At 49.9% G+C, this 69,582-nt stretch overlaps 2 protein-coding genes across 7 annotated transcripts; one reads left to right on the plus strand and one right to left on the minus strand.

Moving 5' to 3' along the window:
* Window positions 1-4,538: 4,538 nt before the first annotated feature.
* On the plus strand, window positions 4,539-47,699 carry ARHGEF6 (Rac/Cdc42 guanine nucleotide exchange factor 6). 6 transcript variants are annotated; one of them, XM_026110982.2, is made up of 22 exons: window positions 4,539-4,718; window positions 5,752-5,835; window positions 14,188-14,272; window positions 19,470-19,597; window positions 20,020-20,221; window positions 23,192-23,262; window positions 24,703-24,797; window positions 26,416-26,511; window positions 26,919-27,041; window positions 28,438-28,576; window positions 30,985-31,044; window positions 33,475-33,621; window positions 34,572-34,658; window positions 35,677-35,755; window positions 36,323-36,456; window positions 36,771-36,896; window positions 40,076-40,096; window positions 40,934-41,027; window positions 42,075-42,164; window positions 43,345-43,444; window positions 44,365-44,419; window positions 45,347-47,699. In XM_026110982.2, exons 1-22 carry the CDS (start codon window positions 4,554-4,556, stop codon window positions 45,485-45,487), a joined length of 2,322 nt encoding a protein of 773 aa, XP_025966767.2. In that variant the 5' UTR covers window positions 4,539-4,553; the 3' UTR covers window positions 45,488-47,699. The 6 variants fall into 6 exon arrangements, with proteins under 6 accessions (XP_025966767.2, XP_025966769.2, XP_025966768.2 ...); XM_026110984.2 differs by having other exon boundaries at window positions 19,470-19,570; XM_026110983.2 differs by lacking the exon at window positions 40,076-40,096.
* Window positions 47,700-51,147: 3,448 nt separating this feature from the next.
* On the minus strand, window positions 51,148-56,393 carry CD40LG (CD40 ligand). Its single transcript, XM_026111033.2, has 6 exons — window positions 56,189-56,393; window positions 54,458-54,595; window positions 54,037-54,082; window positions 53,831-53,878; window positions 53,519-53,581; window positions 51,148-51,963 (listed from the first exon to the last, which is right to left on the minus strand). Exons 1-6 carry the CDS (start codon window positions 56,342-56,344, stop codon window positions 51,596-51,598), a joined length of 819 nt encoding a protein of 272 aa, XP_025966818.1. The 5' UTR covers window positions 56,345-56,393; the 3' UTR covers window positions 51,148-51,595.
* Window positions 56,394-69,582: the final 13,189 nt, after the last annotated feature.

The raw sequence follows: 69,582 nt of genomic DNA on the forward strand, positions 1-69,582 counted from the left end.
AAGCAGAAGATAAAATCAATTACCCTTGGCAAGTGAAAAAGCTTCTGTCTTTTGGAAAATTAGATTTGTTTTACTATAGATTAGTACTTAGTAGACTGTGTTGTAATTAATAAATATATTCAAGGTAAAAATACACTTCCTTAGCCTACTTTGCAGTTTACAAACATTTCTGAATTTTCTAACAGGAAAGGTGACAATGTTAGTTTAGGGAGTAGTAGATAGGACTTAAACTGACTACATGGCAGGAAAGCTAATGCTGTCTTACTGGAAATAAGAATGTAATTGTACTAATTCAGCAAGCTGCTTACCTTTTCTTAATCATAAGTTGATATCAATAATAATTGCATTTGTAATTCAATTCACAACACATCATTATTTACAGATGTGTATGTGTGCATACAAGTTTATTATGGGATTCCTGAATATCATCCTGAAATGGTTGGGTGCTGGTGGGATTTTGTGATGAACAGTTTTGAGGGAATGTACACTGGAATTTCAGAACCTTTACTTGGTGCTCACCATGGAGACACTGTTGTACAGTAGTAATACAAGTAGACCTCAGACCGTTTTGATTATTGTAGTTAAGTATTGATGTATTTTCATACCCTTGGCACAAATTGAATAGAACCCAAATATATGCATTGTGTTTGTATAAACATACTGATCAACCCAAAGATGATTTAGCCTTTTTGACTGCTGGTTTCTGAGAGTGTACTAACTTGACTTCCCTTTTTTCAGTTACGGTGACTGGAAGAAGGCAGTGGAGCAGTGGATATGTGTTGGAAAATCGAAGGATAACAAAACACAACTGATAAAACTTGGGCTTTGAATATGGTGTTGACCAGTATTTGTTTTAGAGGGGTGTATTTCATTAAGGAATTGCATTTGAAAGCAGTGCTACTAATCTCTTGAATGCAAGAAGCTTTTAGATAAGTGGAAACCAGCTGCTGTTTCTGTAGCTAACTTCTTCCAAGAGTCAAGAGTAAGCCCTTTTTTTTAGTCAGTGTACATGCTTTAGTGGATTGTGCAGCAGAAGAACATTCCAGTGCTGGCCCTCACATAGAGTGCTTTCCCTGTACGCTGAAAAAGGAGCAAGTTACATAAAAGTGAGTTTGAGCCCTCCAAAATACAGAGGAAAAGGGTATCCTTTACAAAGAAAGAGACCATTAAAAGTTGTATGACATTCTTACATTAACAGTGGTATGATTGTCCAAGCCTTTTTGATGAAGTGTTGACGAGACCACATTTGTGATAAATCCCCAGAATGGTGTTCTCACAAAACTCCAGCCAGCAGTGCCTCCTCTTACACATGTACAATTCCATAGGAACAAGGTGTTTTCTTAATTGGCCTAGGTTTTGGTGCACTCATACCCTCATGTGTTGATGTGCCAATATATGTGAGAGTAATCCTCAGACATCATTTTTTCATACAGAAAACTAACTTCAGATTGATGGAAGTCCTTACACAGTCATAGTTAATAAAGTTTATATTGACTTCTTGTGCAGTAGACATAAACTGATTTCATTTAAACAACACTTAGTCTACAAGGATTAGCTTAAGAAGAAAACATGCATTTCTTAACTGAAAGGATTTAAAACTGCCTTTAGGTTTGGGATAAGAATGTCACTTTGAGCTTCAGATACAGACTGCAGACTCTAGGAGTGAGTCTACCTGTATGTAGCAAGCAGATGGGCAGAATTGCATTATTTTTCAGAGCTAATAAACTTACTGTCAAACAAAAGTGTTACCAGCTTGTTTAAAGCAATCTCTGCTTCTTAGCTACACTTACATGGTGGGAAAAATTACCATTATTATACAGTAATGGAAGTGTATTGTTATGAAGTGGTCTTAGTGTACCTGATTTCTTCAAGAATGTGTAATATGCTCTACTATTAAAAGACACCTTTTCAGCAGTAGTTTATGGTCTTGTTGCTGTTTAGGCTGCGACAGATCATCCTGTCTAAGATGTAATCCCAGCACATGAGCTACTATATGAAAAAAAATTACGTCTGCCAAGATGGTGAATATGTTATATTAGTGCCGCATTCACATTAGCTTATGTACTGACTCAGATTACGTTCTTGTAAATCTCTAGTTTAGAAACAGATTTGGCTTTGGGAAGAGTAGAATGTTTTCAAACAGTATTCTAGTTCTCTCCTGTTACAGCCTATATACCATCAGCATCCTTTGCTGATTGGATGTAAACCAATGCCATTTTTTAAGCTAATACTATAATATAGTCATTATCAGTCATTATCTAAAGCTGCAAATAAAAGTTTGTTGGTAACTTGGTTGTGAAGGTTGATTCTGCAAAAGATGATTGACAGTTCGCTTGATTTGTCCCTGTCAGCAGATAGCTAATGTTGAAATAAGAGAGAGTAACTTTTCCAAAGAAAGACCAAGCAAGAAACTGTTCCTCGCTTTGTGGACCTACCTTGATACCCATGGTTCTGCTGCATAATTATTCACCGGTGAGAACGGGTGAAAAAATTGGTACATATTCAGTTGGGTCCTTACCTTCTTCTGAAAGATGTAAAAGTTGGCCTTCAAGTGGTTAATCAGAGCATCTTACAGTTTGGGGGCTTTCTGAATGTGTGGGAGAGCAAATGGCTCTGGGTCAGTCTTCCCAGCTGTTGGTAAGTGTCCAGGATGTGGGAGGTATTTTCATTTAATCATAGTTGCAACTGATGCATGCAGAATAGGCATGGAACTCTTAAGACTGTATCAAAAAACAAAAGGTTAGATAATTGTTTTGGAAGAGGGAACAGGTGAAGTATTCTTTTGCGTTCAGGTTTGTAATACTGAATTTAATGAAGCAGATGTGGATTTTTCCCTGTCTTGAAGTATTTCTCCTGCTCTACATCAGAACCTGGTGGATTCTAATCAAGATTACTGGAGTGGGTATTTTCCATTTGTGAATGGTGGTCCCCAGTATATGAATGAGCATTACCAGTTATCTTGTCTACTACAGATTTGAGAAATGGCAAGCTACAAAAGTGGAGACTACAAGTGCACGCTTCCACAAAGTAGTACTGCTCATGAGAACTAAAAAAGCAACCCCCCCCCCCGCCTATTTTGAGGGTCTTGTAATTAATTATAAGTTTGAAGGAATTGTTTTGTGCGCATATGGATAGCTATAGATGAACTTTACCAGATGGCAATAAGCTTTGCTCAGCGTTACCATTCACTCTGGCAGCCTCTAGTGTTACTAGTATTTTCATATGAAACATAATCCATCCCCACATCCTGTGTCCAAAAGTCTAAACCTAAAAGGACAGTTATGAATTCTTACTGGTAGCTATTAAAAATGATCCTTAGGTATGTCCCAATCATAAGACCTGGAAAGTGGGGACACAAAAAAAACATGCTATTTATTGCATGTAACTTCTTTTGCTCTTCTTTTTCTCCCTATACCTCAAAATGTAAAGCTGATGTCTTGAAACCAGCTATTTCAAGGAACAGGCCCAGGAATTGATTTATAATTCAGAACATATTCAGAGAATTTTTGGCCTCTAGGATAATTACTTGTTCCTATTTCATTTCTTCTATCCCTGATGCTCTCATAAACTTCTTAGGAATCATGAGCTGGTTAGAAAATGGTATACTTTTCTCTGTGTGTTGGTGGAAGGACAGTTAAAATTTGAGAGATGACTGAACTCTCCTAAATTAACATCAGCGATAGTGCTGGCTAATACTACCATAGAGCAGGGTGAAAAACTACTCTGTCTTCATGCAGTGGATACTCTAGAGAGCCGGTAGAAAGGGATACTTTGATGGACAAGTAAAATAGTTGGAAATTTTCATTCTCTGCTTTATATTAAAAAGACTTAAATTTGGTTTATGAAGTTTTCACAGTTATCCAAGATGTTTGCTTTGACAGATGGTAATCTTGCAAAAGAACATTTTGGATTATATGTATATTTCTTGTATAAAATAATTGAGGAAAAAATAAGATTTTGACATGCATGATCAGAATCACGATCAGATCTTGCAAATGGAAAGCCATTGTAAAACGACAGGGATTTTAAGACTTTTACCGCAGAAAGTTAAAAATTACATTTTATTAAAAGGTTGCATGGCATGTTTCCCCCCAAATCATCTTTAGTGTGAAATGCAATTTTATTACTGTAAATACTGCAGTGTACTAGGAAGTAGTGACATTTACTTCATTGGACAATAGCCACAAGACCAAGTTTACTAGGTTGTAGGATGGCATCTGTCAAAAGGAGAAAATAACTGGAAGACCTTGGTACAATGTAAGTATCCACATAGAATATTTGTTTTCAGAAATGCTGAAAATGTGTAGTAGATCTGCTTTCATTATATCCCTTTAAAGTAACAGAGTACTAGAAACCATTATACAAGGATGCCTCCTACATTATAGTGACTATAGTTCTGGTTCTTAAAATTTGGTGCGTTTCAGTTCCAAGTGAAAAAAGGTTGTTTCACTCTTAAGCTCTGCAAACGCCAGAAGAGGCAGGAAGATGTAATCACGGATGTGGGTTACAGCGAGTGGCTGCACAGAAGTACGCTGAAGGCAGAACTCTCAGCGATGAATCCAGAAGAGCAAATTGTAACGTGGCTTATTTCATTAGGAGTTTTGAATTCTCCCAAGAAAATAGTAGAGGATCCAGAGGAGTTCCTGAAAACTTCTCTGAAAGATGGAATAGTGCTTTGTAAACTCATTAATCGACTTCTTCCGGGATCTGCAGAAAAGGTAACTTTTTAGATATATTTTGCCAGCCTGAAGCTAGAGCACTGTTTGGTAAGATACTGCACTGGTCATTTTAGGATGTGCTTTCCTTTGGTAGGCAGTGTGAGCAAGGAGTGTTAACGAGATCAGCATGTTTAAGTTACTAGTTAATTCTAACTGAGGGTAAAGTAGGATCCTAGCTTTCGTTTTTTGATTTTCTCTCTTTAACGTTCGCAAAAAAACAGAAGGTTGTAGTTCAGTGAGTTGTGCGTGTCCTTTAAGTGGCAGAGGAAATACTGGGCCTACCAGAAGTCAAAAAAACCCTTTTTTTTTTAATAGGTGGACTTGTGGTTTGTCTGTATTTAAGTGAATACAGTAAATTACAACAGTGTAAATATATTCACTCCTTTGGAACTCTCACTGTAAAATACCTTGCTATTTGGGAAATACATCGGAGAACATGCCATTTTCCGCTATTGAACTATTTAAACTAAGTCCAGCAAATACATTTATATTGAAGCCATTTAAGCCATCTGAGTACCTCGTATTACAGTTTTACTGGGCATATATGCAGACAGTTGAAAATAGTGATAAGTAACTGGGGGAAAAGGGGAAGGAGTATGATGAGAGATAGGAAATGGCAACAGAGAAGAGAAGCTGTTTTAATTAAAGAAAGGAACAGGTTCCTCCCTACCCTGTAAAATAGGAGCCTTTATTTAAAAAGCAAAATTTTTCACTTCTGCTAGCTTATTATCTCTTGTTTATATATGACGGTTTGGGGCAGTATGTTCTTAAAGGTCATCAGTTTCCCACTGTCACTTAGGGCATTGTCATATGTTGACATTCAAAACAAGATGCCGACCATTTCGATTTATGCATCACTTCCTCCAGTGGCTCTTTCTTCCTGGTTCGACAGCTTGCCTGCCACCCCCATCCGCCCCCTTAAGAAGCTTCCCTAATTCAGTATAAAACGCACATGTCAATATTCATGCAGGCCTTCTGAATAGAGGCTATATAGAAGGTAACGTAGTGATCTTGGTGGATTTTGTTTCTTTAGTATTGTCCGGAGCCTAAAAATGAAGCCGATTGCATCAGTAATATCCAAGAGTTCTTAAAAGGCTGTGCACTTCTTAAAGTGGAGGTAAGTCAACTTGCATCTTTCACGTTATTTTGTTCTCATTTTGTTATTTTGTGCTTGTTTAATACATATTCTAAAAGGAAGCCAAATACCAGAGAGACAGGTGGTTGTTCCTAATCATTTGAATTGGTAACATGAATAAGAACATGGGTAATTTAATATTCCGGCTGGAGAATTTGGAAATGGACTATTTTGACTGTGAGCTTAACAGATTCCTTCAAGACTTTGAGAGGAATCTAAACAGTCAAATAGAAATATACACAGCAATAACAGAAATTCTGTCTAAACCCAGTTGAGCCGTGTGGACTGATTTGCATTTTTTTTTCATTATCAGAGACTAGGGCTTGCCATTACTAGTGTTGCTTTAGTATAAAGGTGAAATACTCTTAATACTGCAGTATTTTTATGCCTTTACAAGCATTGAGTGAGATTCTGCCAAATATATAAATTGGTCCTTATACATACAAATAATCCTAATGTAGACAAAAATTAACTTTTCAGTGTCTATTCCTGGTCCTATATAATTATTATCCCTAAGCACAGTTCATATTTACAAGATCAGAGTCTAAATGCATCACTTAAGAGTTCAGGTAATTCTGACTTACATTTCTACAGTAAAAAGAACCATGTATCTAAGAGCTGTCACTAACTTGCTTGAAGTTTTATCCACATTGCAAAAAATATATATTCTGAAGATATATTCTGCTAGAAGCAGGGAACAGCATCCTTGGGCTTTACACAAAATTATTTATGCATTACAGTGAGAAGGAATTGAACCCATGGCAGTTCTGTTGCTGTGCTTTTCATTTGGAGGTCTAAACAAGCAGAGAGCCTTTCTTCTCTTCAGAGCTTTTTAGCTAGCCAGCATGAAAATTTGTTCATTCCAGAACTGTTTAGCTTGTTGTTTCCCAGTAATCCATTTCTAAAAGCCTACTGCAGCAGCCTAGTTTTAAGAGCATACATATATATATACATATAGAATCACTGAAGGGCTATCAGATCAGAAATCAGTGTTGCTAGTCTTCTGGTACTTAGCCATGTGGGTTTTTTCAGTTTTTCTCATAACTTATTTTTCTATTTAAAAAATAGAACTAGTCATAATTGTTGTGGTGGAAAATACTAAAAATCAGAATCAAACTGCAAAAAGAGAAGACAAGGAAACAGTCCTGAACTCTGTCATGCTTTAAAATCTCATGATTTTTAAGCTAGTTCTGAAATACTGCAGCACCACTTCACAATTTTCATATACTAGGGACAAGCAATATTTTGCATCCAGCCCTGGATGTTGCTCTGATTGTACTTGTTCCTTTTCTTTCTTGGTTTTATTTTAAGAAAAGAGTTCCAAACTTTTTATTTTTCTGATTTATAAGCCCTGTAGTCTTTGAAATACTCCGAGCCTTCAGTTACTTTCATAGTGCACATGTGATTGCTCTGTTTCAGTTCCTGTGAAAGTAGACCTCTAAAGCTATATAAAAGCTCAAATCTCTCAAGCTTGCATTTAAATTTTGCAGCCAAATGAAAATAATTTCTTACTGTTTTTTCACAGTACCAGAAATATTAGTAACAGTCATATTAGAACACCAAGCAAAGATGGGAATCTTGCTTCTTCCCGGTTCCCCTCTGTAGTCCCCGCACAGAGGAATGCTCTGGATGGTACAGCTCAGATGGTGGACAAGACGTGGTACATATCAGAGTGGTCGTGGACCTCTAGGTCCTCCCATATTGCCACCTGTTCTGAGTGCTGTGAAGGCAAGGCCACAGGGGACATAGTATCCTTCTGCCATCTCTGTTGCTCCTAAATTTTGCCCTGTCTGGACCTTCTTGTCAAAGAGACTAAGCAGCATACCTTTTGCTGGCCCTCCCTCATGTCCGATGCTTAGTTCACCTTGGGAAGGACCACTGCGCTTCAGAGAGGGCTTGTCTGCATTTACTCTGAAATCATGTTAGGAGCATCAGAACAGACAAGGAACCTTCTTGTTCCAAAATCCTTCAGCAATGAAACTGCAGTGACAGCATTTGTTATGTCTAAGGAAGATGAGGATAGCATAGAAAATAGTCTGCTCTAGTAATCTAGCTTGAGGAAAGAGTAACACAAGGAAAGCTTTAATCTTAATAACAGGGTTGAGTCCCCTGAATGCCATGCTGCTGGTTACTCAGACTTTGGATTTGACAATAAAAACCTGATGGTTCCATCAAATTCTGCCCTTCTCCAAGTGCCACAAAGGACTCCCATTCTTTGGGACAAAGAAATAGCCTGCCATTGCATTTGAGGTATTTCTGCTGTCTTCAGATTGTAAGTCTGTGTTAAGGTCAGAGATTTTCTTCCTGTTGCAGGACTTCTACTCTGGGTATCCTGGCTTCTACAAAAGGCCTCACCCCAGGGAATCTCAAGCATGAGAAACTTCATGCATGATATTAGCACCCCGTCCTAGCACCCCATGGCCTCACCACACTTTGCTACGGCAATGGCTACTTTTCATACTATGCCTTAAATTTGCTTTTGTTTCTGTCGCAGATGTTTGTACAGCTGCCATTTGGAGCCAAATACATACTTTTACCAAGCACTGCTAGCATGCAGGGAAGGTGATCAGTTGGAAAGGGTAGTGTTTTCAACACCTTTTGGTTGAAACCCATGTCTGACCTTCCACTGAATTGCTACTGCTTTCCAGTCTGTTCCCGTGGGAGGGCATTCAAGAGGTTACCCCTGTAGAGCTACATCTACGCACTTCCCTCCTACCCTTCTTCTTTGTCGTCCTGGTAACTCTCAATCTTAGGAAGTGGAAGAAAGACATAGCAAGGCAAACAGCACTTTCTCCCTTTCTACAGGAACAGTGAAACATTTGGGCATAGTGAAAGAGATGGAAAAGGACTCTGTGACCTTCGTGCTATGAGGTGGCTCCATTTAAGCTGCAGCAGGTCTACAGGCCAGTGGTGTGAGCTGAGAGTCCATCTCATTCCAGGGTATAAATAACTAAACTTCACTTTTCCTTAGCTTCAGCCTGGGGCTAAACCCTGCAAAGATTTGCTGCTGCAAATGTGTCAGTCCAAAAAAAGAAGGCAAGCAGGGCAATCAGCTCCTTCTAACTAGACAAGTGCTGTAATTAGATGAAACAATGAGACTGCATCTAAAATTTTCCCACTGCTTTTCAGTGCCAAAATTTTCATGTCTATCAGTCTCTGCTGAGACAGAGGACTAGACAGAGGACATGGGCACTCACTTGGAACTAACCATTAGATGAAGTCTTTGGTAGTTTGGACTGAGGAACAGCACAGATGACCTGGTTGTACTTTATTTAGACTGTGGCTTCAGCCTTTGAGCTGTGTACATGACCCAAGATCTGATCCATTAAGTGAGTACTGCTAAAGTAGTAACAGTTGGATGCAAATTGGATGAGGTGGGAATAGGAAGGCAAGATGTTCTGTCCTGAGGGCCAGATGGAGTCTAGTGTAGAAAATATGGAAAGACTGCGATGAAAAGAAAAATAATGAAGCAGGTGGAAAGGAAGGGATTCTAAACCAGCAGACTGAAAGCTAAGTCACTTGAGAGGTAAAGCGAGAGTAGTATGTCACATGGTACCGCACAACACCCAAGAAACTCCAGGCCTAGCCTGTTCTTGAGAGCACAGATAGGAACTGTTACAGTATTTGCTTTTGCTGTTGAAACTACTACGCAAATAGTAACAGCAGTTCAACAGCATCATTTACTGCTGAAGAAGCACAAGATCATAACCTTCATTCAGCAGTAGCATTTTATTGCTAAGATAACCACAAAGCCTCTGGCAAGGGCCTGGATTTTGTGAACTAGGACAGATATCTCCAAGATAAATCAATGGCTGGATTAAACCATACTGTCAAGAATGAGTTGTGGAGTATGCAGTCCGCTTGTTGCCATTGTGGGCAGAATTGCAACCATTTCTGCTGTTGCACTTGGAGGTGTTTCCAGCCTTCACCAAACTGTTTGTGCTAGGACTGATGTCTTGGGAGGAGATGAAAAAATTGTCATCCTTTTAGCTCCCCATCAGTGTGCTCCCAGGGCCTGCTCTGCTTTGGCTTCACTCCTTTTTCCCTAGCTGGATAATGTCAGGAGGGAGAGCCGGTGCCCCGCACCCACCAGTATCTCTGGCATCACCTGCCGAAATTCAGAGGGACCCACTGTCCCGGAGACCTCCTGCTCGCAGATGTACGGGGTGTCTCTGAAATCCCTTAAAACCTGGCTTCACATTGGATCTCCGTCCAGTGCCTCATTTCCTTCCCATATTGCAGCCTGCTGTTGTGCTGAAATGTCCGGGGAATTTCACACTCCCTGCAGGAGCTTTCAGAGAACAGATGGAGGCAGGCAGCAGAGAGGCGCCGTGTTCGCCGTGCGGCGAGGACGCGTTGTTTCCGAGAATGTCACTGCCTCGACTGAATCGTGGCTCATCCACAGGAGCCCTTTCATAGCATTTCTAAGCGTTGCAAAAGTGCTGTAATTAGCAAGTTAATAGCCTGGATTTTCCTTTCTTTTCCTGTCCTTTCACCCACTTTTTTCCCCCTTTTTTCCTCTTTTTTTCCTTCTTCCCTTCATTTCTCCTGTCTTCTCTCTTTCATTTCCTGTCCTTTCCCCATCCTTTTTCCTTTTTTTCTCTCCTCTCCTCAATTTCTCCTCTCCTCTCCCCCTTTCTCCTTCTCTTTCTCCCTTTCTCCTTTCTCCCTTCCTTTCTCTTTCTTCCTTTGCCTTCTCCTTTCTTTTGCTTTCCTTTGCTGTCCCCTTTTCCTTTCCTTTATTTTCCTGTCCTCTCCCCCTTTTCCTCTCCTTCCTCTTTTCTTCCTTTCCCTTCCCCTTCTCCTTTGCTCTCCCCTTCGCCTTCCTCTTTCCCCTCCCCTCGGACTCCCGCTCGCCTCCCGGCCGCGGCGGCCGGCGGAGGGTGCTGCGGCGGCCGCCCGGCCCGCGGCGGGGCGGAGCGGGGCGCCGGCGCCGCCTGTCACTTCCCCTTCCCCTTCCCCGCGCCGCGATCCGGCTCCGGGTCAGAGCCGCAGCGGCCGCCCCGCGGCCCGCAGCACCGCCCGCCGCCGCCGCCATGCCCCGGGGCTGCGCGCCCGCCCGCCCGCCGCCGTGAGTACCGCCCGCCCCGCCGCCCCCCGCCCCGGCCCCGGCCCCGGCCCCGGGCGGCCGCCGCTGTCACCCGGGCGCCCCGCGGGGGCTGCCGCCACCCGGCGCTCCCTGCAGGGGGCACCCGCCCCCCGGGTGCTCCCCCCCCGTGCCCCGGGGGTCCAGCCGCGCCGCGCGGGGGGGGGGGGGGGCTGCCCGCCCCACGCGTGTCCCCGCCGCGCTCACCGGGGGCGGCGTGCGGCGGGGCTCGGGAGGGCGGCCCGGCTCCGGCGTCGGTCGCGGGGCTGTGAGAGCCGGCGCGGCTCCGGCCGTTTTGTCTGCCGAGACCCCCTTCCCCGCCGTGCCGGCTTTCGCGGAGCCGGCAGCGTTTGGCTGCGTCGCTGCTCCCGCTGGAACGGGACCAAACCCCTCACCGAGCAGCCGCGGCTGTTAAGCGCCCGAAACGCCGCCGTCCCTGGAGCCGGAGCAGCCGGGCGCTGCCCGCCGTGGGGCCCCTCCGGCTCCAGCCCTCGCTCCTGGTGCGGCCGATGGTCGCTGTCCTCGTCGTCGCGCTCGCGCCCAGCTTTGGGCCGTGCACGCAGCTTGCGGTTTGGCCAGGGTTTTGTCTGATGGTGGAAATAGTTTGGGCAGATAAAATGCAGCTCGTCTCAGGCTTAGCACCCAGCTTCCCCGAACTTTCCCGCACCTGGTGTCCGAGTGCTGGGATTCTGGCTGCCGGTGCCCTGCTAAACGCACCTCGGTTTGGTTTTTCGGAGGTGCCGGTCCCCTGACCGTGGGAAAAGCTGGCTGCTCTCCGGGCCCCTGCGCTGCGGGCGCTCACCCTTCCTCATCTCGCTGTCTCTCCAGCGAGGACGGGGAGTGCAGCCCGGTGCAGGTTTTACCTATTCTGTGATGCCCGACCAAGCAGCCAGAATATCTCACTAGAGGAAGCTGCAATCTGTGATTCTGAATGAAGGCAAAAAAGCGTTTTAACTGAGATCCTCAAATGACAACCATAGATTTAAGAAGAGTTTTGCTTATGTACACTGGTTCTTCCATGAGCTGGTAGTGAAATCCTCTTCCCCTTCTATTTTCCTTCCAGCTTTGCCGCTTGTCTTTTAATTAAGAATGGAATTATTGGATGCGTTTCACTGGAAAAGTGTTTTTTAGCTCATAAATGAAGACTCTTCTCTATGATGAGCTTATTCTGGAGTGAGGTGCGGAGTATTTTTAAAGTACAGTAGCTGATTCGGAGTAGTTTTCCGTACAGACACATTGTTCTGCAGTAGCTATTCCAGAGAATTTCTCTATGAAGAAAGTGCTGAAAGCCGTTTGCTTTGTGCTAGGTTTTCCTTTGCACCCCTCCTGCCACCATTTCCCCCGGACTTTGTCAGTCTGATGAATCCAAGCTTAGGTTATTTTGTGCATTAAAAGACCAGGGATGTATTTTTCCCCTTCAGAAAAAAATTGATGCCACGCATTCCAGGCAGGACGTGTTTTTCTTGACTAGTGAAGTGGAAGAAAAAGGACATGACTGAGAAAATGACACACCAGAGAGATATTAGCAAACACTGCAACCTCAGTGTTTGCTTTCCCCTTCTGCGTGGCAGGAGGGTGAAGACGTGCTCCAGCAACGTCGCATCTGCGAGCCGCTGCCGGCAGGGTCAGCGCGCTCCCAGGCTCTCTGCTACTGTCTGCCTTTCCGCGGGGACTCTGAGGTTGCTATTTAGAGCCGGAGGCGACGCTGGGAGAGCACCCATTGCAGCTGCAAGGGAGGCTAGCTCAGGCGCCAGGGAGCAGCGAGCGCAGGGGAGGGGGTCCGCGTGGGCCGCCGGGGCGAGACCAGGTGAGCGCAGGCAGCAGCGGCTCAGCTCCAAACAGCCCAGGGCAGGTGGGGGCATCCCTGAAACGGGCACAACCGTAGGCGCGAGCGGAGCGGTGGCTCTGGAGTGCTGTAGTTTGATGCAGAAGCTGCCGATTTTAATATATGTAGTATTCGAGCGTGAGCCACGGCAGTCTGTTTCCCCACCGACGGCGGATTAAATCGGGCAAAGTCTTCTTGCTCCCAGTGCTGAGTGGCTGAGTTGAGTTTTAAAAATACTCTCACCAAAGAGCGGCCTTTGTGCTACTCACGTTGAACTTCATCGCTGCGCTGACACGTCGCTCGTCTGCAGAGAGAAAGAGACCGCAGGCATCCAGGGTCGCAGGAAAGGCCGGTCCCCTCCCTAAGTGATACCTGCCAAGCATACTGAAGGAGCTAGACATGGAAACCGAGAAAGGGCCATTTTAAAGGGCAGAACTGTCTTTAAGATAATTAATGCTCTTGTACTTATTTAGGAGGATGTATTCTTCAGTGCATTGGAAGAATTTTTAAGTAGGTAGTGGCTGACAGGAGAGCTTTAAAGTCACCTTCCCCGTTCCCTGGATTTTCAGGTCTCTGTTCTCCATCTGCAAGACTGTGTATTTGTGGATTAGCAGGTGGTGCCTTGTGTTAAAGCAAGTTTTTGCTGGTCGTACCAATACCGCAAGCTTTTTTGTATTACTTATCTCTGCTTCATTAAGGAAAGGATTTGCAGAGGCTGTCTGAACTCGAGGGCATTTCTCACATGTTAGAGAGGATTGCAGTGCTTTGGAAACTCAATTGCCCCTCATCTACGCTACTCAGTCGAGGTGTAAAAGAAAGAATAATTTATGATGCAGAAGTTATTTCTTATTTCCCACTTAGCAGCTCAAAATTATTTAGAATGGATTTTTTGCACATAAAATAGCCTTTTCTGGCTTCCTGTAAAAATTCATAAATGCATTACGTATGCCACATTGCAATAGCAGAAAATTCTGTGCGTTCGTTTCTTCTGCTTTAGAATACATACATATACATACATACGTGTATATATATGCACACACACGCACGCACACAGCCTTAATCTCTATAGCTTTAGATAACAAAAATAGCTTTCCTTCCCTTAAGGCAAGGAATAACCTTCTCAGTGATTTTCAAAGGACCGGGATCTGACCCTTCTCTGCAGACAGCACTGATTTTGTGTCCCCAGTGTTACACTCCCCAGCTGCAAGGGGTGCTGCTGCCCTTCCTGCACCGTGTGTCACCTGTACCCCAGGAATTCACTAGCGCAAAAGGAAATTGGACTTGTCAGCTCTGACTGAACGCCCTATCCCTGCAGAGACATACGGGCTATTTAATCATCGCCGTCGCTGTGTACCACCGTGGGCTGGTCAGATGATGATAGTAAGATGTTTCATGCTAAACTGACAAAGTTCCTCTTTCACAGCTGTTTGATCCACATGATTTGTACACAGGAGAACAGTTCTCCAAGGTCCTGAGTACGTTAACAGCTGTAAATAAAGCTACTGAAGGTAAGAAAAAGTTCTTTTCTATCTTCATTTCAAATGCTGTCTCTTATGTAAGCTGTTTTTTTTTTTTTTTTTTTTGGTAATTCGTAGTTTATAATGATTTCTGGAGGCTTGGCTAATCGTGCTGCCAACACTGTGTACCGGACAGAAAAACATTTCATGTTTTTACCGACTTCAGGTTTAAATGTAATATGTCAAAGCTGCTGTGTGCACTTTACAAAGCTAAATTATCACTTTGCGCTAAGGAACCTCTGGACGGTTTTGACAGTATTAAGGGACCTCAAAGTAGGTCATCGTAAAGGAACCTGCATATAAATGAGCACGCACCTCCCAAAACACAAATGTCAGATTTTAAATAGTATGTTTTAAAGCTGAACAGAAAAATAGGTCTATCTGCGTAGTATCTCTACCGAATGTCAAAACATACATAGCTGCCAGATGCTCAGTCGATTGTACTGGTATTTCTTTGTCTCCTCTCCCTCGGTCTGTGAAGCAGACTCCCGTAATTGGAAATCAAACGCTGACAATTGCCACTGATGACTTGTCCTGCTCCACCAAGTGCGGGAGCAGGCTGCCAAAGCAAAGCGCATCAGCTCCTCTTTTTTTTCCTGCCTAAACATTTAGCTGTTCTCTACATGCTGCTTTGTACTGAGACTCAGTCAAACAGGCTTTGAAAGGAGAAGGTTGATAGGGAACGCAAACAGGTTTTCTGTATTTTTATAGACGGTTCCCTGCTTCTGTACTGGCCAGAGGAAATCATTACAACAAAATGTTCTGGGAAGGCTTGAGAGGACCGGGGTGTCTTTAATGAGGGGCTGAGGAACAGGTCCACGTTAATCTGAAAAGAGTGTAGAGGGGGGAAAGCATTTATGGGCCCCTGTCATACAAACAGATTTCCGTGAAGACTTCTGTGTATCCACCAAAATCCATGACCAGGATCAGCGCTCGATTTCCCTGTTGTAAATTGCATTTTAGGTGATTAAAAGTAGAAGAAATTAAACCTGCCTAAGCACCATTTTTCTTTCACGGGAAAGATCTTCTGTTGATTTACTGCATTTTTTCCCCATTTTGGTTTGTAGCAGTTTCATTTCACTTCTTTTTCTAGTTAGCTTTTGCTTTTGGGTTCTCTTCTGCTAGTACAGCGCTGCAGAGCTGCTCAGGTGTTCAAGTAAACAGTCTCATTGCTGGAACTGAAACCGCCCCTTCCCTTTTTTCTCTTTTCTATTCTGGTGTCTTGTAACAGCTCATATATGCATGCGTGTATATATATGTATATATAAACACTATATTTTGTATTACATAAATGCATCTATTTTACCAACAGCAACAACATATATACATATACACATATACATATATATACATACATATACATATATACATGTATATGTATATACATACACACATATGTGTGTTGCTGAATTCTGCTCTAAAGAAATACAGGTTCTTAGACTACCTGACTCAAGGCAGCACGCAGCTCTGCTGCCAGCTCGCTCCCTGGAAGGGAGTGATGGTAATTCAGCCACAGCACATCTTCTTAAAGAGTCTTACTGCTCCATTAAATGGCAATTCCCAGCGACCCGATTCAAAAGACTCTTGAAGTTCAGCAGGATGGGGATCCAAAATGCAGGTTACCTAGACAGCCGTTGCAAACGACGTAATTGCGATATTAGCTTCATTATTCTGAAAGCAAAAGGGGTAAGAGGCCTTACTGCCTTTGTATTTGTACGCTGCTGGACTGGGGGGAGCGAGCTGTCGCTCCCCGCGCGCCCACGGGACAGCAAGGCCACAGTGCCGTCGTTGCAGCAGTCCCCTCGTTAACAGCCCCGTCTGCGTTCTTGCAGTCATCCGTGTTCCCCAGCTCAGTTCCACAATCACTGCATGAGGCTCGAGACAGGGCTTTACTGTGGAGTAGTTTCTATCACACGTTACCGAAGGGGCTATAGGGAAGCTGGAATCCTCTTGGTTTCATGGCAAACATCTGCTTAAACATATGCTCTCTCTGTTTAAATGTTAAAAAGCGCAATGCCTGTGATATAATTAGCTGCTCAGACAGGGAGCACCCTTGGGGAAAGTACAGGGTAAAAAAACTACATGTCTAGAACGCTTGCCTTTTTGGTGGCTTGGCCAAGTTCCTGAGAAACAGGAGCCTGTGTCCTACAAACCACGACTGCAGATGGCCCAGGTTGTCCGTCTCACCAGAGAGGCCAAGGGCTGAACAGGGATCAGGATAAAACCTCCTCCTCTTTCCTTCTCCGCCTGTGCTCTTAGCAGCGCCGGGCTGAGCCGGGGGAAGAGGACAGGGCAGGGAAGCCGGCCCCGGTGGTGCTTGGCTGCCTGGGGACGAGCCGGCCGTTCCCTGCAGTGACCCCCGGCCGTTCCCTGCGGTGCTGCTGCGGCCGTCCCGGAGGAGGCATTGCGAGCCTGCTCCCGGCTGCTTCCAGCCCGGCTATCCCAAGGGCTGCGACATGCCTGCACGTACAGCCCCTACCTCCGGAGCTGCTGCATCCCGTCACCCTCGTGGGAGACAGAAGTAGGTGACAGCTAAGGAAGTGATGTGACAGTGTGTGTTTCTGAGCATCCATTTGAAGCCTGAATCCTTGTGTCTTCATGGATCTTGTTATGCAAATAACTAGAAGCGTCTTTTGTAATGTATAAACTCAGCGCAGCAGCTGTCTATCAAATAACAGCAATACAGACCTCAATGCTTTTATCTGCAGGAGAGGGCAGGGGAGGAAACCCAGCCGTGATGGATGAGGCTGGGCTGATCTGCCTAAAATACTGTAAGAATGTGAACAGAAAACCCAGCTATTTTAACCATAGTTTAAACAACATATGGCAGCAGCATTCTGTGCTGGACCAGGCATAAAATAGGACGCTGTCATGATGCAATATAAATGATATGCTTCCCTGCCAAACTGTCAAAGTCAGTTTTACATTTGTTTCTAGGTTGCTGCAGATATTTATAAAAGCATTGGAAGATAGGGAGGGGTGGGGAGAAGCATAAAATCTACAGTAACCAAGTCATTTCCGTGGGACTGTTGCTCACCGCTTGAATAAGCGGAGAAGTCTAGACTCGCGGTTTACGCCCTCCCTTTTTAGAACAAATCAAGGGAAGAACATCTCAAACTGGCAGCTGTCCACCCCTCCTGGTCGGCGAGTCGCTGGGAACAGCTGAAACCACTCCTGCTCAAATATCAGGATGCTTCAGAGAAAAAAATCCTGTGTTTGCGAAGTGGATTTTCCGTGCTGAAAGGTTTTGCTATTGCTGCTGTAGTCCAAAGAGCTGAGAATTGACTGTGTGGTCATCAGGCAATTGTGTAACAAGTAAGGCAGGAGGCAGAACTGACTCACTGACAGCGCTCTAGATTTAAGATGAGTGCTGTCCCTCGTTGGCTGCATGGACCAGGCAGACCAGGCAAGAAGAGCTGTTGGTTTGTAAGGCAGCAGTGCCTGGGAGTTGTAGTCATGGACCTCGTCCCCACTGCGCAAGGCGTTGTAGAAGGACAAAGCAAAAGGCGGTCCCCTCTCCAAAGAAATTGCAGTTTGTGTTGCTCCTGGTCCAATCTAAAGCTGAGATGTTTTTCTATTTAAACAAAAATCCTGTGGGGAGAATAAAAGGCCCAGCTGAGTTCCTGTAACTCCCACCAAACTTCCCTTTCGGGATGTTTTTTCCATATTGATGTTGAGACTGGAGGATAATGGGGGCCCAGCAATCTTACAGTCTGTATTTTCTAGTTCCTGCACACACATGGCAGCTGTTCTGGAGAGTGCTTGATCACCTTCTTCTCTTGCAAAGTTTTCAAAGAAAGACTGAACATTTTCCAGGGGAGTTGCACACCCAGGCTGGTGAAGCCTATGGACAGTGGTCTCCTCTTCCCAGTCTTCCTTTAGTGGTTCACAGGCAGGCTGGGTCCACACTGCAGATAGAAAACAAGTTCTTGGGAATACAGAAATGTTCTTACATTTAAAAAGAAGGCACTAGGCAGGTCTCTGAATTCACCACACTTCGCAGTTTACTGAAATGATGATAGCTGTCTTTGCTTTGTTTGTGCATGATGGCACATAGAATGGAGATGATTTGATTGCTTTTCCACAGTGTGGTATGAGATACAGTAGTAGACAACTACTGGAAATTACGGTGTCTTGAAACCCGTGTTTTTTCTGCTCTGCAGTATCCAAGCAGAATTCTGGGTTGAGTGGTAGGAGGTCCTGTAGTTGTCGATACGGCTTTTTGTGGTGAGGCCACTGATTCAATCTCAGCTCGAGGCAGTTGTGACCAGGAAGCTATTTACCATTCAGCCAGTTTTTCAGTAGCAACATAGAAACAAATCACTAATCATGAAACATAAATATGTGTCAGAGCATCGTCATTATCTCCAGCATCACGCATGTGGGGTCAGGAACAGGCCCAGAGACTCGCTTGCAAGGGAGTGAGCTTTGAGTGTATGAAGGAAGCAACTCCGCAAGCAGCTGGCAAGGTTCGATCCTTTCTGTGGGCCGTCAGTCTCTTGAGGGTGACACTCCTGGCCTTCCTCAGTGTAGTCTGCACCCCTCGCTCGTGTGGTTAATGGCAGCAGTCCACGAACAGTACTCAAAATTGTGCATAGCCTCTTCCAGCTGTATAATGAACCCAGAAGGACTCATCTAAATAGGGAAATGATTGTGTTTAACAGCTGTTCAGCATTCTTCCCCGCTCTGCGAGGAAGCCCACACTGCAGCTGCAGAGGTGACCTAAGAGTGCTCACTTGTGAACTAATCTTTGAAATACCTTCAACAGTGCTAACTTGGATGCCAGGAACATTCCCGCTGGGGCAGCATTGGGCTAAGTGTGGGTTTAGTTCATTCTAGTTCTCAATTGTTTTGAGGGGGATTTCAAAAAAATATTGCAATCAGCTCAGTGGCTGTAGGGCTGGCATAACCTAGGGGTGCCTTGACATGCAAATCAACTTACTCCATCATGGAAGAGACTTGGCAAAACCATGAGCACTGCAAAATCATCAGTGCTGCAAAACCAGCCTCACTGCTGATGAGAGGTGCCCACATGGGAGGTGCAGCGCACTAGCTATTTTGCTCTGTTAGATGCTCCTTCAACCATTGTGCCCTGCTGTTGTCTTGTGAGTGTTTTACTCTCTTTGCTGTGATGCAGAGGGAATGTGGACAGTTGGGTAAAACGCAGACTTTGTTTTTGCTTCACCAGATCAGCCGTCAAAAAGACCATGTTCTCAACTCTCGTCTCTTAGCTCCACAGCTGGAGGTCCCCACACTAACTCCAACGGCACAGCTTCACAATCAGCAAAGGTGTTAAGGAGGCAGTCCAAGGCTGTGGTATCCTTCATTTAAAATCTAATCAAGGGTTTGATGGCTGTGGGACAGAGAGGTGTGAGTGGTACCTGTGGGTCAAACATGCCAAAGTGACTTGTGTTCTGCTCTCGGCTCCATCACGGCTTTGCTGCTCCAGCTGGAGGTAGTGTCACAGCTTCTCCAAGCTTTGGTGCTCCTCTCTGCAAGAGGAGGAGAACCATGCTTATCTGCCTTCCATTGCGCTATGAAACTTAATTAATATTTGGGAGGGACATTGTGATCCTCTGATGGGAGTGCTTACACAAGAGCAAGAATATTATCGCTGTCAAAAGGTGCAATACTGAAAAAGCCAGCTGTAACAACAAGAAGAAACAATGGCTTGTTCTAGTGGCTTCTGCTTTACCTTTTGGATTATTTGCTAATATTTTCCATATTTTTTTCTATAGGAGATGACCGAGAATGGCAGTCATCAACTGGTGGTAAAGGCCAGGTTCAATTTTAAGCAGACCAATGAAGATGAACTCTCTGTTAACAAAGGAGACATTATTTATGTTACCCGAGTTGAAGAAGGGGGCTGGTGGGAAGGGACATTGAATGGAAAAACAGGCTGGTTCCCAAGCAACTACGTCAGAGAAATCAAATCTACCGGTAAGCAAATTGCTTTCAAGGGCTGATTGAATGGCAGCAGTATAATGCAGTGTAGATCCTTATGCCTTTGGGAAATTGCTGCTATTCATTAAGGACTGTTAGTGTGCTTAAAGCAACAGTGCTAATGGAAGTATGAATAGGACCAGAAGGGAAAAGACTAGCCTTTCGCATGACTTGTTTGAGAGCTGCCTCTCCGTCTTTTCCAATCCAGCGTGTCCATGCGATGCTCTGCCCAGCCCCAGCAGCACAGTGCAGAAGCAGGGACAGCTGCCAGCACTGGAGGAAGAGGCTGGAGAACGCTCTGTGGGTCTGCTTAGCTCCCTTTGTCATGGGGAGCTATCGGGTCTTTCCAGCGTCTAAGCACAGAATTACCTTTTTGTTTAAGGCCTTTGTCAGGCCGTGCATTTGGCTTTGAACCTGCCATTTTTGACAGTGGTAGAATGAATGCTCATGATCTCCGTGAATAAGCCAACAGAAACTATATGGCCATAGGGAACAATTCCCTGTTTTCATGCATAGCTATGGTTGATTTCACATAGTACATTTTCCCTCCAGATGCACCTTCTGCTGCAAAGCTGCAGGCAATATTGAGAAAAAAAGAGGTAGGGAATGATCAGTCTGATGACATTTGCCTTCACTGAGCTTTGTCTTGAGTTTTCTTAGCATTTTCTGAGATGTGATTTTAACCAGATGTGCAGTGATGATGACATGAAAGGTACCCCTGGCTAACTGCCCTGTAGTGCCCGCATCCATTCAAACAGCTCACCCTGATGGGTTTCTCAGACCATTGTGTGATAGTAAACTTGTTTTTTAAAAAATCCAACTTTAATTTCCTAATGTGCCTTGAGGGCTTACCCTTAGCAGAGAACCCTTGCGTGCTAGGTGCTGAACTTACGGGTCAGGATCAGCCCTGGCCTCAAATACCATGAGACACTGGAAGCAGTCTGCAAAGTGAATGCAAAATTTACAACTCTTGCTCCCATACTTGCAAGCAAAAAAGCAAAAGCAGGAAGAGTAAAATTAATGAGTGAACTTTCAAAATTAGGCCAGTTTTTATTTAACTCTAAATGAAAAAAAGTCATTGTTAGGATATCACATCTCTTACTATTTCCCTCTGGGAAATGATGTCTGAGCTGGAGCAGGACGTTGCAGCGTAGATTGAAGGCTTGTCTGGCACAGCCCAGGGATGACTGATTAAGTCAGTGAGTGGAGAAGAGAAACATTTTAAAAAGGAGAGCAAACTTCAGTCCCATGGGGGAAGTCAAACGGGGATTTCCTGAAATAGCAGCACCTCAGTGAAGCAAAGGACGAATCTCCCATTGCTCCTGATGGGCACCCGCCAGATTTTTTCATCTGCGAAGCCTTTCCCTCCGAGCCCTCTCTCCAGCACCGAGGCTGAGGAACCACCGTTCTTCCGTTTCATATGGGAGGAGGGTTCAGTCCTCCGGGATGCAAGCACAGAGGCAACAGTCTCCGCTTGCTCCAGAGCCTGTGTTGCAAGCGACTGACACAGGGACCATCGCCGTGACCCTGCGTAACGCTCTCGCATGCCACGACCTGCTGCGCTGGGGCTGTGGCCCAGGAGGGGCTGTGCCTGCAGGAGCTGCTTCCCTGAGCCTCACCTCCAAGGTGCGAGACTTGTCGCTCTATGCAGAGTTCTTCAGCAGCGTCTGCGCTCGCGCTGTGTCCCGAGTGCGCCCTTCGGGTCGTAATAACTAGCTGTGAGGAGCAAAGCTCCACTGAGTCTTCAAATGAAGCACAGAGCTCACGGGCCTGGAAGTGACAGGAAACTCCACAAGGGCAATAATTAGAAAATACATCAAGCTGCAGTTTCCAGGAGCTAAATTTATCAACTTCAGCTTCTCCCCTGCTATCAGTGTGAAAGTAATTGCCTTTTAGAAGCTGTTGCTTGACTGCAGGGAAAAAGAAACGCCTGGCTGCTCTGCACGGCAGGTTTCGGGCTCTTCCCACACAGACACGTTTCCCGCAGCCCGCAGAGGGTGAGCATCACGTCCAGGGCCTGCGCTCAGAGCCTTGCAGCGCTCACCTGTATGAGTCTGAAGGAGTAACGTTACCTCCGCGGTGCCAGGAGCACTGTCAAAGCCGTTCTCCCGTGGAGAGCACGGACCAAACCGAACCTGCAATGGGAAGGTCGCCCTGCACACGTGGGGATTTCACAGCCGTAGCACAACTCCGGAGGAACCAGAAAGTACTGGCAGCTTCCTGGCGGAGCTGTTGTTTCCTCCGAGGGAAGCACACACTGGTTTGTTGTTGCGTGTTTACTGGCAGGGAGTGCTCTTTCCTGGGGAAGGAACAATGGAGCGGGGTGTGCGAGTGTGTGTGTGTGTGTGTGTGTGTGTGTGTGTCTGTGTGTGTGTGTGTGTGTACACACACGTGCATGCCTTGCTGGATGCATCCGTCGCAATTTAGCAAATGGGAAAAAACAAAGATGAAAATTGACTTCCAGGTTTTTGTGAGCTCGTTGTTCAAATCTGCCTTTGTTCAGTGGAGGATTTTACATCACAAAAGGCTGCAGGGATCAGAGTTCAGCTTACTGATTGGAGTTTGCTTCAAATACCTTGTGAATTGCCTGGAGCAAAACCCTCTATACAGCACTTCTGATAGACTTCCAGTTTTAAAACCCAAATTTTGTGGGCTGGGTGAAGCCACAATGTAGCTCCAAGCGGCGCCAGCCACTGGGCTGCTGCCAGGGATCTCAGAGCAAACCTGTAAATGCCGGTGGCAGAGGCTGCGTTCTGGGTCTGGTGCGACTGCCCCGGCTGCCGGCGTCATGCATGCCTTAAGTTTGCTCCTGCTTTTTTAAAAGCAGACAAACAAACCCTGCAGTTGAACTTCTGCGTTTACAGAGCTGAACGGGTTTTTTTCAGTCTGCTGGACACAGCAGCAACTTTTCCTGGTAGGATAATGGGAGTTCTGCAATATAATTTATTGATGTATTTCTTTGTACAGATAAACCACTCTCTCCCAAAGCATTAAAAGGACTTGAAAGCACTCAGCTGACAAAGAATTATTACCCTGTGGTAAGTTTTAAAGTGCTGATCATACATTTTAATAAGTAGCGTATTATTAATCTTCTGAACTGGCTCCTTCCTTTAGAAATCATTGAAGCAATTTGTAACAATTGGGGATGTGACTCTGTATTTAAATGCAGCTGTTGCCATTTCCTTGATTCAGGATGTTTACTGGGTTGTCGATATAATAAACCACAAATGGAAGGTGCTGCAAGATGTCTAAAGGAGAACTTGAAGCAGACAACTGAGATAACACAGCAGTTTTGAGATCGGTGTTGGAGAAAAAGTCATTATGTTTCTCTTCCAGTCTTTTGCTTTGAATGTCAGTTATCTTCCTCTGATAAAGATGGGAAGATAATGAACTTTGTCATGGAGTAAAGCAAGCCAAAACAGAGCTCTGATCCACGATCCTCTTCTTTGGTTTAGCTGTGGTGGCTGGAGATGTTGCTCCCTGAGCTGTCTACCCTGTGCCTCTGCCAGAAGTTTCAGCCCCCAGAGAAGGGGCAGCGGCCGCAGTTCACAGCCTGACCTGTTACCTGGAGTTCATTCTGGAGCAGGTCAATATGCCAGGCTACGAACTGCGGCAGCAAAAGGGTAGAGAAACATCTCCTCCTCTGCCATCTGCTACGGGAGCAGTAGTGTCTGGCAAAGGGGGGCAGGTACCTCCCTGCTGTGTCCAGCCCAGAGTAAGCCCTTTGGTGCAAGAGAGTTAAAATGCCTGCATGTGAACATCCCTGGCTCTCACTCCCAGAGGTGAAACGTCTTCATCAGCATGTCAAAATATATTTGAAAGAAAGCAAAGTGGGAACAGTGTGTCCAGAAAGCTGGGAACCACCTCCACTGTCTCAAAAGCCCTATCAACATTGTGAAACTTGAGATCGTGAAGGCAGTGGGTTTGACTGCCCTACTGCTGGAGATGACTTAGCTGCTGAGATGGATTAGCAGGACCAAACTGAACTCAGCGCTTCCTCAAAGTGGCAAGTGAGCTGTGCTCTGGCTTGAGCTGTCGCAGGAGCCGTCTTCGTTCTGGCCACTGTTGTATTTAAATCGTTGCCTGCCTACGTGCAGACGGTGGTCCCAGGATGCATGCACAAATCATTTGTTTGCATACCTTGGCAGCCAGTTATGCATGCAGGGTTAGGCATGAACCTTTTGGGGGTCAAATACCAAACTCAAATCTGAATTCACATTGTCTTCATGCTTTGCCAGAGAAGAAGGAGCAGCCCATAACACCTGTTTTCCAGGACTCCCCCAGTTTGCAAAGTGAAATCCATGAATTGGATCCCTAGGGCTTTCTTGAGCATTCTGGGTTCTGCATTAACAAATGTAAATGCATTTATGGACTTAACATACACTTCCGTGGTTGCCCCACGCTTGGAAGCTGATGTCGTATTCCTGTAACTAGTCACTAGTACTAAGACCTACTCAGTGCTCTGTCTCTCACCCTAGGTGTTGCAAAATATTCTGGAAACAGAACGAGATTATGCGAAGGAACTCCAATCACTTCTGGGAGCTTACTTAAGACCCCTCCAGTCTTATGATAAGTAAGATATAAGGGCATCTGAGATGGACAGAACCCTGTAAAATTGACCGTAGTTCATTACTTTTCCGCTTTTGAATGTTTAGGGACTGTTACTGCTCTTGTAAAGCCTTAGAACTTCTCTGTGAACAAGAAAAAGACTATGTTTGTACAGGTTTCTGCTCTTTCCTATTCCTCAGTGGTTGTGCAGGCATTCAGTTGTGTTAGAGATGGGCATTTCTTTTTGGTAGATGGCTGGCTGTTATAATTCATCTGCAAGCTCATATGTGACTGTCCTGGCATGCATGTTTCTTGCATGGCTTCTTCCCTTGTACTTTGTCTTGTTGTGACTTCTCAGCCCTGAGTGGCATTGCCTAGTCATCTCTTCATTTAGTGAGCCAGGAGGTGTATTCTCTCTGGTTAGATTGCCTCTCGCTTAGTCTGAACTGCTTGTGAGCAAGAAATGATTCCCCTCTCTTCCCATCTATTTTGTGATCTGCTTAGTGTCTCCTTGTTCAGAAACAGCATGCTGCCATCCCTCATGGCCCAAGCATTGTTTGGACAACTGAGTGCCTTTGTCAAGGTTTACATGTGGAAATAGGTCGTTATGTTTTCCATCAGTGCTGATGAGTGTGTTTCCGAGTCAGCATACACCCAGCCACGTCCGTAGGACCCAGCCACGTCCATAGGATTCCCTTGTGCTTTACCCACATGATGATAGACAGCTCTCTGCATATCAGCAGATTTGCACCAATAGATTCGGTGTCTCTAAAATGCTGAGTGCAGTTAGCTTTTTGGCTCAACTTTGCAGTCTTCTGCCCCAAATAGCACCCAGGTCGGCAACCCCGACGATCTAGCCTGCAGCTGTGTTGGGGCAGGGACCCCTCGGTTGAGTGCGCTGCCAGGAGGACCGGTCTGCCCCGAGGCATCACGGGCAGCAGGCAGATGTTTAGATATCTTCCAGTCTGGAGAGATGGGACAGCCGTGTCTTAAGGCCTGTCTATTTAAATCTCTCCTTCCTTCCCCAAATCTTCGCATGAGATATCTTCAGCTGTGAAAAATTTTCATCCTCTCAGCCTAGCTACCCCGTAGGCAGACAGTCGCTTATATGAGGATTGTAAGACAGTGACAGTGAGTCATTTGGCTCTGAGGACAACAGGAGCAAAGACATTACCTTTGGCTAGGAAAAATCTAGCATTACATATGGGACAGAGCAACCCCTACCTGAGGGGCCGCATCATAAGACCCTCCTCACATAGGAAAACCCACAGCATGAATCTGTGAAGACAAAGCTGTCTTTGTGTCTGTGCACACACCTCCCTCCCCACCCCGTTAAGAAATCCCATCTGTCTGTGTCTATTAGACAGCTGAATATCTGAGAAGATTAGTGTGATTAAGTGATTAAAATCCCATTAAGTTAATCCTTGACAGCAGACATCTTCTCCGGGAGGTTGTGGTCTGTAGCTCGCAGATCATGGATTTTGGTGTTTTATCATTTTCAGTGGGGGGTCTGGGGGAAACAAAAATTCTTGGGCCTTTTTGGAAGGACTGCTCACAGATGCTGTGGGGATCCTCCTAAAAGCTCTGCCCAGAGGCACTGTGCAGCATTTCTTTGATGCTAATTGGTGATTTGACTCTTTTAGGCTCAGTGCTGTGGACATTGCATCGTTACTGGGAAATGTGGAGGAAATCTGTGCGTTTCAGCAAACGCTGAACCAAGCCTTGGAAGAAGTTGCAAAGTAAGTTCCTGCTATGGCACTGAGGGTGTTAAGCTATTAGACTGTGTCTAAAAATAATAGAAAGACCCATTCATTAGCATTCATCCTGGCTGCTGTCTTAGGCTTGTTATGTATAGAAGAAAATAACAGGATTGAAGAAAGGCAGCAGATAGTGCTTTGACAGGAGGGAAGGTAGAAGAAACTTTGCCATTTCTACTGTTAAGGCATCTGCTGAAACATGCGACGCAAAGGTGTCACTAGCTGAAAGATGCAGACATGGGCAGGGTGGGAGATCTGGCAAGCATGAAGGTAGGGATTGTCAGTGGAAAGAGAGGAGATTATCAGAGGTAATAATATCCCCCAGGGAGGCTGGAAGATGTGTCAGGTGAAGAGCCTTAACGTTACGATTGGTGTGTCGGTGCTCATAGGCTCCCTGAGAACCAGCAGCGAGTGGGAGGCTGTTTTATGAACCTGATGCCCCAGTTTCGGTCCCTGTACCTGACGTACTGTGCTAACCACCCATCTGCAGTCAACGTCCTCACGCAACACAGGTGAGCGATGGAGAAGGAGATTGGGATGGAAATTCCTCCTTTAAAAAGTTACTTATGTTATTAATATGTGGCCTGGCATGGCCTTTGCCCAGGATCTTAGCAGTAGGGTGTGGAGATAACGGATCCTGCTGCTGGGAAAATGGCTGGGGCTTTGGGCCCTTTGGCATAGCCTGTCAGCTTCAGCATGGAGACAACTCTGGCAGCTTTGCTCAGCTCATGTAGCTCTGCTGTGCACTGATCTGTGCGATCAGTGTTCAGAGCTGGTCTCACAGGTTGAATCTGTATGTGCAGGACTCTTGTGCCATGGGTAAAACGGAGGCAACGTCTGTTTACCTCGCTCAGCCCATGCAGCAGCATCTGCTACAACTGGTCCTTGCTAACGACCCAGATGCTGTTTCAGCCCTGATGCTGAAATGCTCACACGCTTGCAGATGGGACTGTTCTTTCCTACATATGGCACTATGGTGTGGAGTACATCACTGCAAATGGAGGATGCTCAGAGTATCTCCTGGAGTTATCCAGTTCAATAACTGAGCTGCTGTTCAACAGGACAGTTGCTCTGAGGGGTCTTTGGTACATCACAGTAATAGCATCTTCCTTCAACATGTGCCGCCCAAGCAGACACCTGAATTTGTGTAATGTCGTGCTAAAGAGTACGCTAAGCTGAAAGGCTACAATTATGTCACCTCTGATGCAGTTTAGCTGTCCTTCCGACAGTGGTGGGAAAGCCAGGACTGCAGCCATACTGTTTAATTCTTCCCTTTCTGTAATGGAAGTTTTTAATGTATTTACTTACCTGCTGAAATCCAACTTTAATTCAGCCTAATGAAAAGCCTGGCTCATGTAAATGACTCATTCGTTTGGTTCATTAGTCTGACCCCTTTTCTTAAATGAAACAAACAGTCAGTTTTGGCAAATGTGCGGACATGCACGAGCCGTGTTTTCTGAAGCTGTGTGCATGCTAACACTGGCACCACTGCTCCCAGCACGGTCCCTGTGCCCAAGCAGCACGTTGCTGCGGCATCCTCCAGCGCAGGCGCGAGCACCTGCAGCCCGCGCTCTAGACAGTCCGGCTGGCCACGGGCCGCCTCGCTCAGCTGGGGGACCAGCGCCTGGCACCAGTGCAGCCGGGGACACTGCACGCACAAAGACCTGCCGCCACACAGCATCCTCCGCAGCGTCCCCGGGAGGTACGGTCTTGCTCAACCGCCAGCTAACTGCTCCTTGCCTGGCTGGCCAGCTTTGAGGCCAGGAGGTCCCTGGAGGGGGTTTTGGCCTGCCTGTGAAACAGCATAGCTCGGAGCAGAGCCCCAGCCGTCGGGAGAGCGTGGGAGGCAGCAAAACACAGCCCTCAGCGGCAGCAAGCCCTGATACTTGTTGTTTTCTCTATTTATAGTGATGAGCTGGAGAAGTTTATGGAGAGCCAGGGTGCGGCCAACCCAGGCATTCTCATCTTAACCACCAGCCTGAGCAAACCCTTCCTGAGGCTGGATAAGTATGTGACACTTCTGCAGGAGCTGGAGCGGCACATGGAGGTAGGCGGGATGTGGGACTGCTGCGTCCCCTGTGCTGCAGGAGCTGTCCCCAGAGGGTGGGAGGCAGCTCTGCCCATCCCTCTCGTGTTTGAGCACCACACTCTAAAAGCGCTTAGGAGGTAGGAAAGGGCTGTTGTACCTGCATGGCAGCTTTTCAGATTAAAAGTTGGAAAGCGGTGGAGGACTTTGAGGGGGAGTTGTGGGAAGGCAGTGCCTGCTCTTCATCCTAGTCCCTCACAAAAGATGGACCAATTCCAGCCCAAGCTAAAGCAAGGGTTCAGGATCAGGCCAGAGCTGATATTTATTTGCGCAGCGGGTAAAATCGTTCCTGGCTTTTATTATCATTTTCTGAGATTCCCGGCGCCTCACTCCCGCCACACACAGGCACACCGCACCCCTCACCCGAGGCTCGCGCTCGTCGGCTGAAGCGTGCCCGCGCAGACGTTGGTCTGGCACGGAGCACCAGCGCGGGGCGGAGGAGGGAGCGCCTGGGAGCGGGAGCGCGGCGAGGCGGGGGGAGACCTTCTCGGTGGGTGGCAGATGTGCTCTGGGACGTTCCTCTGCCAGTCACCTGCTGGTGCTCCAGCTATGGGGGTGCAAATCTCCGCCGGGGATGCAAGGAGGTGAGGAAAACAGAAATAACAGTTGTTTTTTAACCAGATTTCCTTTTCCTTCTTTCAACATTAATCACCAGTTAATTACTTGGTAAAATTAGCCATGCTTGTTCAAATCTACATCTCAGCCAGAGGATTAAAACCTCTGTGCTTGAGACTGAGGTTTTTCTGCATAAGAGAGGGCATAAGACCCTACACCAACCGGTCCCACTCTCACCTGGCATAGCTAAGCAGCGAGGACGGAGCTGAGCTTGGCTGCATCTCTGGGATGCTGTGGCAATGTAAGTGCGCTCAGGTGCCTTTAGAAATGCAGCAGGGAGGAGGTATGGGACTGCTGCCATAAGAGCAGGATTTGGCCTCTGCGTTTGGATTCCCGCATTGAGACCTTTGCAGCAAGACCAGGAAATATGCATCACCCTTCATTTTGGCCAGCAAAGGCTGCTGCTGCCAGTGCATCCACCAGAGTCTGGGGCTGAGGAGGAGGTGGGAAGGGCTATGCTGGACAAACCCATGCTTTATCTCACTTTGAGTCCAGCCTGCAGCAAGGGCTGGTAGCAGAGGAACAGGGAGTTAAATGCAGCAAAGACTTCTTAAGCCAAAGGTTGTCTTTAATACTCCTTGGTGGGCTTTTGCTCATTGTTTTGAGGCCTGTTTGTATTTCCAGCTGTACAGCAGCTTGTGATAAACTGGGCTGGCTTGTGCTGGTCCGTATTTGCAGCAGTGCCTGAGGTTCCTAATATTGGGCTCAAACTGCAGAGAGGCTCAGAGCCCCCCTTGCCTGCCTTTGTGACTGCTGCCCTTAGGTGTTATGACCACAAGACAACCATAGCAAGAGCAGGTGGCCAGGGACTTGGGGACACACACATCAGCTGTTTTTCTTAGTTTCTAAACAAAGTGTGGTGGGGAGGTTCTTATCACTTGACTCATTAGGGGTGAGGTTTTGAGCTGTGCTCCCCTGGGAAGAGTATGGACATATGCAGTAGAGATGCATGCAGAACGGATGTATCCAGTACAGACGTATGCCATAGCATGCCCCACACCACCGCACTGCTGGAGACAGGGCAGGTCTGTTCAGGGCTGCCCATGTCCAGGATTCAGGGGCAAGTGACTCCAGACAGCCTCTGGCATCGCAGGGACAGCTCCATCACAGCCTCGACTCCTTGTGATTTATGTGGCTGCCGGGCACAAGGTCCGGATGGTGAAGAGCTTATGAAGTAGGGCCCTAGACGCGCAGGAGAAGGTGCTGGGAGAGTACCAGCATGCAGCTGGAGTCAGAGATAAGTGGCAGCACCCTGCTTTCCCATCCCCTGCCCAGGAGCCCCCCAGTCAGGTGTGTTCTCCCTTAAACCTGGAGATGGAGCTCCCATTGATGACGGACATCCTACCCTTGATGGGGAAATGGCTGGAATATCTCACAAACAAAAGTTTTCTTTGTGAATGTGGAAACAGAAATCCATCCTACACCGCCTGGTCATTGTCATCGGTTTTCTTTGTAAGCTGAGTTTGGTCTAAGAAAAATCATACCTGCTCTTGCACTGGCCATTTTAATAGTCATTGAACAGTTTGATATCAATGCGTTGCACAACTGCTTTAAAACATATCAAGCTGAACAGGGCGGTGAGGAAGCCAAGTCTGGAACCGGGGGGATTTTTGTCCCCGCCTGCTGTCCTGACTGCCGGCACGCTGGGTCCCGCTTCCTTCGCAGCCCTGCAGCCCGGGGTGCACAGGGGCAATTCTGCGCTTGCCGGGGCTGGCGCTGCTCGTGGCTCAGGGACTTTTCTTTCCCTTCGCTAGGAGGCGCATGCAGATCACGAGGAGGTGTTGAAAGCAGCCGCGTCCTTCAAGTCTCTTGTGGTAGGTGGCGATTCTTAAAATAGAGCTCTCCGCTTCAGGGCTGTGTTTCACAAAGAATGAGTCAAGCCTGACATTTGTCTCCTTGTTTTTTTTTTTTTAAAAAAAAGGTCTTTTGGAGTGGAAAAGATGGTTTATAAAAACTGTTTAAATTCCAACAGAGTTGGCCCTTTGGTTGCACGTTCCAGCAATTGCACGCTGGCTCTGTGATCCCAGCAGCAGAGGCAGAGGATCTCTCACTTCTCTGTGCACTGCTGCAGAAAGCCACGTGTGGGTAGTGGTGGCGGCGGGGCCCCTTTCATCTCGTTTTACCTTCACACCCTAATCATTTGCCACATGGAACTATACCGCCCCTCGCTCGTTCAGATGAGCCGTGAAAGGTTAACACCGGTGTCTGACTCAACTGCTGGTGCCAGCAGAAAGGCCTCCTCGGAGCCCACTGAACGGCTGTTGGCTTTGCTGAGATTTGTTCCACGGGCACCGGTCGGCTTTGGCTGTGTCGCAGATATTTGTCGCTCCAGGTGCCCTGGCCAGCAGCGGCGAATGGAACGAGCTGCACAAGCAGCAGCGAAGGAATGAGTCAGAGAGCGATATTGAACCTATTTCAGTGAACTGCGTTACCTACACCCCCCAAAGTCCTTTTGCAGTGAGATGAAAAAGAGGGGAAAAAGCCATCCACATGCACAACTGTTTTACTCGGCAAGGCTTTTTTCAGTTATTAAGAAGCTATGTGCTCTCTCTCTTTGTAGCCACTAAATACCTTTCACTATAACCACTCCAGATGTGGTCCAACTTCCTTCCTTAGCAGAGCAGATGCAAGTTTTCAGTGCTTAGCAGTGCAGATAAAAGATGGGGAGGAGAAAGTTCATAGAAAACAGGAAAAGGTGATCATGTTACATTTACTTAGAAACTCAGCTCCCTTTCCATTTATTCTAGTAGATAATAGGAGAATAATTCAGTTAAATTGTAAGATGTCATTAATCTTTAGATATGCTCGTCAATGATGGAGATTTTTACTTGAAATGTGTACTTGGGCACTTAGCAATTTAATGTAATTGCTGCATAACTAAAGTGGTTCACTGTGGATTTGAGGTGAGACGGACAGAAATGCCTTCTGCGACATACGCATGACTCCCAGGAGGCCGGGATCAGAGAGGCTCCTGCGTGAAGGCACAGTAGACGTTACTGCAGAGCCACAGCAGGAGCAGAGCCGTGTGATTTGCAGTGATGCCTGCTATACAGATTCTGATGAATTGTTGTGGATTTTTTATGAATTTGCACCTTGTGAACTTTGGATTCAGCCACTAAGGGAGCTAAAGATCCATTTGAAGCACACAACAATTGCAAAACCAGAGGAATCCCCCACAATCTGGTCCAAAAGTTGTGTGTGTTTTCAGGTGAGGCCCAACATGGGCCTGCAGAAGATCTGGATGGTCCAAGAATTTGTATGCCACTGACCCCCTTCCTGACTTTGAAAGGGGAGACACAGGTTTGGAAAAACAAGGAATAGGTGAAAACTGAGCCCAGGTTTGGTCTTGCAGCAATTTTCCCCATTGGCAGAGAGGTCAGCTATAGCAAATTTTGCATGGATTTGCAGGGTCATCTCTGCTTAGTCAGCATTGTCCTCTGTTTGCTGAAAGCTGCTGGAAGACTAGCCGCTCTAAGGAGCTCTACTAGTCCAGAACGGCTGCGCTCTGGTGCAGTCTTCTGAATTATGATAGCTTCAAAAGCTTCCTTTCGTACTGCTCTACTGCACTGCTGCAATATTGTGCCAAGCTCCTCGTTTGTGTTTTGCAAATTTTGTTAGAAAAATATCTGCCAGTCTGATTTGTGGGGGCTTTGCACCACTGCAGATATGACTTAATTTGCTGTTTGGGCAAAATTGGCAGAGTCTCTCTGAACACTAGCAAAATTAGAAACATTTAACTCTGTGGCTATCTTGGTTTGGAAAATGTGACCTTGTTCTCTCAGAGGTGGAACTGGTTTGGAAAGAAAAGTGTGCTCAGTTCAGTTTGCAGTTTCTTTGACATTTTAATGAATTCATTACTTTGTGAATTGCTAAGGTGTGATTTTGAACAAACTTTGTGTCATAGAGCCAGAGCAGGCTTCCACGCAGGCTTTCCTGGTGCAAAGGCTTTGCATTTTGCAAAGCTTTTGCAAAATGGTAGGCCCAATTGTACATGTAACTGTGTGTGATGCTGTCCACCTTCGCTGAATTCCTCTCATTGCCATGGGTCTCTTTTGGGGCAACGCTTTGAGCCCTGCAGGCAAATTCTGCTTGTGATGCAATTCCTTGGCGTGCTCAGCACTGAGCCCCTTTGGCTAAAGCTGCCAGGCCGTGGAAGCGTGGCTGGTGAATCCGTCTTTGTTAGGATGGTTCGAGTTTGAGTCTGCCTTTTTGCTAATAAAAAGCACTGCTGCTGTGATTTCCAGTCACAGTGCCAGGAGCTGAGGAAGAGGAAACAACTAGAACTGCAGATCCTCTCAGAATCCATCCAGCGCTGGGAAGGAGAGGACATAAAAACGATGGGAAGCATAATCTACATGTCCCAGGTTATGGTACAGTGTGGGGGAAGCGAGGTAAGTGCAGCCGTCCTTCCTTCTCCTGGCTAAAGAAACCCCCGCTTGCTCGTGGGATGAGCTATGCAGGGTGCCAGCTGCTCTGACCCCAGGCTAGCAAAGTGCTGACAAATAATGCTTAATTTTACCTGAGTGAGTGCTGCACAATGGGGCTATGCATGGCTTTGAAGTCAAGCACTGCATCAAGTCATGAGGGATTAGCCTCAAGCATTCAATGACACACTTTTCAAAAAAAAAAAGGTGTTTGAGTGTCATTCAGCACATTAATTTCCCTTCTTCCTCCCTGTGACTTACTCTGAGAAATGAGAGTGACTTTAAAGTGTGCATTAGCATCATCATTTTGCAACGTCCTGTGCACAGCCTGGTAGCTGTTGTGACGTCCCACTCCAGAGTTGACTGCACTGTGGAAATAGCTGAAGGGATTCCTGTACTACAAGAGCAAATGCTGGTCCTGAAGTATCGCATATGTGTTCTTAAGAAACATTTTCCTGTAGGGTTAAACCCATGAGTACTGCATGTTTTCGGTGTTTGCTGTGTGGGAATGTGCCTGTTACCGCTGAATTGCTTGCTTGCTTGCTGTAGCAACTTCCCCTGGGAAGGACGATCTGTAAAACAAAGCCCTTTAGTGTCCGGTCCTTCCTGTCTCGTTTGGAATGTGAAATGCTGGGAGACATAAGGTCTTCTGAGGCACTTTTAAATGATTGGAAAAGGAGATCAGTAATATCTTTGGGATTAGCAAGTTGCAAACAAAAACGTATGTAGGCTCCCTCGGAAAAAATATTACAGTTAATGCAGAAAAGCGATGCTGTAAAGAAAATAAGCCAAAGTAATCGGCTTGGGTCTGTGTCCCTCTAAGGCTGTGATTCCAACCGCAGCAAGTTCACTTTGCTGAGAGGAGAGTGCTTGCGATAGGTTGCAAACTGGGCTAACCTTAGTTCTTGTCCCTGCAGGAAAAAGAAGAGCGCTATTTCTTGTTGTTTTCAAATGTTTTGCTCATGCTGTCTGCAAGCCCACGGATGAGTGGGTTCATATATCAGGTAGGCATGTTTAATCCGAAGTCGGAAGGTGTTAGGTGTGAAAAAGGAAATCAGATATCTCTCCTAAAATTCAAATCCTCTGTTTCCTCAAATCTTTCTGCTGTGGTGCTAATGCTCCACGCTAAGGAAGCAGGGCTTGGTTTTACCATGCATGCCAGGGTGCTTACTGAAAGTGCCTTTGTCCTGCCAACTGGTTAAACAGCATGTGGTAAGTGTGAATACTGCGGAATTAGAAAAAAAAACCAACTCGGACCAGACCCTGCCGCTACTGTTGCCCTATATGCTATTCTCAAGAGTTTTGTGTGTGTAGGTAAGGAGTCCTGACCCAGCTGTAGGATTTTGCTCTGCATGAACAGCCAGCTGTCTGTCAGTGTTGTGCTGTTTCTGGAAAATATTTCACTATTATAAAGGCCACTGTAAATAGGCAAAATTTCTGCTGTCTGAGGCACCCTAAATGATGCATTCCTTGTGTCTTACTGTTCTGAATGACTGCAGTCAGGCTCTTTGGAGCTTGTCTTACTCTAGTTCCCTGAAACAGTAAATAACCTCCCGGGCAGGATGCTGTTGTGTTGAGGCATCATTTGTCGTGTGCAAGGGTGATGAGAGAGACAGGAAAAGTTTGCGAAGGGTTTTGCTGGGCTTAGATTTTGTCCACCAGTGGAAGTAAGGCGAGTGGGCAGTTCACTATGCAAAGCAGAGGGATGCGGAAGGCTTTCAGAAAAACTAGGGGAAGTTCATGGTCCTGACTTCTTTGTAAAAAGGCTTTGCACCTATGAGTTTCAAGGGTGACAGATGAGCCAGGGATGACTCAGTTGTCATAGGAGCCTCTTCTCAGGGGTTTGACCTAGTTGTGCAGGGAAATCTAGATCCATAAATTAAAGGAGACTTTGTGTAGTCTGAAGCCTTCACACATTAGTTTTTAATGGCAAATCCTAGAGAGAAAGGAATCAGCAGAAACACGTAAAGCAACGCCTGCCTGGGAGGCAGATGCAGACTGACTCTTCCTCAATTCTCCCAGGGAAAGCTGCCATTAGCAGGAATGACACTGACAAAGCTGGAAGATGCCGAAGGGAACGAGCACACATTTGAAATCGCAGGTCAGTGTGGCTCCTGCCTGGGGCCATCCTCCCCGCCCAAACAGCAGCTGCCACCAGAGGTACCAGTCCTCCTGCTCGCAACCTCTGCATCCCCACTGAGCCATGGTCATCTCCGCCGTGTGTTGTCTGAGCTCCAGGGCATCTCTCTCCTGCTGGGAGCTCTGTCTCTGGCTAGTGCCCAGCTGCTCTCTAAGAGAGCAGCATTTCATATGGGACAAATTTGCAGCAAGGACTGACCATGCCTCCCAATAGCACTTTGTGCCTGGTGGTATTTGGTGTCAGGGCCCCATTAATCACTGAATCACTGCATTTGCTTGCTTTTAACTTTAAACAATTTTGCAACTTTCATCCCTCCAGTTTCTTTAGCTTTTTATGTTGCTTCCATACTTTTGGGGACTGGGTGCCCAAACCAGAACGGGCAGTCACATCTTTGCACTGGCCTTTCTGAAGCCACTGTGCTTTGCAAACTGAGGAGGTGCTTGCTGTCATGATGAGTTGAGCTGATGTTGTGTTTCTTCCTGGGTCTCTGCCATTTCCTAAGGAAGGTTATTTAACCCTCTGCTGCAGGGAACATGACGGAGCGGATCACTGTGTCCTGCAGCAGCAGCCAGGACTTGCATGAATGGCTTGACCATTTGCAAAGGCTCACCAAAGGGACGTGCAACACCATATCCAAAACGCAGTCCTGGAGCGCTCATTCGGTAAGTGTGTTTCACCCCATCCTGTCTTGTTGCCTGTTGTTTCTCAGCACTGGCTGATCTCTCTTTTTCTGCAGCGCACCTTGATAGCGAGATAATTTATACAGCTCTAGAACTTTTTGCATCGCTGCAGTTTTGTTTGTAACCATGTAGTTCACAACCAGCACTGCCCATAGCATTTTGCTATATCCTGCCCTGTTTTGGTTGCAACTTAGGTGTCTTAAAGGAGTTCATAGTGAACCTTTGTCCATTGCCCTCTGTTTGGATACTTTGCTTGGTGGCTAACAGTCTTCGTTGTTTGTCATCTGTTTTCTCAGACGTTTAGTTCCACTGGACAGATTCGTGGCCCACTGGAGCCCCCCAAAATCCTCAAGCCCTGGAGCTTGAGTTGCCTCCGACCTGCTCCTCCACTCCGACCGTCGGCAGCCCTGAGTTACAAAGAGGTAATCCCCCACGCACACAGGGTACCGTCATTTCAGGACAGTCTCCCGTGTTCGTGCCCAGATTTCTTATCCCGTGGTGAGGGCACAGAAGCTTACATTTATTGCTCCCTAGTCAATGGGAACGTTAAGAGAAAATACTGTGCAAAGTCATGCCCCGTCCTGCAAGCATGTGATGGATGCTTGTCACTGCAACTGCCTTTATGCTGCAAGTGGAGCATGAGCACGTGTGTTTGCAGGATTAGTGTCCCATTCTCAGTGTTTTTGGCCGTCTGCCCCAGCTCACTCTCAGTCAGTGACAGTGCCCTGGGAGGCAGGCGCAGGGGTTTCGTTGCTGTGGTCCACGGTGCTCCTGCCCTTGGCTGCTGGACGTCCCCAGTCCTGCAGTTGCGCTCGGCCCTCCTTCACAGCCTGCCTGAGTGTTTCACCCCCCCGCAGCCCACTGGGATGCAGCAGGCCTGCGGGATTGCTTCCCCGGCAGAAACCCCGAGCCGGGGAGGTAGGCGGCCCATGGGACGGCGGTGTGGGGAAACCCAAAATAAAACTCAGCTCCTATTCTCACCCCCTGCGGTAACTGCAATGCTCTTCTTCCCTACCTCTCATTAAACTTTTGGGATTACTCACCGGTAACTTGGGTAACGTTCCTCTTACTGATAGAGCACTCCGGTTCTGAGTCACCGGCCTTTCTTGGTACAGCCGCCCTGGGAGCGTTAGGGCCTGGGGCCGCGAGCGCGGTGGGCACGGGGAGGGGGCACGGGGAGGGGGCCCGCGCGCTGCCGCCGGCTCAGCCCCCCGCCCTCCGCAACAGAAAGCCTGGCAGCCAGCGGGCTGCGGCGCTGCTCCTTTAGGCAGAGATTTTAGGTGGTGTTGTGGTGTCGTGTTGTGTTTATTTCTTAAAATTGATAAAATAATAAATTTCAGTTTGGAAAATAAATTGTTTAAAAAAGCGAGCAAACTGAAAACCACCCTTAATCTTTGCATGTTGCAAATCCTTAACGTAGACTAAACAGTTTCTTGTTTGCATGGTGAATTAAAATATAGGAAGGGGCTTTAATTTGAGGAGAAGTTTTTCTGTGTGAAAGTACAAAGATTGTATTTGTTTTTAATGTAAGCCAAACCCGCAGACTGCGCAATATCATTAATACCACAATCCTTTGCACTTTCTCAGTTATTCCCTGCCCGCGGAGCAGGAGTTAAACTATCTGCGCAGAAAGGATGTGAGAGGTTTTTGCAGCAGTGGCTGTGCAGACAGGGAGCCCAAGGGCATGTGCCGATGCTCCGGGGTTGGATGGTGGCATGCAGGGTGTAAAAGGACCCCAAAGCATGGTTTGCATGGGGACAGCAGTATCACAGACCCACCATGGAAAGCAGTGGAGGCAGCCCCCATCTTCCTCCAGTGAGCCTTCCTTTAAAGACACTGCTGAGGCTAGAAAGTCCCCGGATAGTGAAAAGATTTTCCTTGCATTAGGCTTGGACTTGTAGTCATTTTGCCGCAGCTGCCAGTTGGTAGGACCAGACCCGGTGGCCACAGCTGAGCGGCTTCAGCTCCTGTTGCCTCGACCGCAAGCAGAGCTTGGGAAATGGGGCTTTGCCTGCTGCAAACATTTTGCTAGCTGAAACCAGTTACAAGAAAACATGACTGATTCAAGGTTTGCTGGCAATGCCGCTGCTTGACCGGGCCGGCTGAACGGGAAACCGAAAGGCCAGCGGGCTCCACCCGGAGCTGGAGCAGAGCTGCAAATGCACAACATGATATTAAGGCTCTAAAGACAACCTATGCAAGCCTGGTGGGCTGCTCTCCCCTTAAATGCAGAGGGACTTGTGGACACCGACACGTGAGGCCAAACGTGAAATAAGTACAGTTGTTGGCCCAAGCAGATTTTCACCTGCCCCGTCCCTCCCTCTATACCCAGAGTGCTCAGTCACTGAGCAGAACTCCTATTTCACTGTGTTTAAAAAAGGAAAAAATAAAATAGGACACAAAATAAACTATGCCAATAGCTTAGAGCAAGGCACATTCCTATTATGAAGATAAAATAAGTGAATACAAATTTCGAAGTTTATTTGCAGGGAAGGGAATGGGGGAGTTTGATTAAAAGATTAGAGATTTTCAGACATCCAGTGTTGCTTTAATTGGCTTCTAATGGTGTAGGATGGGATGGCACAGTCGTGTGCATTTCCTCATACCTTGCTGTGTTCAGGAAACCCCAGAACCTGCTTACGTACCGCACATCACTGTTGTTATTTCCATTGAAATTGGGTCATTTTTCCTGTTCTGTTTCCAGTAATCATTTGAAATGACAAAGCAGGTGCTGTGGGTAAAGCGGTGTGTCTGGATTCAGGTTAGCAAAGTGAGAAAGACTTACAGATGATTTCTGTTTTTTCTTTTTTAATAACCTGCTTTGCATTAGGTGAAGGGTTTGTAACCTGGGGCTTCATTAGTTCCGCTGGCCAGATCTGCAGGAGAGCCGCCCGGCTCCCTGTGCCGAGAGCCCTCTCCGCAGCCCCAGGGACGGCCAGGCGCGGACCCTCCCCAGGACGTTCCAGGGAAGTCCCGTTCCTGGAGCAGCAGCAGGGAAATCCCGCCATGCCGATGCCTGACGCTGTCAGGTTCCCAGTGGGAACAGGTCCCTCTGGGAGGGTCCCCTCTGAGCAGACGTGGTGCCAGGGGATCGTCACCAGGGTTGTCCAGAGCGTCCCTTCCTCCCTGCCGATCGGTCCGAAGCGGATGGGAGCAGCGCTGAGCGACGGGCCAAGCCCCCGTGCGGCTCCCCAGGGCTTGGAGGGAGCCAGGCATGCCGGGCGGCTGCAGAATTGGCTCTTAGCGGGTGTTTGGGTGCTGCACTCCTCTCCGCCCGCTGCCTTTCCAAGAGGCATTTTCCTAAACAAGCAACGTCTTCCGAAGTCTACTACTAACCGAGGAGGCATGTGCTCTATTTTGATGTGTTTAGAGTGTATTAATGCCCACTTACCATGTGTTTCACATGTAATTTTTTCAGTTTTGCATGACACCATGCTCCTTTGCATGTTGATAGTGCTCTAAAACCAGTACAGAGGGCGTGACACATTAATCACAACACTAACATTTAAATGTGTTTTAGAACTGTGGATTTAATGGACTTGGTCAATAAAATCATCAACCTCTCACACTCATCTTCTCTTTCTTTGCATATTCATTGTAGAGGATGTCTTATATCTTAAAGGTAAGAGTAGATACATCTCTTTGGCTTATTGTGGCAAAGAATGCTTGTTCTTCTCGTTCACGCTTCTCGTGCTTGCATGACCCTAATTTTGCCTGGCGATATCAGTACACTAACACGAGAGTCAATTTTGCTTGGCAAATATACTTTGAGAGAAATCTCAGCAAGAATTTAGGACTGTGATACTGAAACTTCCTGGCATACCTCTTCTGCTCTTTTTTAGCCATTCCTTAAAATTTATATTGCATGTAACCTACTAATATACTAATTCCCTCCAAATGAGCAAGACTCGTACCCCAGTGAAGGAGATAAAAGCTTTTGTTTCTTACTTATGGAGTCACAGCAGACACTAACTTTGTGTGTATTTGTTTGTTCCCTATATATGTTTATGGGATGTTTATACTTTCAAATAAATTGTGTGCATTTAGAGTCATGTCATTTATCAACTGTTTTATATTAGAAATAAAAATGGAGTCAAGGAAATAACCAATATTACAGGGTTTTCTTACAAAGACCACAGAGTTGGTAAAGAGACCAAAAGAGCTGTGAGCGTGTTTGAATTCTTCAGCTAAAGGATATTAGCTGAGGGTTGCATTCGCTGAAGGACTGTGTCATGTCCTAGATCTGCAGGTGCAATTCCCACTGCTGTTAGAGGGAGCAGTGGCTGCACATCTAGTACGTGGGGAAGGCAAAAAGCTTTGTTATCCCAAGCTTTGTCATTGTCTGTTTTGTAGTTCTCTCGTGTTGTGCATAACATGGATAGCTGCGTTCAGCCTGAGCTGCTTCTTCGTTTCAGCTGCCTTTGGTTCTGTTTAAATACAGGAGTCTGTTTCTCTGTAGGATTCCAGCAAGAGTCCAAAAACAATGAAGAAGTTTCTTCCGAAAAGGAAAACTGAGAGAAAAGCTTCTGATGAAGAGTTTGTTATTAGGAAAAGTAAGTGTTGAATTTTTCTTTTCTTTTCCGAGGTTTCTGTTTGCTCAATAATCTCCACAAGGCTTTGAGAGCCTCCTTTCTTGCAGTAGATGATGGGACACATGAGCAGGTCTGCATGCTGCTGTTCATGGGAGGTGTCTGGAAGTGCAGTGTTCTTCCACCTTGCGTACATCCCCTCTGAGTCAGAACTACTAAGCAATGCTACGGTCCTCACTGTGATTGCTGGCACATGATCACGTGGTTGTAGATGGTCCTGTCCTGACTATGAAGTCAAGGAACTGCTTCCGAGCTGTTAAAAGCTGCACTAAAAGCACATCAGCAAATTATCATCGAAATACATCTGGGAGAGTACAGTACACATCACAGAGAGCAAGATGAGAGCTGGGACAAGCTCTTATCGGTTCATGCCATCAGGTCCTGCATCAATTTTCATTGGGGATCAGAGAACAGAAAAGGCCCTCTCCGTGCAGAGGTGTTCACCTGCAAAGAAAGTCATTCTGACAGCTCCCTGGAGTCTGTTTTGGGACGTTCCTAGTGGGTTTTATGTGAAAGGCCTTGGTCACTTGGTGAGCTGCTGCAATGTAAAAGCTGGAGGTCAGTTGTCTCACTCGAGAAGATAGTATTAATCCAGAGTTTGAAATAAGGACTTCCCATTTGCCAGTCCTGCTCTGATGCGTCGGTACCAGATGTCCTGGGTACACTCATTTCCTCCGGGAGCCCCTTGTAGGAGGGCTGCTCTGCCTGCCCAGCTCCCAGTGCTCCCCTCAGCCAAAGCCAGGCATCACCCCCTGACTTTTGCTAAGACAAGTAGCTGGAAGTGTGTTTTCACACCGTTCCGTCATGGTGCTCAGTGCCACAGGATGTTGCAGAGGTCAGAAAATGTAAAGAAGCTCAAAAAGGAATTGGGAAAACTTGCAGAGACAGCGTCACACTCGTCTCTTAAGGGAGACACACTCGTCTCTTAAGGGAGTTTGGAACAAGGGCTGGGAGAGGTGATGCCTGAGCAGTTTGCTTTTAGTGACAGCTGTTGTCTGCAATGTTTTACAGGTACTGCTGCGTTAGAAGAGGATGCTCAGATCCTGAAGGTGATCGAGGCGTACTGTACCGGGGCAGGCTTCCAGCAAGCTCTCAGTTCAGGTGGGCGCGCAACCAGATTATTTAATTCTTCCACGCTGATAACCACTCTGGGAAAAACAGATGGTTGCATCATACAGCAATCAGGCTTCTGCTAGGAAACCGTGTGGCGTTCAATCTTCAAGATAAGGAAGCTTCATCTGCCTCGTGGTTTATTTGCCATTGTTTTTCTTCTAAACACAGAGAATGAGTAAGTAGGAGGGTAGATGAGACACAGCTACTTCACCAGCACTTGTTAGGAATTAAACAAACCTAGTCAGTGCCTGTGGCTGTCAGCATGAAAACCTGATGGTAATCTCAGGTTGCATATAGCTTTAGAAAGGAAGCATGAATATTATCTCTCAATCAGCTGCGTATTTAAGAACAAGCAGCTTCATAAGAACCCGACTATCTAACATCTTAAACTCTGGAAATAAAACTATTTATCATTGCTGGTGAGATGTCAAATTAAATCAGTGAAATAGAAAATGATGGTACATTTAAAAATGGGGGGCCATGTTTCTTCCAAGGGCTCTTGACCCTAATCGCATGAGTTCTTTTATAACTAATGACGTAGCTTTAGATGCACTGAGTGTTCTTGAAATCTTTCCGCTTGCTGCTTTAGCTCCAGTTCAGCTCAGTATATAAGCCCATATTTAACCCCGGCAGATACCCGAGTTCCTCCCTGCAGTGCAGAGCACGTACATGCATGTTTAGGTCTCACCAAAGTGCTCCCCCCGTTCAGTTTTTCCTACGCTGAGAACGGGAATTACTGCGGGTGTCACAGCAAGCGTTCAGGCCGTGGCACGTTTCCAGGCTGGGGCCACGTGCATGTGTTTAACACCTTGCCACATGCGCTGCGGGATGCGCAGCAGGGCTAACTTCTGTTATTAGCAGCCGTTTCCTGGCTGGCTTCATCCTCTCTGCATAAGCCGTGTCCAAGGCGTCGGGGCTGCTAGGTCCAGGGCAGCGCCTCGCTCGCAGGAGGGCTCCGGGGTGGCCCCCGCACAGATCGGGGACCCGAGGGACGGTGCAGGGGTCCGTGCTGGGAGCCGCGTGTCTGCTCGAGCCCCCAGCTCCCCACTGCATCCCAGCTTTGCGGAGGAGGTGAACAACATGCGAATTTGCAGTGCTGTCTCTGGCACGGCGTGGGCGTCAGGGAGAGTCTCCGTTTCTTTTCCTGATGAGTAATTCTTGTCCCCAGGCTCCCGTAAAGACTCCATCCCCCAAGTCCTTCTTCCCGAGGAAGAGAAAATCATCATAGAGGAAACAAGAAGCAATGGTCAGACTGTCACGGAGGAAAAGTAAGTGAGGCTGCTCTCCACTTGCAGATTCCCTCGTTGCTTTTTGGAAGGATGTTAAGAACGAATGCCCTCTCCTTCTGCACTTCCGCAGAGCAGCGCAGCTAATGAGGAGCTCAGAGTAGCCAGGTGTTGCTGCAGCCTGGCAGCCTGCTGCCTCCCTCCTCGCTGGGTCCTGGCTGTGCCAGAGACTCTGGGCTATTTCTGTAGGGAATTTGTCCCTTTTAGCGAGCGGAGCCACGTTCCCAGCTGCTAGAAACTGGCTGTAGCCCTCTGCAAGTTGGTACAGCAGGTCCCAAGAGCCAGAGTCCCTGATTTTGTTAATAGTGTCAGGGAGGACTGACCCAGATGAGGTTTTTTTACGCTCCTGACATACTGAGCTACTGCTACCCGTGGGGAGCCCTGCGTGTCGTCACCTGGTCACGCTGTCTGGCAGTGCTGTTACAGAGCTTCGGTGTCCGGGTGATTGCACTGGTCTGCTCTCTTTCTAGCCCAGACAGTGCATTCCTTTCTTTCTTTTTTTTTCTTTTGCAGCATAACCTCAAGGAATCAAGGTCATTTTATGAAACATACTTCGGCCCTTCCAGTTTTAAAACCATTATTATCTTTTGCAGTAGCATAAACAAGGAAGCCAAAGCTGCAGAACTTTGTTGATAACTTAAAGCCAGCAGAATGGGGTATTTTTCTCCAGTTTTAAGAAAAGATCTTTGAATTTTGGACCAGCGGCCGATAAATGCTTCTGAATGGTGTTTCCAGAGTGCCCTCAGGCAGCAATGACAGTGCCCATTGCAATGGGCAGCAGAGAAAAGCAGAAGCCAGAAGCACCTTCCCGTTAGTGTCTCGGTCGCGACAATCCCGTTCTCTTGTTTTACTGCAGTTTAGCTCCTTTTGTTTCAGGTTTTTGGGATTTCTTGTTTTTGTAGGAGCCTTGTTGACACGGTTTATGCACTGAAAGATGAAGTCAAAGAACTGAAGCAGGTAATTTGAGTGGTTTTGTTTGTGCAGTGGGTAGATCGAAACCCAGCCAGACCAGCACTTAGGTGCTCGGGGACGTCGTGTTTGACTGGCCAGTGCTGAGGAAAAGTCCTGCAGATTGCAGACCTGATCCTGCAGCTGCTTAGTGTGAGTCACTCGTGCTGCTTGCTGCGGGAGCTGTACGGTGCCGTGCCCACGGGGCTGTTTAGGTAACGTGTCCGTCTGCCAGGGGCAATGCCCTCGCTCGAGCCGCTGTGTTATCTCATGGTTGACCGCAACCAGGGAGAGCTGCCGCCTGCCTTCCCTCGGCCACGCAGCCCCTTACATCAGCGCGGTGGGTTCACAGGTGACTCAGGGCAGAAAAAAGAAAACTGTTCCCTTTCTTCTTGCTGGGTTAGTTTTCTCCTGGTTTAGCTCCCTGGATCGGCTCACCACGTAGTCGCTTGAGTGCCAGAGCCAGCATGAGGAGGGGACTGCTTGGCCTTTGCTGTAACATGAAAATTTCCCTCTAAGTCTAAATTCTCTTTCAACCTGACTGTTCTTTTGATAGGAACATGGTAGATGGCAGGTTGTGGGGGCTCAGAGGAAATGCATCTGCTTCCCTCCCGCCCCAGCCTGGGTGTGGGTAACACGGCACCAGGAGGACAGGATCCTCAAAGCCAGGCTTGGAAGGAGGTTTTCAGGAGAATGTTTCTGACTGCTCAGAGTCCCTGGGGCTTTGTGCAGGTCTGTAAGGTAGTAAGGCTCTGCTTGAGCCTGTCTGACCACAGGTAACTTGCATTTTTTGTCCTTGCAAACTGCCGTTCACCTGTCAGATCCCGGTATTTTATCACCTCCAAGCCACAGGCAGCCAGACATGCAGAAGTACATCATTGCATAAGGTGCACGGACATTAGTTGCATCTTTGTTCCTTTATTTTTCACCTCACAGGAGAACAAAAGGATGAAGCAGTGTTTGGAGGAAGAGCTTAAATCAAGGAAAGATTTGGAGAAGCTGGTTAGAAGGCTGCTGAAGCAGACAGACGAGTGTGCCAGGGAGGACACAGGGCGCAAGTCGTCTCTGATAGCCTGAATCTGGGAGAAGCTGCTGGCAGTGGTGTGTGACCTCAGGTGTTTTTGGGAAGCAGAACTGGACCCTTTGCCTCTTCTTGCTCCTTATTTTGTTGGTTTTGGGGATTTTGTTACCAAAAAATAAGTCATAGAGAAAAAAATAGTTTTTTTTTTTCATCCTATAAGGAAATAAAACAAACACAGAAACAATCGCAACTAAAACGGTAAGCAAGCGGTCCATGATTCACAATTCATCTGCAGCAACTAATACCTCATCGTACCTGCTACTGGGAGCAAATACGAGCTCTGCTAATCATTGCCGCTCACAAAGGGTTTGGCAGTAGTTTCCTAGAGAGGAAGCGTAAGCACTTTTTAATGCTTTCATTCTTTTTAAAAGCTCCGGTACCTATTTATTGAATGAAAATGTTACTGAGTTGGCATTGAGCAGAAACCAAAAAGCACCATGCTCCTCTTTTCAGATAATCACAACTGGGGAAGCTTTTCCCATCCACTTTCTTTTTCCCCGTTAGTTGACTGTAGCGAACTAGACCCCAGCAATACTGTGGTTCCCGTGTGGCCTTGATACTGATTAAAATGTGCAATTACCATGCAGACATTTTAAGTCCTTGGGGAAGTCAGATCTGGAGCACCTGTCAGAGCGCATGGGAAGGTATGTTGCACAGTACGGCCTCCTAACAGCTCGCGATCAGCACAACAGGTACCTGCTGTTCTGCCCCAGCACCTTTTCTTATGCATGACCCGTAACCCCGACACCCTGCTGCATTTTCACTTCAAGTGTCCAGGTATTGTATGAGTTGATAGTTTTGCTGTGCTCCCCCTTGCAGTACGTGCTCTTCTCCGTACGAAATGCAAACACCGCTTGACAAAAGAAAACCCAAAATGTGCTTGTTCTCTGCTCCCAATGGCCACTTCTCCCCCATCGCCCCAAAGGGGCCTGTTCTAGGAAAAAGGAACTTTCTCTTGGGATAGGAAAGGTATTTCTGTTTATGCTTTGACAAGAGCTGGATCGCTCCTGGGGCAATGACGTGTAATGTCCTTCCAGATCCCTGCGCAGCTCTTCAAGCACAGCACACAGACAACATGCATATGTATCAGATATCTTCATCTTGTTTGGTGTTACACCCTATTTTATAACTGATGTTTTCCTTCCCTCTTAGCAGCATTATAAAGGTAATCTTCTGTTAAAGGTAATGATAAGTCTCACGAATATCACAGGGCAGCGTGGTCCCAGGGTATGCAGACACACCACAGCTCACTACGCAGTCAGGCCATTACGTTATTCGTGAAGGATAAAATAGAGGCAATAGCTGCAAACTCCCTCCTTGCAAGTAAAATGCAGCCAGAACATAGCAAATGGTGTTTGGGGAGAGCTAAACTCCGGAAACATCACAAGGAATTTAAAAAGCATCCCAATTTAATTCTAAGCTGTTTTGGGGACAAAATAGGGGACTTTTTTGCTCTGGCTACACTTGCCATCCCCAGAGCATCCCAGCTAGATGGCAGCTCTCCGCATCCCCACCTGGGTACGCGTTTGACATTTGTTGGGACGGCAGTCAAGTGCTACTGTGCTGGTTAATCCTTTGCCAGGATGATGTCCCTTCGCTGCTCACGCTGGTGTGCCTGAGCCTGAAGTCAATTTACGCTGCTGTTTTGGGGTGTTTTGCCTGGACACCCCGTAACGGGGCCGAGGCGGCCTCCTGGCATCATCTGGTCCAGCCCAGAAGTGGGCTAGGGCCTAGCTCGTGACGTGCAATCTGCGCAAGGAAGCAAACCAATGGGTCATTTGTACCCCTAGGAAAGGCTAGAAATACTTGCCTGCTGTCCCCCAGTTTAGCTGAACCCCGTGCTGTGTACATATGCATGTTCATAAGACGTAATGTGATGGAGGGCACACTGGGACATTTTGGATCAAGCGTTTGTCAAGAGCTAGAAGCCAAAAAAGACAAGAAAAAATAAAATAAAAAAGGAAAAGAAGCCATGCCGGATGGACAGCAATGTTTCCATATTTACTTTGTTTACAGCGCTTTGTAAATAGGTTCCAGTGAGTCTGTCTTTAGATGGATGTTGTCAGCTGCCTTCCAGTTTATCTTTGTCATGTAGGTTTATTTACTGTTACTACTTATGCAAGTTCAACTTTTCTAACATGTTTTTATTTTGAACAGTTTTTTAATTGACATTTTCAACAAATAAAGAAGGATGAAACTCGCTTCTTAGCTGACTGTGCCGCTTCCTTTGTTTCCGCCGCCCGTTTTCCTTCGGGACCGGCCTCGGAAAGCAGGTTGGTGCCGCATGTGAAAACCTCGTGGCATGTCCTGCCATCGGCGAGCGGCCGCAGCAGCCCCGGCGTGAGGACAGCCCTGGGCAAAGGGGACCCGGCTCCATCCCTCCAGCGCTGCCTGCGTTTTGCCGGCTGGGATGCTTTCTGGAGAAAGCTGCTCTCTGTTGCCCCAGCCGGTTGCGTTCTGTAGGTAAATCACTTCCTGCCTGTTGGAGGGATTTTTTTTTTTTGTATAGTTTCTGCGTGTTTTTTTTTTTTTTTTTCTGGGGATTAGGTGTGGTGACAGGATTTCCTTTGGTCTACCGCTTGGACAAGACCTCTCCTGCATGCCGGTATTTTTAACTCCTTCGGTAGCGACACGTGGCACTCGCAGCCCGCACCCGGAGTGCGGCCGAGGCCCGAGCAGGGCCGGTGCGAAGCAGAGCCCAAAGGCAGCGCGGGAGGACCGCTGCTCTGCCCCCGCGGCGGGCAGGAGGGCAGGGTTTGACCCCCCGAGGCACAAACCTCCTGCTGCATGCGGGTCTGTGGGGCCCGTAGCAGCAGGTTGCAAACGGGCCCTTTGCAGGACCGAGCGCTGCTGCAGCAGCACCAGCATCCCCCGAGCACCGGGCTTCGGCGCAGCCTCCGAGTGACCGTCAGTGCGAAAACAGAGACAAACCTCACCGAATCTGTGCAGCCCAAACCACAGGCCGGGCTGGTGGCTGGGGAAGCCCCGGAGGCGCCCGTTCGCGGTGCCGCTCCACGGCGCAGGCGTGTCCCACCGCAAATCCCCCCAGCCCGAGCCCGAGCCCAGCTGGCGTGGGAGTCCCCTCTGCCCGCTGCCGCGCTGGCACCGCGGCTCCCCATCGCCCTCGCGGCTGCACGGCGTTTAGAGGAGCGCGCAGCTCATTTGGCTGCGTTTCGCACCCGCTTACAAGGGATCGGTGACCGTAACGCGGGGGGAAAGGCAAGAGAGCGAGGCACGGGGCTGTCCAGGGCCAAAAGCACTGCGGGGCTGGCAGGGAAAACCAACGCGGGAGGACGCGTGGATATCAGGAAAGGGTGGGCACGTGTCGACCAGCTGCAGCCTCCTGGGGCGAGATGAAGGCAGCTTCCCGGGCGGCCCGGAGAGAGCCAGCACGGAGCAGGGAGTCCCGGGGCACGCTGCCCCTGGCTGGCAGCAGCTAAGCGGGGAAGAGGAGGGAAAAAGACCCCCCCCAACTAGTGCAAAGACAGACTTGTCGCCCAAGCAGCCCCTGTGCGTGGAGGCAAGCAAGGGGGTCATTTCTTACACGAAAAGATAAAAAAAATCCCCCAGCATATGTCTGCGTGAGCTCGGTGCGTGCCCCCTCCCAGTGCCCCCTCCTGCCGCTGCCAGCGATCACGCTGCTGCGCCTGGTGCATTCGTCTGCCAGCCATCCCCTTTGCGCTTCTTTATGGAAAAAGACAACGATCACCTTCAGAAACCGTGAAATCCACAGCCCGAGAAGTCGCAGCAAGGCCTCACGGCGAGGGGAAAAAAATCAGTGCCTCGATGACCTTCAAACTTTCCGTGGGGCCGAGTAAGCGGAGCCGGCCGAGGCCCCGAGCCGGGGCCCGGGCAGAAAAACAAAGTTGCTCGGGAGAAAGCTGCCGCCTGAATTTCGCAGCTGGATGGTAGCGAACGCATCTCCTGCCCTCCCACGCGCTGCCTCGCGTCTGAATCCCACGGGCTATTTTTGGCAAGCCGAGCAGCGGCGCGAGAAGCAGCAGGCTCGGGAAGCGCAGCGTGCCGCCGGGGGAGCGCGCCCTCCGGAGCCCCCTCGCAGGGGCAGGCAGCAGTCTGCGTTTTATTCAGTTGTTTTTTGCTTTTTTTTTAAAATTGTTTCCTCCCATGCAAATCCGCTTCTCCCCGTGCTTGGCAGCTCGGCGGGCATCGCGGCCGGCTGCTCGGGGCTCTGCGAGCGCTCGGTGACTAACAGCAGCTCAGCTCCCGCGGGTTTCCTGCACCCGCCAGCAGCCACACACGCGCTTCCCCCCCTCCTTCCACCCCTTCGCTCCGATCCGGCTTCTTCCCTCTCTCCACCCGCGCAGTTCCCCCGCGTGAGGCTGGTTTCTGCCCTGGGCGCCCCGAGCTGGAGGTGCCCGGCTCGCCGCGGCCCAGGCACCCGGCGCGTCTCGGCGACGCTCAGAAGTGCACGGAGAACCCGGCCACGGCTCCACTTTCATAAACTGCTTAGTCTCTCCCATCTGTTCACAAATATAATACAGTTTTAGCTAAATAAACCAATGCAAGTTTTCGTTAAATAAACCAATGCAAGGCATCAGGCAAGAATGGCCCAGTCTCTAACAAAAGTGTGCGGCTTTGGAGAACAGGCAGCAAACTACATACTGAATTATAGTAAACTAAACCGGCGCCGTCTGAGCTTATTGCCAGTGACCTTGGGAGGGGACCGCGCCGGTACCGGTCCCTGGCACCAGCCGCTCTGACTGCCCCATCCTTCCCCGCACTGGCCACGCACCAGTGCCGCGTTAGGACCAGAGCTGCAGCCGCAAGCCGAGCAAACCCTGAGGGCCGTCCAAACCTGCGAACACCTCCACTTGCAAACCCGGTGCCTTCCAGGAGTATTTCCAGACTTTTGCACCCAGATAAGCGTGACCTCTACAGCTAAGTGCCCCAGACTCGCCACCACTCGGCATCTTTACATGAAAAAAACATGCTGCATCAATCCCCTCGAGCGCTGCTGTGGCCCAGCGCATCCTCCCTGCCTGCCAAGCCGGGGGGAGGAGGGGTAAGGAGCCCGTCGGTGTGCGGTGGTGCTTGGGTCACCCCTGCCCAAGACCGGACCTGGCCCATCTGCTCTGCTGAAGCTCCAGGAAACCATGACAACATGGACATGTCCTCACTGAGGACAGCCAGAAGATGCTCTGCACGTACATCTTGGAGGGCTAGAAAAGAGCAGTTGTTGCTGACCAAGCCCAATGCTTTCCCATTCCTCCTGGGTGAACCAGCCCCAGAAGAGGTCCAAATTTGATGGCGGTGGCCAATGCCCCTTCCACAGAGGAGTGAAACGATCCACAGGCAGAGGGGCCTCTCCCTGCAGAGATGGGAGGAGGAGGTCTCGCCAGCAGATTTGGTTCACCCAGAGCTGAGCACTGCCTGGGCCTCACCAAAGCTCTGGTCTGAAATCAGCAGGCACCTGGCCACCACCGCTCCTGCCTCTGCTGCAAGGCGAAGTTCAGCCAGTGCGAGCTGGTCCATGCCAGCACCACGTGTGGCAAGAAGGCTGGCTGAGCTCTGCCGAGAGGAACGGGTGGAAAAAACGGGGTTCTCGAGATCAAGTAGACAGTTGGGATGGCAACGATGCATCACCAGCAGTTACCACGTAAGGACAGCGTTTTGCTGATTGATCCTTTAGAGGAGATGTTCCTAAGCCTTTTAATGTTTTTCCATTGTAGTTTTGCAAGCAGACTGATACAGAAGATATGTATAGCTTGAACCTAGCTTAACTGGAGCGCCCTGAGACATCCTACATTGTGGGGAAAGAAACCCTTGTGAGAGAGTTTGCTAAATAAAGCTCATGTGATGCAACCAGGACATCCACCCTGCCTGGCCCGCGGGGCCACCGGGGGCATGGAGGAGTCAGACCCCCTGACACCAGCACACACAAAACCATCGGCAGCGAGACAAGCAAAGTGCAAGCAACGACACCTTCAGACTTCGTTCCATCTCTGTTCTGGGGGCCCCTGGGCCCCCATTAATAAATAACAAAATATACAAATTAAGAAACGAGACAATAAAGATGCAGAGGAACATAAATAGGGGAAAGAGGGAAAGGCCCTTTGCTCCGCAAAGCCGGGGGGGCCTCCCCGCTACAGCTTGAAGATGCCGAAGTAGGTGCTGCCGGGGCTGTAGTTCACTAGCGTTGAGTCTGTCACGTTGACGAAGACCATGTCGCCCTCCCGCAGTTCGAACACGCCGCCCTCCCGGATGGACTGCAGGTCGCAGACAGCCCTCGACGTGCTGTGCGTGTCCAGCCCTTTCAGCAGGAGCCGGTCGGCCTCCGTGGGGAGGTACAAATAAATGTAGAGGGTGAACGGCGCCGAAGCTGTCGCCTTGGTGCAGAAGCTGACTTGTGAGTAGATGTAGTAGAGCCCTGCTCTTTCCACCTTGAGTTTGCCCTCCCGGTAGGAGATCAGGCTGTTCATGGGCGCGTATCCCGTCGTCGTCCACTCTAAAACTGCGGAAGGAAAACATCGCCAGTGAGTCGGGAGAAGCAGAAAACCACTCTGGCAGGCTGCCGGTGGCGGGCCAGCTCGCCGCCCTCCCCAAACCCCACCGGTCCCTATGTTGGCACGTGCCCACCCCAGGGCCCGCGGTTGTTGCCAAGCTGGGTGCCGCGGTGCCTCGGAAGTCCCTCCTCCACTCGGCCCCCGCCAGCTCCTGGAGAAGGTGAGACTTGGCCGAGGAAGCACAAAAACAAGCATCCCACGGTTTCGGTGCGGCGCCGCGCCGGCTCCCCGCAGGCTGCAGCCCGCGAGGGGTTTTGCATGGCAGAGGCGGCCCCCGGGAGCGCTGCCTACGCGGAGCCGGTGGCCCGTGCCTGTCCCGGGCTTCCTGCCGCAGCTCTCGGGCGCTGGCTGTGTCATCAGAGCATCCCACGAACCGAAACGCCCGCTGGAGGCTCTAAGGATCAGTCAGGCACAGAAGCCAAAAACCCTGGCCCTGGGGCCGAGCTCAGCCTTGAAGGATTTTTGCACCTCCGCTGGTGTGGAGAGACCCATCCGAGAGCGGCAAGGGCGAGGACACCCGCCGCAAAGCCCGTCCCACCGCGCCGCTTCCTCCGGCCCCGCTGCCGAGCCTCGCACTCCAGGCAGCCTTTGGGTCTTTGCTTTACAACCTCGACAAATGCTTAAGCAGGGAGTTTTAAAATGCAGCGAGTTTCTCACTTTGATCTTATCTAAGCCTAAGCTTTCCACAGGCAGCCTGAGCTCGGGGCGAACTGCTGCGTCAGAGATGGAAAGAGCAGTTGCGAATTACTGGCAGTTACTCCAGAATTCAATCAAATGTGCTCAGATTGAGAAATCCTTCCCAGATTGAGCTCCCGGCCCCGCGGACACTCCCTCTCCGGCAATCCCTGCTCTCGCAGGCGGAGGCTGCACCGGGGCCGGATCCAGCAGCGCGACCTCGTCTGCACGACAACCTGCGCAGATGCAAAGGCAGGCGAGACGGGAGTGCTTTTCGCATGCCGAACCAGACCACAACGAGCGCAACGTGCCAAAACCAGTCTGGAGCCATCTATACTGGCACCGCAATGGCCAGGAGCTCGCCAGGACCCGCATCGCTACCCGAACGGCTGCGGACGGCGGGTCAGAGCAGGGAGGGCCCAGCGGACCAGCCACGGTCTGCGTTTTCCTCCAAGGAGGTATTTTTCCCTGACAATTAGCCCAGACTCCTTCACTCCTGAACTTGACCTGTCCCAGCTGACAACGAGAGTCTTCCACCACCCTGTGGCCGCACGATTTTTCTGGTTAAAACATCGTCCAAAAGCAGCCGTGAGACAAATGGCCCTCCCGGCTCGTACACCGGCCGCGTGCAGGGACGGTCCCGGCTGAGGCTGCCCGAAGCCACCAGAGCCTCCAGCAGCCACACTGCTGTGACATGGCCGGGCGAGCGAAAGTGGCTCGTTCTGAATCCGAGAGAAAAATGAGATTTCTGGCTCCCTTAGCTCCAAATGGAAACGCTTTCCACCGTAGGAGACGGCCCGGCCGCTGCGCTGCATGGGCACACCGTACCTGAGACCGCCCTGCTGCTCCTGACGCCTGCCAGGTGGGCTGCGATCGGCTGCCGCTTCTCCGCTGCAACGGGAAAGGCCGGCGTTACACGTGCCTTCTCGGCCCCCTCGGGCGGCACAGCAGCCCTCCCCCCGCCTCCGTGCTTGTGGGCCAAATCCAGCTCGGATAGTCTCCAGACCCCCCCTAAGTGAGGCAGGATCCGGCCCCGCTCCGCCCCGGCACCCAATCCCCCTGGAGCGGGATTCCCGGGCGGAGGAGAGCGTGCAGCATCGTCCCCGCTGCGGGAGCAGCCGCGCCGGCCCCACGCCTCACCTGCCGCCGCCGTCTCGTTCCTGCCCTTCGCGTGCGAGTGCTCACGGCCTGCAACGGGAAAAGGCTGGGGGTTAATTTTGGCTTCATTTTTGCTGGCTTTGGGCAAAGCGGCCCCGGGAGCAGACAGCCCCTGGGAGCGCCGTGCCCGGCACCCAGCTCCGCCAGCCCCACACTCTGCCCGTCTGCAGGCGCCGCCACAAGCTCACCTTTCTGCATTTCGAACTTCGGGTGCTCCTTGCTGACTCCCACGTCCTGCAACAGCAGCAAAAAAATATATATATATGTATTTTTTTTTTCAGATGCACAGATCGCAAGGTTTCAAAGCCCCCGTGCAGAAGATGCTTTGGCCCCCGCAGCCCCGCCATGGCGCTGAGCTGTCTGAGCCCACCGAGCCCTGCGGCAGCTCCCGCAGCATCGCGGGCGGTGTGGCCTGGCCTGCCAAGCCCCCCGGCAGCGCCTCCGACAGGCTTTTGCTCTTGGGTTTGATGCAATTCAAATGCCGGACAGGGAAGGGTTATTTGACACCCATGGTTTGAAATAAAGCTTTGGGAGACAGGGCAGGGCGCGTGTGCCTGGGAGCCCCCCTCCACCACCACCAGCGTCTTTAGCCCTCTGACAGCTGTCTACCTTGCGCTGGAGATCCTGGAAGCTTCTTAAAATCTTATCACAGTCCAATAAGGTCGATTTCTGCCCTTCTGCTGTCTGACATTTCTGTACTTTCCGCAGGAAGATGTAATCTTCATTTAAGCTCAATGACTCCTCCATCTGCCAGCGAGGGAAAGCAGAGAGGGTGAATGGGACGTTATGGGGAAGGGCACCGCAGCCAGTGTCTGGGCCAGGCTGTTTCCCCCCCAGCAGTAAAAAGCATCCAGCAAAGCCCAGCGGCAGCTCTTCAGCCTCAGGGTCAGGCACGCCGGGGCGGCAAGCGGGGCCGCGAGCCCCCAGCGCGGAGCTGGGGCAGGCAGCACCGTGGGAACTGCACCGCCGGGGCTGACCCTGGCGTGCGGCAGCGGGCGAGAGCATCGCTCCCGGCCAGACCCCTTTTCTATCACCTCCGTCATCAAATTTTCCCCTCTGCCATCTCCAAAAGCAGGTGGCAAAAGTTTCCTCACGGTATTTACAGACAAGGGGCGTGGGAATGGCAGCAAGCATCTCAGGGCTGGCTCCGGCCCCCGCTCCCGCCAGCGGCACCGGGGAGCCCCCAGGGCTGCCCTGGCCAGACCTGCCCTGCTTTTCGATAGCGAGTTTATTGACAGCAAAAAGTTTCTAAGAGACCGAACTGACCAGTGAATTGGGACCGAATTCTGCCAAGAGTTTCAAATAAAAAAAAAAGATCAGGAAAAAAATCAGAATGCTGAAAAAAGAATTGAAAATTTAAAAAAAGGTCTGGTTTTTGCAATGACACTGGTGTTTTTTTTTAAAAAAAATAACATTTATCTGAGCAATAAGAAGAAATGCAGGTGGAGGTGAGGCCCCAGAGCCCCGGGCTGGCCAAGAGCTGGACCGGGCAGCGCTGGGCACCGCGGGCCAGTTCGGCAGCCCGCCGCGCTCCAGCCCTCCTGCTGCCCCGGGCTCTGCTTTCGCCTCCCGCTGCCCAGAAAGGGAGGCTATAAAGACCGTAGCTTTGTACTGGCAAGGAGAAATCACTCTGAGTTTTATACACATTTAGTTTCTTTAAGCGGTAGCCTTTTCTTTTTTTGGAGGAAAATAGCTTTAGGTAAATGCTTATAAGCGGCGTATGGTGCAGCGGGAGTCATGGCAACCTCTAAAACAGCTTTTCAGTTTTAAATTTTTTGGTAAGCGTTGTCCCAGGTGTGAGACAGGATCACTGATAAAGTGTCTCTTTAAAAGGACAAAGTATTGAGATCTGCTCTTTTCTTCCCAGAGCATAATGACAACATCTGAAGTGAGTTGTCTGTAACGTTATTACAGGAAAACATACAAAAAAGTCATTTCTGGATCCCTTTCCCTCCAGCGTCACAGAGCTGCCGAGTTCTACGGGACCAGAAAAACCACCACGTAGCTCCCCAAAAGCCTAAAATAACCACGCGTGTGCTCAAGCCACGCTCTCCTCGCCCTGCACCGGGCCAGACCAACCGCTTGGTTTGTCTTAGAGACTCTGTGTTATCGATCCATTCCTGTTTTGTTAAGGGAGGGAACAAATCTCTCGTCGTCAGCACTCAGCTTACTGGGCAGCAAGTTAGAGCAGGAACAAGAGCACGGGTGCAATAAATGCCGCTCCCGTGTCAGTCCCGTGGCCGCATCGCCTTGTGCCGTTTTCAGCTTTCTGTGTGTCAGGTCTCTCGGCGCTGAAGGCAAATCGTGTTAGCAATCCAGCAGCCCCGTCTCGACACTTACCTTGTCCATCTTCATGTGAAGGTACAAACAGAACAGTACAGTCCCAATCGTCTGTGCTACAATAAATACCGCGAGGAAGCACACGAACATTTTCATGGTGCTGGGCGAGGGGCTGCTCATGGGTCTGGGCGCTGCGGGGCTGTAGGGTTCATTCATCCTGCGGGCAGGCTGCTGGGGCTCCCTCCTCAAATGCGCTGCTTGCACGTAGCATGAGAACTGTTGTGTGAGCACCCGCTGCTCAAGGGATACAGGTTGCAGCAACCTACACTTCCTGGAAAAAACCCTTCGTAGTGGGTAGGTTTGTTCACGACCGTCTCCCACAACAAAAAAAAGGTTGCTTAGACTTTCTTCTCTTGTGCACTTCCATGCTTTTTCCTACCGTCCTACCAGAAGCAGTTAGAAATTCTTCTTCCATATATTCATATTTGCCTTCGAAACACTCCAGACTGTGCCCCGGTGTTTTTTTCCTATCGTGGATGAATGTTTCACGGCTGACTGTCTTCAAAGAAACGAAGACTGTGACTCCCCGGGCAGAGCTGCTGAAGCGCAGTGTGGGCTGCCAGGGGTTAGGAAGCACGTGGAGAGCTGGTCGTTTCTCAAGAGGAGAGGAAAGTCCTTTTGCTCTCTAGTTCCTTCACCGAGGAGGATGAGGTTGCAGCTAAGCCTCTTGGCTAAGGCAAGCAGGCTGTGCTGGCTTCGGGCCTTGCCTCATGCTCTGCAGGGGTGAAGGGCACGGGAGGTTTCTGCCCGGTTAGGTGGGATGCTCCTGGAGCAAGGGCCATCTTTACGGGCCCTGGGACCCCAGCGTGGGCCCAGCCTCCATGCTGCTCGACAGAGAGCAGGACTTTGGGTCTTGAGGCTGCCTCTTGGCCCTCTGTTTGGAGAGGCAAGTTTTCAGCAGCTTTCCCAGTACCCCGGTGAGGTGCTTCTGCATCCAAGAGCACATGTATGCTCAGACTATGTCCTCGCTTATACCTGTGTAACTATATTGATCTATACAGGCATGGACAGGGCTCTTGGGGCTGCTGGGCGCTCCTGCCAGCTGCTGACCCCCTCGGGTAACCTCCATGCAACTTTGGGCAACCTCAGCCCTGTGTCCCATGGTGACACCGAGCCTCTGCTTCTCCAGCCAGCAGCAGGGAGGTGACGTCCTGCCGCAGCGTGCCTTGCCTGCCCCAATTCAGAGCTCCTCACGGCATCTGACACTTGTCCAGACATGCAGCACTCGTGCAATGATTTCGGGCCCCTGCAGCCCTCTGCTGCAGTCCTCACTGCTTGCAACAAGGGGCAGATCTCCCATCCTGCAGGCTAGCGGAAAGAGAACAAATCTGGGCATCTGCTGGGGCGCCGAGGACCAGGGCTGCACGGCTGCGGCGTGAGGCCGGCTGCCTGCAAGGAGGGCTGGGGCTCTGTGTTAAAGGCAGTGATCAAATCATCATGTAAAGTTGTTTTGAAAGTAATATGCTAAAGGCAATGCTCTTATCAGATGTGCATAAAGCAAATAAAGGGTCGGATCCTGCTAGAAGTAGCAGGGCACTGAGCAGGGCGCTGCTTGCTGGCAGCCTGGGAGAAGAGGGGCCTCAGCACCTTGCCAGGCTGCTCAGCGCCTTGCAGGATTCAGTCCAGCATCTGCTGTTGCTGCCTACCCACTCGCTCGCATCCTGTCCTGTGTGGTTAGGGCGCTGTTAGCTGCAGATGCAAACGCTGGTAACAAAGCACAAACAGCTCTGCAACCAAGCCAGCATTTGACCTTGGCAGGTCACCATGTTCCTAAATATAGCACCCAAGTCACAAGCATGTGACAGCACCAGGGGCTTCACTGGCAGCAATTTGGTGGCTGGGCAGCGGTCGGCCTGGGGCCGAGACCTTGCCTAGCGCCCTGGGGCCGTGCAGCCCTCACCGTCCCTGGGATCGTCACCTCCTCAGCACCAGGGGCAGCTTTGGTGCAGGGCTGACAGCGCCGGGGCCAGGGGAGGATACAGCTGTGCTCCCCCGGTGTTGCACTGGCTTTCTAGAGGATGACGTGGCCGCTGGGCGTCCTGCCAGCGGCAGCCCACAGCCCACCTGTCTCTCTGTCCGGGGCTGCCCGGCTCTGCCAGCTCTCTAGGACAGGACTGGCTTCACAGCCATGCAGGAGCATCGTCCCAGATGGTGCTCGGGACACCCCGGGCTGGATGGCAAAAGGGGCTCCCCTCGGTATCAACAGGGCTTTGGACCTGGTCCTTGGCCAGAGCTCACAGACCTGCCGTGCAAGGGATGAGCCGACGTGGCACCTGAGGGCACTGCCAAGCCAGTGGCTTTGTCCCCTTTTACCCTGCAGCTGGCATCATTTTTGGGAACACCAATCCTGGCCACCTTGCAGGGATCTAAGCTGAAACTTGGTGCCAAGGCACTGCCACTGCCATGGGGAGTTTGCCACCTTCAGGGACAAAAAGCCAGTTTGTGGTTGCCGTCTCTGAAGCCAGCGCATGTGGCAAGGACCACAGCCCAGCTGATGTGCAGGGCCTGGGGCCCCACCACAGATCACCAACATCTCCTGGTCTCCAAGTCCTAGCACCACGGCTTAACCAGATGGCAATCATCGACATTTTCCAAGGCTCTTCAGCGTTTCCTCCAAATTTAACAGTCATATTTGGGGAAACTCTTTAAATGAGAAACAAAATGAGATGCAAAGTCATTACTTAGTACCTTCCCCGAATCCTGAGTATCAAGGTAGTCTTGAAATGTGTGAAACCACAGCAATGAGTCGTGTAGAGAGCTGCAAGGGAGGTTTTGCACAGATATTCCTAAGCCCTGGCTGTCACCTTGAAACTTGTTTCAAGCAGCTTCTGGATAGCTACCTATCTCCGTTTCACTGAAATGAGAAGAACCTGTAAGTAACACCGGAAACCCCTAGCGTATCACCATCCGGATAGCACGCACCTTGCTGGGGAGGCCAGAGCTGGGGGCTCCCGCTCGGAGGGGCCGGCAAATTCGATGAGGTGACTGGGGAAAGGCTCCGATTTTGGGTACCCAAGGCAAAACTTCGCAGGAGGGCTGGCAAGCTTGTTCTGAAAATGAGGAAATCGAGACTCGCTAGTCACTAGTGCCCTGACGAACAGAAATGGGTGGAAAATATGACACGGCGGATCCTGGCAGAGCTACGTCAGTGCATCTCTCCGGGAGGGACGGCTGACAGCTCCTCTTCGGGAAACCATTGCTTCATATTGGCAATCCAGCCCGCCGCCACCCCACACCTTGGCTCTTACGGCTGTCGCAGACCCGGCAAGCTGGCGGAGGAGCAACTCCTTGGGTGTCAGCTCCAGCGGTTTCGACCATGCCGGGTGCAGCAGGAGCGGAGCTGACAGCGTCACATCGCCAAAGAGGTTCTGGCTGCAGGGGAAGGCAGGTCCCTTCGGTCCATCCTGTCACCTTGGCTGTCTGACGCCGGAGAGCCTGGGAGGACGGAGCAGGGTTTGCTGTGCTGTTGGCCCTTGGGGGTATCGCGTGGCGCGAGGGACATGCTCTGACACCTGTCTCACTGTTTCACATGGGGGATGGTGGGGATGGGGAGAGACACCCTGTGTCCTCGAGGTCTTGAATAAGGCCAAAATCTGCGTCAGCCTGTGCCAGGTCCAGGCAACACTGTGGTTGCTCCTCCTTGGCCACTTGGCTGCTGTAGGCACCAGAGGGAATGCAGCAGAGGGGACACATCCTTGGGGAAAGAGAGGCATGGTCCAGAGGGATGCTGGGGAATGGAAAGTGGACCCGATGCCGGAGCAAGAGCCTGCCTGCATAACGTTTCCCAGGGAAGGTGAAGTCTGCTCAGTGTGAGCCCAGCACCGAGAAGCCAGAAGGGTTACAGCTATGTTCAGAGGGTTCAGCCCACCAACCATCCACCTGTGAACCCAAAGTGGCATGGTTCCTACAGCCAGATAACTGCCGGGTGAGACAATGGGAAAATGTGATCCATCGCTTGCATTCCTATTGACCTAGTTGCAGTATTTCCGCTGATCAGCAAATTGTCTCCACTGCACTCGGCGCTCACAGTTTTGTTTACCAAGAAAATATCCGGTTGCCTGCCCCGGTGATCTGTCAAACGCCGGTAGCATTTCTGAATGCAGTAAGGTGAAAGCTGATGAAAAGAGAGTGATTTTTCTGGGTGCTCTCTGTGGTTTTGTAACTGGCTATTTAAAATATGCTGCTTATCCCACATATTCTTTACAATTATTAAAAGCTGGGTATTGAGAACAATACATTCAGAAAGAAGACTTTATTCTGAGTCACAAAAGACATTTGCCTACAATGCCGTGGGAGGGATTCAGAAGGGAACCTATGAGATCGAAATTAGTCCCTTCAGCACAGGGCTATGGTCAGAAGGGAAATTTGAGCTTTTCCATGTTTTGTTTTGTAATTTCTTTAGGTTTTCCCTCTCCTGCACTCCCAGAGATCTAATGTCTCCAGGATTAACCTTGTCAATAGACAGGAGAGAACAGATATAGCCAGAAACCCACAGAAAACATCACTAGCATCTGGAGAAAGGTTATATTGCAGTTTCCATTCATTTTTTTAGCTCGGATTTAATTAGAGAAAGCTTTCAGAGTCCAGAGTGGCAAGAAACAGCCTCAGGAATAAGAGAAAGTGTTACTACTTGGGATGATCACAACTCTTTTTGGAAGAAAAGCCCAGGGAATAGTGGTAGTAGCCACTACTGTAGTGGCTGCAGCCCACTCACTCTCTGCACAAATGGCCCCTCAGCCATGGAAACACCCGTGCGGAGGTTACCAAAAGTCTCGGTCTCCAACAGGCGTGAAGCGAGCCCTCCCTTGCCAGCCGCAAACCCTGCTGCTGGGAGCGCCCGCGGGCAGCAGAGCCCGGTGGCTCCGCACCATCCCCCAGCTCCGAGGTGGCCCCTGCTATTTTGGCCAGATCTGGGGGACGGGGTGCAGGCAGGTCGGGCCATGGAGCGGAGAGAGACATCGCTCCCTTCCCCACCACCCCACGGAGCAGCAAAGGGTGATAGGAAAAGGCTGCTGGAGATGGCACCGGGATGCTGTTGTCCCTCTGAGGCTGTCCACGGTTGTCCTTCTCCGAGGGCTGACGCCCACCCTGTCTCCTTCCCTCCATCGTTCCTCATGCCCCAGCCCTGCCACACCACCCACGGACTCCCCCGAGCCAGCCTTTCCCAGCGGGATCCAGCCGGATGAGAAACAGAGAAACAAGCCCCTCGGGATGCCTCGGAGGATGGAGGGCCCCACAGGGCGCCCAGCTCTCGTGCCACATCTGGGCCACACACCTGGGCCGCGCCGCGGGAGAGCGCCTCGCCTCTACCTGCTGATGCTGAGCCTTACTGAACCTGCGAAACCACAAATCGCACTAGAAACTTCTCGCTGCGATGGCTGCGCCTACCGCTCCCGGCTTCCTAAAAATAGCGCCCGGCGCGGGGAGCCCCGCGGCGCGGCCAAACAAGCCCCTGCGGCGTGAGTCAGAGCGGAAGAAAGCGGGAGGCAGGAGCGCCCCGCGTGCCCGCGAGCCCGGCGCGGAGGCCTGCCGCCACCCAAGCCCAGCGAAAGGCACCGGCGAGGCTCTGCCCTTTCATGTCGCCGAGGAGCGGGGAAGAGCAAAACCCGCGGGAGGCCGCGGGGCCGGCGGCCGCCTCCCACGGCGCACGGCGTCGCGGTGGGTGGGGAGGGTCCCGGCAGCGCCGGTGCGGCGCCTCTTCCTCCCCCTCCCGCCCCGGCGCTACGGGACCGAAACGCAGACATGACTGTGCCTTCGGCATCCGCTTGCAAACAAAACAAAAGCCTCCGGAGGGGGGACCTGCCCCCAGCACCCCCGGGGGGGCCGGCGGGTGGGTGCGGGCGGCGTGGACCGCAGCCGTCTCCCCCCCCCCCGTGCTCGGGCCCCGCGCCGCGTGGGCGGGAAGCGCCGGCAGGCCGAGTTTTTCCGCTGCGCCCTAGGGAGGGTGGCACAGCCCTTGGACGAGGTGCGGGGGACGACGCTCGGGGCAGCGCGGCACCCCGGGGACTCGGGGCAGGAGGCGGGTGAGAGGCCCCGCAGCGAAGGCTGCGTTTCGCTGGGCGCCCCGCGCCGCCCGCCCGGTGCCTTCGCAGCCCCTTCATCTCACCAGACGCGGGCCCCAAAGCGGGGAGGCGGCGTGCTGCTCCCCGGCCGGCCCCGCTGCTGGAAACGCTCCCGCCGGCCCCTGGGCACCGAGCCCAGCCCCTCGCACGAGCTGACGGCCGGGGTCACGCGCCTGGACCGTGGGTTCGAAGCTATCAGGAGCCAGAGCCTCTACCAGGGTTGGCCTGGCAGCCACGGATTTAATCTTCAGCCTTCCTCTCCTGCATTAAGTGATCCTCTAGTACCACACTCCCCCTCTGAAAACAGCATTCATGCAAATTACTCTTTTCTCATCTTTTTCAAAACCTTACACGCACCGAGCTCTGCGAGGCTCTCGCCGCAGGGCTTTTCTCACCAGTACCAGAGTCACCTCTGTGGGTCTCACTGCCCCATCTAAGCTTCCAGGCTTTTCTCCCCTCCCGCCCCGTGGCCTCTGTAAAAGCCCTGGGAGGGTGTGCTCAGCCCAGCGCCCCGCCAGTGGCTCCGGCCAAGCTGGGCTCGACGCGGCACTGCCCGGCAAGGCAGGCAGAAGCGCCAGGATGCTTCTGGAGCCGGGGCTGGGTTTGAGCCCGTGCTACGTGGTTTACACCACCGCACAAGACGGAAAGCAAAGGCACCTTGTGGTGCGCTTTGTTCCCTTCCACCCCGCGTGAGACCTGGCCACACTGGAGTGGTGGCAGCAGGGACTAAAAATACTGGTTTCTAAATCCTGTTATACATATTTCCGTTTGTATTAAGGTGGAATTTGGAGGGCCTGGGTGAGACTGAGATGCAGGAGCAGCGGGTGATGGGAAAGACTGTCTCTGCTTGCAGACCAGCTGGACGAGACAGGCTGGGCTGGGATGCCTCCAGCCCTGCGCACATGGCCACTCCTCCCAAAGGAGGGGGAAAGCAAAAGGTCACCTTCAAATGTGCGTCCTCTCAGGGTCATCGCAACCACTTGCACAGCCCAGAGTGAGCACTGAGCCGGTCCTTGGCAGATTTTCTCTGCAAGCTCCTCAGCCCTTCTCTGGGACTAACCACTACTGCGGAGAAGGCTGCACGCGGGGGCAGGTGGGATCTGCGCTCAGGTGGCAATCCACTTACTGCCATGCTTTCTAGTAAACGCTCAGTATGAGATCCAAAGCAACGGGGCGAAGCACGCTTGGTCAGAGCCAACAAGAACGATATCAGATTGCTTGCAAGGCAATGCAAAGGCAGAGCAGAGTCTCCTTCCATTGCATGTGATAGAGACTGCAATGGAAACCCACAGCCTTTTCATCTTGGTGCTGTGAGCAGTAATGCTTTGAGCCAGGCGCGTAGGCATTTCTGCTCTTGCGAGGAGCCCTCTCCTGAGCGGCGCCAGCCCTACCCTTGCTGGTCCCCTGAGGCCTGAGTGCTTGCCCCAGCCCAGCTGGCTTGCAGCAGACGCAGCCACAGCTTGCTCCTAGGCCACGCCGCAATGGCCCAAGCCCTGGAAAGTGATTCTGCTAACAAATCCATCACAAAAGCCCTGTTAGCTTGCCAGAGACATTGCAGAGAACAGATGCTAAAACAACTCTGCCATCTACTGACTCCTCAGGCTCCCCTTCCTCCCTCCCTGCATCCATCCCTCCCTCCCGCCGTCCTGCGCACGGCCACCGCAGACTCACTTCTGCCCAGCAAGGCAAGTTGTTGCTCAAAAGAAAGTGCCTCAGTGCAGAGGTGCGACGCAGCAAGCGATGCTGGAGAAACCCTGCAGCAGGGCACACGTGGAGACCCGCTCCCCGGGGCGCTCCGGTACCCGTGGGCCAGCTGGGGCTAGTCTTCTGGCTGCAAAGTGAAGGGCTTCGTGGCGAGAAGGGCAAGATAAACCTGCGCTCCAACCAAAGCTGCTGCCAACAGGATGATGTTTGTAGCACCTGGGCCAGGAACATGTCCTGCTTTAGGCGTTCAAACACATCGGGAATTTATTTTCTCTCTTTTCCTTTTCTCTGCGCTGTCGTTTCGGTGTGCACCAGGCGTGCAGGGTGATGGCTGCATGAGGCTAGCTGGAGCGGGCTCGTGGGCTGTTCTGCTCCAGTGCCTCACTCCAGAGAGAGCCACAGTCTCACACCACAGCCTCCACCTCCGAGCCCGCAGCCCCCAGCACCTCGGGGGGCTTCTGCAGAGGAAAACGGTGGCAGCACAGTGGCAAATAATTCAACCTTGGAGGCCAAGGACTGCCCCTCCACGCAGCCCCCTGGGCAGGTACCCAAGGAGGACAGAGACTTCCCACACCGGTACTGTAGCAGATCACTGTAACCAGAAGTATCAGCACGAGGGACTTTAAGATGTTCCTCTTTCCAAATGGGAGTGGCTAGAGGAGCCATGGCACAGCCCCGGGGCTCTCCCCGGGAAGCAGAGCAATGGCCAGCAGCCTTGCCACTGGCAGCGGGAGGGTTTGCTGTCTCCCTGCGAGGGCATGAGCAGGGGACACAGTGAGAAAGCTGAAGTCATGGTAGCTGTGCAGACAGGCTGTTTCACAGATTCATAATTTTCCAGAGAGAGATATTTTCTTTTCACCACAGGTATTAATGACAAAAGACTGTTGCAGTTCCAGCTCTCCTGAGTACTGGCACAGCATTTCCATTAGAGCCAGACACATTCGTCACCAAGAAAGAAGTCCTGGTTTGAATTTTTTTCACTGCCTGGAGACACGCAGGGCTCAGAGCACCATGCAGTTGTCTACGTTATTCGTTCTTTCTGCAAAGTGCGTTTCAGCCTTGGAAACGAGCAATGAGGTCAGTAGATGTGGCCACACATAATGCATTGCTATCATATGGCGTTGGGCATTTCCGCTTCATCGTTCCTCTCTGCCATTTCCAGCTAGTCCCACGCTGAAGGGTACATAAACCCTCCAGAGATGCCTGCGTGTCTGCCCTGCGCTCCTGACTACATGGACAGTTTCTGGACTTCTGTGCTCGCCTCCAGCCAAGCCCACCCTCTCCTCAGACTGTGCTGGTGGGCCAGGCAGATTGCTTCTCCTTCAGCATCTGCCTTCAGCTATAAGGGTTTTTCCAGTTCTCTGGTGGCACAAGCCTCAAGGAAAACCCTTTGAAATGCCTGTGCAATGGCTCGAGTTTACTCTCATGACAAGTTCAGCAATAAGGGAGTTGGCCTGAGTTACAGGTGGTCAGAAGGACCCTTGCTCCAAAGCCAGGTCTCTGACTGGGCTTAGGAGAGGGCAGTGGGGTGGGCCTGGGTGGCTCAAGGGCCTGGACCAAGATGGCTTTGCAGGAGTGTCCCCAGCATCCTCAGGAGGTGTTTCCATAGAAAACCAATGTTGACAGCCAGGCTCCCAGCCGCACTGACGGGCCTGGCAGACACCTTGGCGTGTGCCCCCTCCCCTGCCTGCAAAGAGCTGTAAGAAATGCGGGTGAAGCTAGTCTTCTCCATCACCTGCCTATTAGGACCAAAAGGATCTTGATGCAGGGAGTCTGCAGAGGATCACAACACAGCCTCTCCCGGGCAGAGTTTGGATAATCATGACACAGGTCTGAGAGCATCTGCCTCTGTCCAGTGCTCCCACACGTGCAGGCCTGGGTGTCCCAAGAAGGCAGAGCCTTGGGAGCAGCCACCTGGTGAATCAATGGCAGTTTGTGTTTCTAGTAGTGCCGATCACTGTGAACATTGCAATTCCTGCACCGGATTTCTCCAAGGTGCCAAAGGGCCAGAGTAGAGAGATTTTATGCAGCACAGGACTCACCCTTTCCCCCGCATGCCGCAGTGTCAGAGAAGAGGCATTTCCGAGAAGGGTGGCTCCAGCTGCAGTGAATCACAGCCCTAGGGTGTGAGCAGGACATCTCCTGTCCTTCCAGGAACATCATATACATAAAATGCTAGAGCCCCTATGGCCATCTGAACTTGTGGACAGATTTGCTGCTGTTTCTAGATAGAAGCCAGTCTTCCTGGCAGATGCGCAGTGTTTCTCGGAGCTTGCAGAGATACGATCTTCCCAAGAGTCCCAGCTCTAGGGCAGACACGCAGAGTATGAAACCCTTCTTGCTGCCGCACGTTACGCTGCTGTTGGTCTTTGGGTACGGCTACACAAACCAGAGCAAGATGGTGTAAACAAAGTGTGACTTCCCGGGGCTCTATCTGTGGTTGCTTGCACCTTATTCACACAGGGCTGAGATATCTCAGCTCATCTCACATTTACCAGAGGGGCCGGGCATGCACCCAGGCAACTCCTGCAGAGCAGCTGCGGTGCTGGGAGCCCCGAGCTGGCCCGTCTCACACGGGCTTGCTCGTGGCGCTGAGGCTCTGGTCTCAGACCCACTTCTTGGTACGCTCAGGCTGCGATGAGCTGGCAGCGAGGAGTCCCACGGTCCTCGGGAAGTGCCCAGAATACTTCACCTGCTTTCTCCTTTCCTGAGGGTAGCTGAGTGAATGGACAGCAAACAACAGAAGCACCTTATCGATTAAGGCTTGCAGCTGACCCACCCAACTTCATAGGTTTTTTTTAAGAGCTTTCAGGAACACTTTTGCCCTGTTCTTTGCCTGATGACTGATTTCCATCAACACCCACTTCCTCACTGCCCTGGCTATGTCATGAAGCCAGAGTGGGTTCATTCTTCCAAGGACATTGTCCACATTTTATTGGAGTGACAAGGCCCCTGTGGAACTACAGAAAAAACTTGGTCTGTTGTAATGCTCCAATTTAGGAGAGGATGGGGCCAAAACCCTTAAATGAAGCAGGTAACCTCTATCCATCATCAGCTCCTCCAGAGTCGAGTCACACTAGAAGAGCAAACTTCATCTAAAAAGCGTTGGTCCGAGCATTAGCTCATGCATAACAAATCAGACCCAGAACCATGTGCCTCACAGGTGGGCGTTGCTAATGGGCCCACATTTGGGGGACAGATCCTTAGTTCAAATTGCAGAGCTGCAGGATTTCAGCTCCCCAGCTAATGTCCCAGATCAGCCAGAACGCCAGGCAGCGTGTCCCCACTTCCCTTCAGACCCCTCTGTACTACCCATGTCAGCTGAAGAAAGCAGACTTGCAGACACGCAAACATCCGTCAGGGTATGCTGAGACTTTTAAAAAACTTTTTCTTTCCAGAGCAACTCCTCATAAACGCAGGCTGGGGGCCACATTCACCCTCACTCACTTGAATGAGTCACCAAAACACAGAGGTATTCATTCCTTTTTAGCAGAAAAGTGACGTTTATTCTACAATAGAAAACCTTTGGCCTAAAAAACCTGCCCACCTGGCAGCTTCCTGATGGTTTATAGAAAGACTGGGTATTTTTTGTCTGGATCATTGCTATGCGTAGAGGAAAAGAGGATCTGAGTCACTGACAAGCAGATCTGGAAAGCAGGACATTGGCTTTCCCTTACTGTCTGTCTGGTTGCTCACGTGACTTTGGATAAGTCAACTGGTCTCAATTTCATCACTGGTAAAATGGGACATCTCCGTGTTAAGGATGTTAGTGCTGGGAAGACTAAAGGTCCAAAGATGGAAACAGCCAAATATATTCAATGCATTTAGAAAAAAATCACTATGCCAGTTCTAACCTTATGAGTATTATTATTTCAGGGTGGATTGTATCTAGAAGCAAGGCTGCAGGACTAGCAGATCCACAATTGTACTGAATAACAGATGGGACAAACCTTAGTGAAACACACCTGAAGTGCAAGAGTTGCTCCACAAAGCAGAGCAATTCTTATCTGCTCAGCTTCAGTTCAAATGGCAGAAGCAGCCTATGGGGAGCTAGACACTGTGATGGATTTACCCCTCACTTCCTCCCACTTCAGGAGATTCTCTAATGAAAACCTGCTGGAAACATGCTGTGAGTCAAGTGCTTTTCCAGGAGAGGATCTAGGGCGTGCAGAGTCTGTACCTTCACACACCATGTCTTCCAAGAGCAGCATCACTCGGTAGCGCAGTGGCCTCCATCAGCATGTGGAGACTGTCGACAAACAAGGAATGATTCTTCCAACATATTTAGCTCATGTCCTTGCAGGTCTCAGCCCTCCCCAGAACCCCACTCGCTTCCCACTCTTAAATGCAGTTGCTGAAGAGTACCAGTGTCCTTTCAGGGTTCCTGGCCAACAAATTCACCATAATTCTTGAAGAACTGAGCTGAGTCACTGAAGTTAATCATTACAGAGTGCCATAGCTAGTCTCAGTGCCTTCACACACATAGCTCCTCATAACTGCTCCTGAAATGCTCAAGTTGCTATTAGCCAGCACCCAGGACTGCAAAGGTATCTGCAAGCAATGCAACAAATCCTAAATGACAGCCAGGGTTTGACACAGGAAGGTGGATTTTCCTCGATTCCCTCCCGCAGTGCATGAAATATTAGCAGAGCATGCACTCTCTGAGGTGGTCATCAGGATCTTTGAAAAGGGGCCTCTTGGTTTTTTTTCTTTAGTTTTGCAAAGCAAGAACATCAATGGAACTGAAAGTAGGTTCACACCACAGTGCCCACCCATGCAAAACTATGACGAACCACAAAACCAGGCAATTACACAATCTTCTTCTAATGCTTACCAGACTCCTCTTCCGAGCACTGGCTGCTGCTGAAAACACACTCAGAAGCGTTTAGGGGTAGATATGACCTCTTGGCCTACTACTGCCCCTGAAAAAGCCCCTGAGCTTACCCTGAAGGGTAGAAACACAGAGTTCAGGCCTCCAATACTAAGACCTGGTCTTCAAATAATCCTGCAAGCTCTGGGAGTTCAGCAAACGCTTTCAGTAAAAAGCAAGCAGCTCCCACATCACCTTCTCCCACACCCCTGAGCTTAAGCACATTCTCCCCTCTGCACAGCCAGGACAGGCAGCATCGTCCAGGACAGATGGGGGAAGAGCTTGAGGTCGCAGGTGCCTGCAAAGAGCAAAACAGAAAGACCATATCTAAATTAATGTTAGATCATAGGAGTGCCCTAGACCCAGCTATGTCCTCTTAGCCCATTTCAGGAGCTACCAAACCCTGTCTATGCCAAAATCCAAAACAGGTTCTCCAAAGTGTCGCAGCCAAAGACACTATGGTGTATGGCATCCAGCAGAGGAGAGCATGGGTAACCATGGAGACCACCACAAAGTGTATGTGATATCCCCTCTTCTACAGACCTGCTAAAATAACAAGTTGTTTTTATTAAAAACCCCATTCAAATAAAGTCCAGGTAAGAAGCAAGTTTCAGTGCTCCCTTGAGAGAGTGGTTTCTAACCCATCCAGACAGGCATGAGAGCAGTCTCAGCCACGCCGAGGGATCTGGAGATGAAACAGGCTCTAAATGCAAGGGAAAGCGGAGACCGAGGCTGTGCACACACTGAGGGGCACCAGC

This window comes from Dromaius novaehollandiae, chromosome 11, assembly GCF_036370855.1.
Source record: "Dromaius novaehollandiae isolate bDroNov1 chromosome 11, bDroNov1.hap1, whole genome shotgun sequence".
In the NCBI taxonomy this organism is placed as follows: domain Eukaryota; kingdom Metazoa; phylum Chordata; class Aves; order Casuariiformes; family Dromaiidae; genus Dromaius; species Dromaius novaehollandiae.

Excerpts from the sequence above, each read along its gene's own strand:
- ARHGEF6 (XM_026110982.2), top strand. The coding sequence starts at position 4,554 with ATGAATCCAGAAGAGCAAATTGTAACGTGGCTTATTTCATTAGGAGTT. Across the intron at positions 19,598-20,019 it reads GGAGGCAGTCCAAGGCTGTG|GAGATGACCGAGAATGGCAG; the intron begins GTATCCTTCATT and ends TTTTTTCTATAG. Across the intron at positions 34,659-35,676 it reads TGAGTGGGTTCATATATCAG|GGAAAGCTGCCATTAGCAGG; the intron begins GTAGGCATGTTT and ends CAATTCTCCCAG.
- CD40LG (XM_026111033.2), bottom strand. The coding sequence starts at position 56,344 with ATGAATGAACCCTACAGCCCCGCAGCGCCCAGACCCATGAGCAGCCCC. Across the intron at positions 54,596-56,188 it reads TTCACATGAAGATGGACAAG|ATGGAGGAGTCATTGAGCTT; the intron begins GTAAGTGTCGAG and ends CCTCGCTGGCAG. Across the intron at positions 53,582-53,830 it reads GAACGAGACGGCGGCGGCAG|CGGAGAAGCGGCAGCCGATC; the intron begins GTGAGGCGTGGG and ends TTCCCGTTGCAG.